The sequence below is a fragment of the Salmo salar genome, chromosome ssa09, assembly GCF_905237065.1.
Source record: "Salmo salar chromosome ssa09, Ssal_v3.1, whole genome shotgun sequence".
Lineage (NCBI taxonomy): Eukaryota > Metazoa > Chordata > Actinopteri > Salmoniformes > Salmonidae > Salmo > Salmo salar.
The window spans coordinates 19,425,683-19,496,931 of NC_059450.1; the positions used below are offsets into that span (position 1 = coordinate 19,425,683).

Sequence of the window (71,249 nt, forward strand, 5' to 3'; positions counted from 1 at the left end):
CAGAAGAAAGTTATTTGTTTCTGGCCATTTTGAGCCTGTAATCGAACCCACAAATGCTGATGCTCCAGATACTCAACTAGTCTAAATAAGGCCAGTTTTATTGCTTCTGTAATCAGCACAACAGTTTTCAGCTGTGCTAACATAATTGCAAATGGGTTTTCTAATGATCAATTAGCTAATCCAACTTTATCATTTTAAATGGCTAACACAACATGCCATTGGAACACAGGAGTGATGGCTGCTGATAAATGTAGATATTCCAAAAAAAATGTTTTAATCATCTGACGTTTCCAGCTACAATAGTCATTTACAACATTAACAATATCTACACTGTATTTCTGATCAATTTTATGTTATTTTAATAGACATTTTTCGTTGTTGCTTCTCTTTCAAAAACAAGGACATTTCTAAGTGACCTCAAACTTTTGAACGGTAGTGTGTACACACACACACACAGTACCAGTCAAAAGTTCGGACACACCTACTCATTCAAGGGATTTTCTATTTTTTTACTATTTTCCACATTGTAGAATAATTGTGAAGACATTAAAACTGAAATAACACATGGAATCATGTAGTCACCAAAAGAAAAAGTCAAAATATATTTGAGATTCTTCAAACTAGCCACCCTTTGCCTTGATGACAGCTTTGCACTCTTGATATTCTCTGCACCAACTTCACCTGGAATGCTTTTCCAACAGTCTTGAAGGAGTTCCCACATATGCTGAGCATTTCCTTCACTCTGCGGTCCAACTGATCCCAAACCATCTCAATTGGGTTGAGGCCAGGTCATCTCATGCAGCACTCCATCACTCTAAGCAAGGTTTTAAATGTTTTTGTCAAATATATTGGTTTAGGCTTCTTGCTGTCAATTTTCAGTCTACAAATTATTTGTAATTATGTTATGGCCCCCTGACCATCCTCAAGAAAAAAATAATCTGAATCTAGTTGATGATCCCTGGTTTAGAGGACTCTATGGATGAGGAATGCAATGGCCAGACCTCAGTCAGGGATTCATAAAACGACAGACAGAAAAATACTGAGCCAGGAAGGCTTGAACGGACAACCTGAAGCATTCACACTGTGGACAGTACCTGTTTCAACGTGTCAGTCACCATTTGCTCATAAACCTCAACATGAGGAAGTGAAGACTGCTCTGAAAACTCAATCACCTATTTGAGGTGCCTTTCTTCCAAAGGTTAGTTTCTTACAGCATAATGGTTTTTCCATACCATCGGAGTTCACATTCAACAGGAAAAATGGAAATTCGTAGCAGTCAGTCAAAAATCCCATAGATATCTCAGTAATAGAATATCCACAGTCCATAGCTATTCATAAAGTTCCTCAGCTACGGTTGGAGCTGCTTTGTTTTATGACTATTCTTTGTTCCCGCAGACTGCTGCAATCTCACAGAAGAGAACCACAAACTGAGAGAAAATTTAATGCCATTATTCATCATGTCACTTTAAAAATATGGAATTGGCAATTTATTTGGAAATATAGCAACACATTATCTGCAATCAAAAAAACATTCCTCTTCAGAATGTACATTAACCGTTACACATTAAGGCAGGTACAGTAAGACGATTAGAAACCATTTTTTTGCCTTCTAGTTGTAGGGAGGAGCACAAATTGCAGTGAGGTTCAGAGCTGATTGTAACTGGATCACAATTTAACACTAAAAGTTCACTTTTGCCTTGAGGTTCACAATCTCAAAAGGAAAGTCATCTTTCTACACAGATACTGTTTCTCTGTATAGAAAAGCGCCACAGGAAGCCTGTTGTGCTGGGAGCAGCTTGGAGCTTGACCTGAGCAGTAACATCTTTGGTTTCACAGAAGAATCTTGTAGTAATCGTCCTTGTAGCTGTACAAAACCACCACAGCAACCCTGCAAAGACAACACACTCATTAAGTCCCAATACCAAGGCCATTTCTCAATAACGCAATGTTTGTCCAAAACAACCGCAAGTGGCCATTAGCAGGCTATGCTGAAGTACACTGAGCATACAAACTATTATAAACACCTGCTCTTTCCATTACAGAATGACCAGGTGAAAGCTATGATCCCTTATTGATGATGTCACCTGTTAAATCCCCTTCAAATCAGTCTAGATGAAGGGGAGGTGACAGGTTAAAGAAGGATTTTTAAGCCTCGAGACATGGATTGTGTATGTGTACCATTCAGAAGGTGAATGGGCAAGACAAAAGATTTAAGTGACTTTGAACGGGGTATGGTAGTAGGTGCCAGGTGCACCGGTTTGTGTCAAGAACTGCAACACTGCTGGGTTTCAACAGTGTGTATCTAGAATGGTCCACCACCAAAAGGACATCCAGCCAACTTGACAACTGTGGGAAGTATTGTGTTCAACATCGGCCAGCATCTCTGTGGAACGCTTTTGACACCTTGTAGAGTCCTTGCCCCGACTAATTGATGCTGTTCTGAGGAAGGTGTTCTTAATGTTTTGTACTCTCTATGTATATGTTTCCATATGTAAAGGGAATGCATAACAACTGCTATGGACATCAACGGCAAACAACATAACCTATAACTGCTTTCTTGTGAAAGCCTACCCCACCAGGTAAAGTTGGTTTGATAAGTTTTAAGTGGCCGGTTCATTGTGGAAAAACAGCCAAATTGGACTATTCTTATTTCATTGTCACCATCATTATTGGCCCTTTCTTTTCATTCTTTCACAGGGTATTTCAGATGATCTGGCAGGCAGCGAGTTACGAGTCCGTTTTGAAGTAAATGAAAGAGTGGCTGTAGCTGCTGCTCAGTGACTGCGGGGCCGTATGGGCAGAGTAGTATATAGGCACAGTGCAGTCAGGCGACTGTTTACTACTGTGGCCTTTGGCCCACTTTCAGTGCCTTCAGAAAGTATTCCTACCCGTTGACTTATTCCACATTTTGTTGTGTTACAGCCTGAATTCAAAATTGATTACATTTTATTTTTTTCCCCCCTCACCCGTCTACACACAATACCCCACAATGACAAAGTGAAAACATGTTTTAGACATTTTTGCAAACACCCCTAAGTGAATACTTTGTAGAAGCACCGTTGGCAGCGATTACAGCTGTACGTCTTTCTAGGTAAGTCTCTAAGAACTTTCCCCACCTGGATTGTGCAACATTTTAATTATTGTTCTGCTGAAAGGTGAATTCATCTTCCACTGTCTGGTGGAAAGCAGACTGAACAAGGTTTTCCTCTAGGATTTATCTGTGCCAAACTCCATTCAATTTCTTTTTTTATCCTGAAAAACTGCTCAGTCCTTAACGATTACAAACATACCCATAACATGATGCAGCTGCCACTATGCTTGAAAATATGGGTTGTGGTACTCAGTAATGCGTTGTATTGGATTTGCACCAAACTTAACACTTTGTATTCAGGACAAAAAGTTAATTGCGGGGTACAGAGATGAGGTGGTCATTCAAAAATCATGTTAAACACTACTATTGCACACAGAGTGAGTCCATGGCAACTTAATGTGACTTGTTAAGCAAATTTGTACTCCTGAACTTATTTAGGACTGCTATAACAAAGGGGTTGAATACTTATTGGCCCAAGACATTTCAGCTTTAAATTTTTTATTATTTTGTAAAAATGTTGAAAAACATAAGTCCACTTTGACATTATGGGGTATTGTGTGTAGGCCAGTGACAAAACAAATCTAAATTGTATCCATTTTAAATTCAGGCTGTAACCAATAAAATGTGGAATAAGTCAAGGCGTGTGAATACTTTCTCAAGGCACTAAATCTGGCCCTCTCTGTCACCTAGTTCAAGCGAAAACAATCAAACACATAAAACCCACTGTGAATATCTCCATTGTTAGCAAATGACGGTAATTTATCAGTAAACACTTTTCCCTCATCGGTGAATGATGACACACAGGAGATTAAAACCAACTGCTCTGGATGGTTGGCGAAGAGCCCCGATAGAGCCAGAGAAATGGGCTCTTGCTTTCTGTGTTATCTCCATTCATAAAAGAGAACATCCATCAAATCCTACATAGGCTCCTTGTTCTGAGCATCCAAATAAAACTAGGCAGTGAAAACCAAAAATGGAGAGGGTTTAGCCCAGTCTTTGAGCAGGGCTATAGGTAGTGAGGCTGATATTAGCTCAGTCCCCTGTACAGACAGCCTGCAGTGGAGCTTTAACCGTGCCTGTGACCTGGCCTATGGCTCTGGGTGTCACTCACAATGGAGAAACTCAGACAGCAGTCAGACAAATCCTTACCCCAAATGGAAATCTGATCATCTGAGGAGTTGGTGTATTATAGACTGTAGTTATCTCTGACCTGATCATCTGAGGAGTTGGTGTATTATAGACTGTAGTTATCTCTGACCTGATCATCTGAGGAGTTGGTGTATTATAGACTGTAGTTATCTCTGACCTGATCATCTGAAGAGTTGGTGTATTATAGACTGTAGTTATCTCTGACCTGATCATCTGAGGAGTTGGTGTTTTATAGACTGTAGTTATCTCTGACCTGATCATCTGAGGAGTTGGTGTATTATAGACTGTAGTTATCTCTGACCTGCTCTGTTTGAAGAGTTGACTGACATCCACACACCTGGAGTGTGGGCTGGGGACCTGGAGTGTGGGCTGGGGACCTGGAGTGTGGGCTGGGGACCTGGAGTGTGGGCTGGGGACCTGGAGTGTGGGCTGGGGACCTGGAGTGTGGGCTGGGGACCTGGAGTGTGGGCTGGGGACCTGGAGTGTGGGCTGGGGACCTGGAGTGTGGGCTGGGGTTTTCTGGTCATAAAAGGAAGTCTGGTTTTTAAAGGGCCTTCAAAGCTCTCGACCGTTTTCCTCAGGTGTCATGATTTAAAAAAAATAAAAAAGGCCTGAGTCAGACCCTGGGAGCACACAGGGGCGAGGCCATGGGGTCTACTGCCCTGCTCTCACACTCTGGCTGGCCTGGGTTTGCCTGCCCTGGAACACACAGGGCCTGAAAAAAAAAAATGAAAAAACAGCTACACACCGTTTTAAGATTTTGAAGCAGTGGATCTCCTCACAGATGGACTTGAGGTAGCGCTGCTTGGGGAGACGTGACAGCAGACGTTTAACGCTGATGTTGAACTGCTCATCTCCATCAAACTGGAGAGAAGAGTGGCAGAAAGAGAGAGCGAAACCAGCAATCAGACATTCAACATAGCGGCTGCGATCAAACAAACAGGGGTGTTTATGTAGGTTGTAGTTACCGTGTCGGAGACTGTGTATACATTCACTCCCCCATCTGCAGTTAAATGGTGGGAAATATAAAAGATAGATCTGCGAGTCCCAGGCCCTCACTGCTCTGTGGGGTAATTAGTCCGTGTGATGCATGGTTTCCTGTGTGTCTGGGCACGCACAATGTGTATTGTAATTTGTTTTATACAGTGAAAGCGTTCTCTGACACTCACAAATCCACGTGTGATGTGAGAGGGGAACTGTATAGGACCGCCATTCATTTTGCGCGAGCATCTGCTTAGTTATGCAACACTGCTTGTGTTCAGAGCATGTTTCTTAACACCATACAATTGACAGGGGTTCCTGGTTTCGTTTGGCAGGCCCTGCGGTCAGGAGTTTGGATTGTTAGTTTACACCTTGTCCCAGCTGGTAACTCGTGGTGTTTGTGAGAGGGGGACAGGGCAGGTGACCTAAAGGGTCCTGGCAGGACTGCTGGCGGAGGACAGAGTGAAGGTGACAAGGAAGGAAACAGGACTTCCTCCCTCCTCTATCCTGCCAAGATATCCTTTATTGACTGTTTCAGATAGGTTATGATCAGCAGAACTGGGTACAGACCTCCAATGATAGGAAGTTGATGAGAGTTCCCTTCGGCAGGTCCACCTGGGACGGAACAACAGAGGGAGGTGCGTTAAGACTCCACAAAGACAATGGACGTTATCTCACCATGTACTCCCAGACCACACTGTACATAGCATGTTGTCTGTTTTCTAAGGAAGTAAATGTAACCACAGCCACAGTAACCAAATATAAACTATAAATATCAAGACACATTGCACAGTGGCAACAAAAACCAGAAGGTTCAGTTCCTTCAGCTAAAGGTGAAGTTAATTTGCACACTGTGCTGTATCAATTTAGTCTGTGAGCAGAACATTGCCTCATTATTCTTCATTCATGGTGCTCTCACCACCACTAAGGGCACTAGTGTAAAGGTCCCTCACAGGAAATAATAGAGCCATCAGCTCATGTTCCATCTATGCCTTTATATTTTGAGAAAATTGCATCTCTCTTTAGTTAGGGGTATTACCTATGACAGACAGGTAGGATTACTGATGACGTGACCTGGAAGCAGACTTCTAGCTCTGAGTAAATACATACCGGCATCAAGGCCATTATGTCTGTAATGTTTCAAATTCAATACCTCACGCTCCAGCATCTAGCCTCTAACTCTGATGGGAACCAGACACAAACATATGGAATGACAAATGTATTTGGAGTATGTCGTATCAGTAAATACTACGCTGTATAATTTACTCGGTGAATACCTCCTTTCAAATTTACTCCAAAACCACAAATAAGCTAAATATGGTAGCAATTTAGCTCCAAATGACTTGCCCTCTCCTTTTGTTTTCTGTTTATTGTTCTGCGGCAACTGGAATCACTTTGTAGCTATCTACCTCCAGGGGAACTCTAAATCCCACTGCATGCCGATGTTTGCTATTACAGCTATCAGCTAACTTCTGTCCTTGTTTCACTATTACACACATGGATTCAACAGATAAGATGTAAAGCGGGGGAAACAGCAAATGACTTAAAGCCAGAACTTCGATGTCATTGCTCTTGTTCTGTAAATTGCTAGCAAGATAATGCAATCTGGTTTGAATCTGAAGGGGGTGAAAAAAATTTAAAAGTCATTTTTCCAATACATACAATGAAACTGGGAAACAAAGGCCACTTCATCTTCACATGCAGTTGGGCTCCATGTGAGCCAATGCCGTTTAAAACTGGGCTGGTCGCGTGCGTAAAAGCCGTCGTGTTGTCTAACCTTGACGGATGCCACAGTGCTAAAGTGAGACAGAGCTGGGAACCACAGCCAGGGAGAGTTGTCTCGTAGTTGGCTGCGTGACTGGGCTGAGCTTAATCTGTTAAAAAGTCGACTTCGGGACAGGTATGAGTGACCGGCGTGATTGATTGACAGACCTTGGTCTCGTAGCGCCGTCTGGCGCTGGAGGACACCTTTTCTGGTGAGATAAGTAACACATTGATGTTACTGGAGGCGCTGCTCCCGTGCTGCTCTGACGATCCTGTCAAGTCACAGCGCGCACGCACACACACACACACACACACACACACACACACACACACTAATGAGACCATGGGAATATGCCTGAGCTGAGCTCCTATCTGACTTAGCTGTCAGCCTTCTCACACCATCACCCAGACACCAGTAGACTGAGAAGCCATAATTGTTACCCAGACTAATACGGCCGTTGCGCTGCATTAAGGTTCACATACACTGTGCGTGTGAGCTAGAGGTGGTGTGAAATGTAACACTGTCATTAAATCACCTTGCAGCTCACATATTCACCATCACCCTTTAATTATCCATTCAACACAGCTCTAACACCATGTAGGAGCTCATATGAAATCCAACCCAGAACCACGTCAATGGTAATGGAGGGTCATCCCTGGATACAGGGTGGAGAAGAAGGCTGTTCAACTGTACCTGAGGCATTGACGAGTGACCCCTTGGTGTTCTGAAGAGAGACAGTCTCAGAGGTTTCCCTGTTGGAGGAGAGACAAAACAGCTGTGTGAGTCTCTTTCCCCAACAACACTGAAAGTCTATTACAGAGTTTGTGCGTGGGTTAATAAACCGTGTTTTCACCGGATATTTCTCTCCTCAAAGAATTTGGTCCGACATTTCTGAACAATGTGATCCACAAGGTCAGACTCTGGAATCCTCTTCTCTGACTGCCTTTCCTTCTCAAAGGACTTGACCTGGGGACACACGGGGGACAGGGAGGGGAAAATCAGACCTGCTTCCAACACAAAACTTTCACTCTAAATTCTAATTTTTTATATCACACTAATGTATACATCAAACCATTTGGAATTCATATCATGACCATTTACATGCACTAAGCTCACAGCACAGGTGCAGTCCAATTATTGTACAAGTAGGAGAAGTAGCCAACAAAGGCAAATTACATTTCAGACTACGTAGTCAGATGCTGGCCAAGAGAATGTATCAAAGTGCTGCATTCCAGCCAGGACTTAGAATCCTATACAGTTACAGTAAAGAACAGTTACTATGTAAAGAGCTTTGAGCATCTGGAAAAGCGCTATGCAAATTCATTTTCATTATAATTACCTTGATGTAGTTCCCGTCCTTGTCTGAGACAAGGGCCATGCAGGTGATGCCAGCCTGTCTACAGTGCTCCAGCATAGTCTCCTGGGACTGAACACAACGACACAGTCAGACACCTTCGGGGAACAAGAAACACTAACACCAAAGCCATACTGAGAGTTAAGACCAACTTTTTGAAATTTGAATATTGTACTAATTGTAGAATTACAGTTACATAGCATTGTTTAAAAATTCCCTACGTAATGTTAAATGGGGAGCGTACATGGCAGCCATAGAACGTGTGGCTCAATTGGTAGTGAAAGCCCTTGCAATGTCAGGGTTGTGTGTTCGATTCCCACGGGGGACAAATGCGGGGGGAAAAAATACACAAAATGTATGCTCTCACTACTGTAAGTCACTCTGCTAAAATGTCAAATACATCATAATGCTCATTTGGGGTAAGGATTTGTCCTGTCTGTCTGAGTTTCTCCATTGTGAGTGACACCCAGAGCCCTGGGCCAGGTCACAGGCACGGTTAAAGCTCCACTGCAGGCTGTCTGTACAGGGGACTGAGCTAATATCAGCCTCACTACCTATAGCCCTGCTCAAAGACTGGGCTAAACCCTCTCCATTTTTGGTTTTCACTGCCTAGTTTTATTTGGACGCTCAGAACAAGGAGCCTATGTAGGATTTGATGGATGTTCTCTCTTTCATGAATGGAGATGACACAGAAGAAGGCAAGTCAGTTAAGAACAAATTCTTATTTACAATGAAGGCCTACCCCGGCCAAACCCTAACCCGAACGATGCTGAGCCAATTGTGCGCCGCCCTACAGGACTCCCAATCACGGCCGGTTGTGATACAGCCTGGAACCGAACCAGGGTCTGTAGTGATGCCTTTAGCACGGCGATGCAGTGCCTCAGACCGCTGCGCCACTCGATGATAAGCCCTCCCTCAGCCCCATGTTTCTCATGTACGATGACAGTGGGATTGTAGGAAAAGTAGTTTGATGTGATGTGTTTAGTAAAAGGTGGGCTGTCTATCTAAGAGTACGAGCTGGAAGCAGTCCTGGTGGTTTAGGGGTGTGCTAAAAGCTGGGTTCAGGCAGATTTCACTAGCTTTCCTATGGCTCATCAGCTCCTGTGAAAACAGAGAGCGTGTGCCGTACGTTTGGACAACAGGACTGGGATGTTATAATAAAAAGCAAAAAAACTCCCCTATTTCACACGTCAGAGCGGTTGCTGTGGCAAGGATAGGAGAGAGATAACATGGATGGCTGAGATACCACTGGGCCATGGCAGCGTACGGTCTGGATAATTAAATGTGTGCTGGCGGAATGCTTCACTTGTGCCTCAGATTCCTCCGGAGCGTTTTGCTTGGAATGGAGAGCTGCTCTGCCCAGTGCCCAAACCTGGGCCTGTCCAGGTAGTGTAGTCACCCGTGGCTGTGTGTGAGCAGCAGAGAGGATTTATCCTAATCAAATACAGCCAGACATGTTTCCTCCGGCAGGCAGAGCTGGGTCAGACCAGAACAGTAGACTACTGAGGAACAATCTCTGTGCTGTATATCACCTCTGCTCCGCTCTCCAGCAGTCTCGCTCCCCGACCAGCTTCCTCACAGCGGCTCTATCGCTGAGACAGACAGAGGGCCAACCAGCTTTCTACCATATGCCTCCCAGGTGAGCGCATGTGGAAAGGGTTGACCATATTTGTCTAGTAAAAGCTAGAAAGGCATTTATTTCACTGTACTTGCGCACGTGACAATAAAACTTGAAACTAGACCCAACAAAAATAAAGTGGAACCATCTCCAGACGATAAATTAGCACTTACTGGAGATTTGACCAGTAAAGCAGTGCATGTGAAAAGGGTTAACATTAGACCATGAGGAAGGCATCCTTTACAACTCTGATGTCTTGGACCGACATGCTGTCTCTCTCCAGCAGAGCAGTGTGAGCTCAGACAAAGCGAAGATTTGAATTGCTGTTGAGCAAGTTGTGATGTTGAGCAATCAGTGATGTTATAGAGTTGGCGATGGGACAACAAGAGAGCAAATGAAAAAGTAGAGAGGAAGGACACTAGAGGGTAAGAGGGAGTGAGAAAGGGCGAGCGTAAGAGGGCAGGGGGAGGAGAGCAGTCGGCTACACACACGGACACCTCCTGGCCTGAGATCAGGCCGTCACGTAAACATGAAGAACGTGAGAGGCATGGCCCAGCACAGTGACACGACACCAGTCACATTCACCAGGGTGATAACTACACAGCAACACTTCTCAGGTTAGAGTTGGTCAACAGACTTCACCTACAAACTGAAAATATATATATTTTTTAAAAGTATTTACAGTAACAGAGACGATGAAAGTCAGCCAAGGAAACTACTGGGCATCGTGTTTCTTAAACATGATACTCTTAACAGACTTATATGAAAGGAAACTCAAAATGGATCCCGTTTCCCTGCATGTTTACAGTTCCACATACGGTCAAGGTAAATAACTTCACAGGCAGTTTGGTCTGCCTGTCCATGTGGGGTAGAATAGAATGGAGGTGTCGCCCCCTGTTGGTTAGGTATTGTCACAGCAGAAGGTGCTACGGGCTGCACATCACTGACCTGTGACACGTCATAGACAATGTCAGCAGAAACTCCTGCTGTCCACAGCTTCTGGACCACGCTGATGGCTCGGCCCATGGAGGTGTGGCCAACTGGTACCACCAGCACGTCACATGAACTGATAGAGGGCTAGGAGACACAGAGAGTTAGGTTAAAACGTGCTCACACACACAGAGTTAGGTTAGGTTAAAACGTGCTCACACACACACACACACACACACACACAGAAAGAGTTAAGTTAAAACGTGCTCACACACATACACACACACACACACACACACACACACACACACACACACACACACACACACACACACACACACACACACACACACACACACACACACACACACACACAGAGAGTTAGGTTAAAACGTGCTCACACACAGAGAGTTAAGTTAAAACATGCTCACACACACACACACACACACACACACACACTCTGAGTTAATTACAGAGGTGGTAGACCCATCAACTGTCATTGTACAGTATAGAAAAATGGGAACCTTTCCCAAAACAGCTACATTTTAGAGACTGGATAATAACGGACATTAACTTTAATGGAGGCTCAAAATAATAAGCCATCATCAAATATGACCTTCTGTATCTGTGGGTTATTAACACTGATGAATCGTTAACAGTACTCACCGGCTCTTCCATGCTGGCCAGGGCAGCACAGACCTTGTCCAGAGCCAAACTGGCCCCTACTGCCGAAGGGACAGGAGCAGAGGACGCTGGGCCACGGAACTCAAGGATCTACAGGAAGAGAACCCTGATAAGGACTAAACCCTGATAGTTGAACACCTCCAAGGACCTGAGCAGGAGGGTGGTGAGATGGGGGCATTACCAGGTGGTCGTACCTCCCTCCTGCAGCCATGATGTCTGGCACGGTGCGTCTGTGCTTCTTGATGAAGGCCACAAACTGGAAGATGACCCCACAATGGTGTTGCACCTTATAAACCAGACCCAGATTTACCACCACCTACAAGACACACAAATATGAGAGAGAATCAATCTAGAAATCCACAGGAAAAACACGCGCAATGCCATTCTCTTTATACACCAGACTGAGTAAGAGTTAGGAAGTGGGAGATCTAGTAGTAGCCGTACCGGTAGCTTGACTCCCAGTCTCCTGAGCAGGCCAGTGAGTTCCTCCAGGTCTTTAACGCCCTGCTTTGCCAGCTGGGTGACTGCAGTCTTCTGTTTGGTCAGAGAGGTGATGAGGGGGACCAGGTCCCGCAGGACTCCTTTCTGCTCTATGTATTTATACAGAGTCTGCAACTGACAGGGAGAGACAGAAAACATCAGACACAGACAAAGAAAAGACATTCTGTGGTTGAGAGCAAGGCAATGTTCAAGAAAGGCGGACCCTGAGCAGAGAAAAGTGGAGACACTGATGAATTCACCAGAGACAACAGGAGGTATTTACACTGTTGTTGGACAGGGACAGGTTACAGAACTTGGCCTCCACCTCTCTCCTGGTCAGCTTTTCACTCTATGAACAGAGACAGGACACCATCATACCATTTTAGAGTTACAGTTGTAGAACAAAGATGTAACAGAAAACTTATATCACAATGTGCGCATGCATGGTGTGCGTTTAACTTGCACATGAGCGCCGTGTGCGTAGTACTAACCATGGCGTCACAGAGGATGCTGGATGCGTGGCTCAGTTTGTCCTCGGGGATGCCGCTGTGTAGCAGGACGGCCTTCAGCAGGCTGGTGTGGTTTAGGTAGATGTGGTAGTTCCTCTCCTAACACCACCCGACACAACATCCAACAACACAGCATTACACCACCCAGCAGCTTCTCTCCTGGTAGAGAGAGTGGGAGTTCCTCTCCTAACAGCATCATCAAAACACAATTACACCTGTGCACAATTACAGTCCAGCCTCATCCCTAAAGCAGTACTGTAGGACTGCTCAGTGAATAACAGTAACAGACTGGCTGCTGTCCTCTCATCCAGAGTGACATACATTCTTAAAAGCTTTTGCACACACAGAAAGGGGGGGGGTTATGCAGTAAGTGGTGCAATCAGGGAGAGAGGTAGACCCTTTCAGAGGGGTCCTGGAGGCATGCTGGTCCTTTAGCAGAGAATAGCAGGCCTGGGTTCGTGCTGGGTGACCTGGGCCTCCTGCACTGTCTAGAACCCAGGGAGTGAACAGGTCTGTGACCAGAGCTAGACAGAGACTGGACAGTAGTATCTGGGCCTGAGGTGAGACAGGGAGTGTACTGTAAAGGACAATATGGTCTGTGACTTTAGCTAGACTGACAGGGGTAGTAACATGGTAAGAGAAATTACTAGACGGAGTGGTAACAGTGTGGTACCTGCAGGACACTGAACTCCTGGATAATCTCTGCGATGGTGAAAATGGTCTCAGCGTCAGGCAGCAGGCTATTAGTGACGGGGACAATGACGTCAAAGGAACACTCCAGCAGCTCCCTGGGGTGGGCCCTGTCCAGCTTTCTGGGCCGGAACACACGCTCAATGCTCCACCTGCACACTCACACCATTACATTACAATGGACATAAACACACGCTTCATGCGGTACCTACACACACACACACACACCATTACAATGGACATAAACCCACACTCGATGCGGTACCTACACACACACACTACATTACAATGGACATAAACACACGCTTCATGCGGTACCCACACACACACACACACACACACCATTACATTACAATTGACATAAACACACACTCGATGCGGTACCTACACACACACACACACACACACACACACACACACACACACACACACACACACACACACACACACACACACACACACTACATTACAATGGACATAAACACACACTCGATGCGGTACCTACACACACACCATTACAATGGACATAAACACACGCTCGATGCGGTACCTACACACACACACACCATTACAATGGACATAAACACACGCTCGATGCGGTACCTACACACACACACACATTACAATTGACATAAACACACGCTCGATGCGGTACCCACACACACACACACACAACAATTACAATGGACATAAACACACGCTCGATGCGGTACCCACACACACACACACACACACACACACACACACACACCATTACAATTGACATAAACACACGCTCGATGCTCCACCTGCACACACACACACAGGATTACATTCAGAGGTTTATCAAAGACTGAACATGCATATGAAATGGATAGATTCAAGTATTCAGGGATTGACTGAGATTTACCTCTTGAAATGGGTAATATTACTTCTGGCCACAAATCTTGCGAAGGCAATCTGGAATGGAGACAAAAGAGAATAAGTAAACAGTGCATGCAAGACGACAATAAATCACTGTGGAAACACAGTTAGTCCCAGGGTTGTCCTGGCCCTAGTCCACTGAGTGCTGGGATCACTGAGGGCTAGTTAACGGAGCGTGTAGTACTTCCTGCTTCTCACCCGGAGGTCGTAGGGCAGGGTGACCAGCATGCCACTGTGGTCCATCAAGCAGGCTGGCTCACTGCCTTCATACAGCTTCCTGTTCCTGGGGAGGAGCAGGGGAGTCTGGAGACGCACAGCCCCTGGAAAGACAGCCACAGAGACACTACTGTAAATATATGATAACAAGTTCAGCATACACTGAACAAATTATAAACGCAAAATGCAACAATTTCAAAGATTTTACTGAGTTACAGTTTGTAAGGAAATCAGTCAGTTCAAATATATCCATTAAGCCCTAAGCTATGGATTTCACATGACTGGGAATACAGATATGCATCTGTTGGTCACAGATACTTTAAAAAAGGTAGGGCGTGGATCAGAAAACCAGTCAGTATCTGGTGTGACCACTATTTGCCTCATGCAGCATGACATCTCATTTGCACAGACTTGATCAGGCTGTTGATTGTGGTCTGTGGAATGTTGTCCCACTCTTCAATGGCTGTGTGAAGTTTCTGAATATTAGCGGGAACTGGAGCACGTTGTCGATCCAGAGCATCCCAAACATGCTCAATGGGTGACATGTCAGGTGAGTATGCAGGCCATGGAAGAACTAGGACATTTTCAGCTTCCAGGAATTGTGTAAAGATCCTTGCGACATGGGGCTGTGCATTATCATGCTGAAACATGAGGTGATGGCGGCGGATGAATGGTATGGCAATGGGCCTCAGGATCTCGTCACGACGTCACTGTGCATTCAAATTGCCTTTGATAAAATGCAATTGTGTTTGTTGCCTGTAGCTTATGCCTTCCCATAACATAACCCCACCGCCACCATGGGGCACTCTGTTCACAACACTGGAATCAGCAAACCTCTCGCCCACACAACGCCATTCATGCAGTCTGCCATCTGCAGTTGAAACTGGGATTCATCCGTGAAGGGCACACTTCTCCAGCGTAGCAGTGCCCATCGAAGGTGAGCATTTGCCCACTGAAGTCGGTTATGTATGTGTGGAAACTCCTTCAAGACTGTTGGAAAAGCATTCCAGGTGAAGTTGGTTGAGAGAATGCCAAGCGTGTGTAAAGCTATCATCAAGGCAAAGGGTGGCTACTTTGAAGAATCTCAAACATATTTTGATTTGTTTAACACTTTTTTGGTTAGTACATGATTCCATAAGTGTTATTTCATAGTTTTGATGTGTTCACTATTATTCTACAATGTAGAAAATAGTAAAAACAAAGAAAAACCCTTGAATGAGTAGGTGTTCTAAAACTTTTGACTGGTACTGTATGTGAACAGATGTTCAAGTCAAGGCCCCAGTGAGGTCTTCATAGCAGCAACTTTAAAGTGGAATGGGTCAAGTCATTTGCCCAAGAGAGTAAACGACTTCAGCTCTTAAAATAGGAGTCTGAATCTGGACTCACCATGTTTCTTGAAGATCCAGGTGATTGTTTCGTACACATACGGTTGCAATTTGGCACTGTTGAAATTAAAGTTGCCCTGCAGCAAAACAAAACGCAGTCTGTTAGGAATCAAAAGGCATCGATGAAAGCTCAAACAGTCCCGCCATTATATGAACCAGATGACAGGAGATCTGTATGATCACAGAAGCAGCATCATTACTGTGTCTACAGTGACACCTACAGGAGGAGATGGGTAGCTCTTCCTACTTTGGACTATTGGACCACTCTATACTGCGTTCAACAATTTCTTCAATACCTGTCTGTCACAAACAATGGTTTGAGATGCTATGACGTGGTAGAGAGGAGAGTGATGCCCAAGTGTTCATGTCTGATTGGCTTTGGGTTGCGTTTGTGTGGTAGTCGTGCTAGGCCAGGTTTGAGGGTCTGCTCCACTGCGTCAGTGGGTAGGCCTGGTACCTTGTGGAGGTTGATATCGTAGGTGTAGTCCATGACGGGGGAGGTGATCTGGGAGAACAGCTGGTTGACCATGGTGCGGTAGGCCTTGCCATTGACGTTAGCCATGGTGTGCTGCAGGACCTCGTGGAGCTCCGACTCCTCCATCTGGGGCGGGGGCAGCAGATCACTCTTCAGGAGCTCCTGGACCGTGGGACGCAGGGCCGGGTCATGGTTCAGCAGCCAGCCAATAACCTTCCTCTGAGATAAGACACAGGGCTAAGGATCAGTCTATCAAAGTCAAACTGCCTATACTGTGTAATGTCACTCAGTTTGGTTTCGTTAACAACTTCCCATTGCGGGACTATAAAGTGAACTACTACTTCTACATAGTTTCACACAACTTCAGGGAGCTAAGAGTATAACATGAATTGAATACGTCCTTCCTCACCTGCGTTCCACTCGTACACTCAGGGAAATCTTCAGGGAAGTTGATGTCCTCCTGCAGAGTGGAATGACAGAGTAATGGGACAGTGATGAACAAGTGAGACCCTTCCCGTGGCCCCCCCCCCCCCCACCCGTCTGTGTTCTCTGTGCTGGACAGACTGACCATGCGCAGCTGGCTCAGGACTGAGATTCGTTCAGAGCCGGTGGTCATGGGTCGGTAGGACATCTCAAACAGGATAATACCCAAGCTAAACAGATCCACTTTCTAAGGAGAAACACAGATCACGGGATGAGCCCTCTTCCCTTTACATCTGGTATATACAATCAACCCTGAATTATATATTTCCTAGTGAGGATACAGTAACACTGTTGGAAAACCTTGAACTACCTCTAAACAGATAGAGGACACTAGTCTATGCTCCACCCAGGAGTCAAGGCCCTTAAATCATTACAAGATATTATAATTCCTAGACTACTATTGAGATTACTTTTTTGGATGAATGATTGTACTGAGACAGTTTCTTTAAATTTTTATTTTATTCTTCTGAATTGATGTTGGTGTGTGTTCCATTCATATTTCTTGCCTGGTTGTAAGTGGCTTTGGTATTTCCTTGCACCTCTGGACTGACATATAGGGCAGTACCAACCATACCAGTCATATTCCCTGTTCAGAAATAAAATATATATAATCAATTTTGCAAATATATAGTCACAGACCCTGAGACACTTTAGAAGCCAGTTAGATAAGGATGGATTTACCTGTTGGGTCCGGTTTGAGAATCAGGAAAGAGCCACTCTCCTCAATATCCAGTATGCTTGCTGCGGCCTGTAGGGAAGAGATGATTTCTACAGTCAAAGTCAGTTCTTTGTTCATTCTTGAGTTATTTGGGAAACACAGAACAAGAAATACTCAAACTTTTTTTAAAGCGTCAACATTCCACTTCTGCCAGAAGATTCCGACCCTACAGTTTCGCTTGTTTACACTGAGCTGCACTGGGGTCGGAAACACCATCATGTTTAGATTAAGACTTGTGACTGATGACATGAAATTGCCTTGATTGTTGACCAATGACCAGTCATCAGCATTGGCGCAAAGGCAGGCTTGCATATCCAGAGATTATGGACCAGAAAGCACCTGCTTAAGTAGGCCTACATTATTTCATTGATCATTTCCTATTTCAGATAGGCCTAGTTTGGGTGGCTACTGGCTGGCTATATGTCTAACTGTATGTCTAGCTGTAACATTGCACTGCTTTCAATATTATGGGACGATAACATATTATGGCGAATTAATTATGGTATTTGTGAGGAAGAAAGGGGCTACCCAGTTCAGTTGGCAATGAGCATTGGAAATGACTCAACTACAAATACAGGCGAAAGACACAGTTTATTTCTGTATATTGCGTTTTGAAAATGCATCAGCGTTTATGGCTATAATGAGAAGTTACATTTGTGCAGCTGTTGTGCGTGCATGGTCGCGAACTTTGAAACAATGCTTTTTGGGGGTTGCGAGAGAAAAAAAGTTTGAGAACCACTGAGCTAGCAAACAGATTGCTGATTTGCTGTACAGCTATAGGATTGGGCGCAGTGTAATCATCAAATTGTAGGGAGAGAGGATTGCCATAAATATACAGCAAATTTTTTGGGGGGTTGATCAAAAATACTAACTGTTTACTTTACAAGCTCACCAGAAATGGAGCATCAAGCAACAATTACTAGCATAGGCCTTAGTGGTCTTCTGGTATGTCAAAATTGCTTGAAAATAATAATTGACTTATGAAGCTTGCCTTTGGAATTTGTTATTAACATTATTACATCATCTAAATGTGTTATAGACAAAATAATGAAAAGGGCTGTCTGGTAGCCTCAATAAATAGACAAAGATTTGTAATTGAACAAGTCATTGCATGTATAGATTGTTTTTTAGTTGACTTGAAAACAAACTTGACTACTCGACTTGACTTGCGCTTATAATGCACGACTTGAACAAAACTTGAGACTCGACCCGTTCTATTTGGGAATCGACTTGAGAACACGCCTTTAGAGACCTCAACATGAACTTCAAGGTATCAGTTATTGAATTTCCATCACCAGGAGACAGCGGAACCGAAGGACATTAAGGCATACCACATTAGCAGGATGGTCTGTGGCCAGGCCAAAGTCTCCAATTTTCACATGCTCCTGAGAGTCCAAGAAAATGTTGACGGGCTTGAGGTCTCGATGAATCATCCCCTGTTGGAAGGATGGAGGTGATCAATTAGTGCTAATTGGAACCATTGCTGAAAACATGTCACATGCATGCCATCATTGTTGTTCTAAGCCGTGCTTTGACAGCTTGGAAGGAAGGAACATGCATACCAAAACATTTGAGTGTGTGAGGAAAAAGAGAAGAGGATCCTTTAAAACAGCTTTGCATCAAACACATTTCAAAACACTATGAATAAATTCATAATTCCCATAAATACAATTTTGCAAAGGTGGAGAATGAGTCATCATTCATTCCTACAGGACAAATTATATCCCACTTCAATTTCCACTATGAACCTAGAAAACCCTTTGACATTGGGATCTGAAGAATTAGCAGATACTTGGAGTGGAACAGTAGAATCACAAGGAGTGACTGTCCTGGACTCCCTCCTTCCTAACCGAATGTGACAGGACAGTCCCACCTCTCTCCTCAAAGTCTCTGATCTTAAACGTTACATCTCTGTTCCACACCCTAAAGCAGACATTGAACCCTGCAGTACACTCTGAGGAGGACATTAATTAGGGGAGACGGAGGGTTCACAGACACACCTGTTGGTGGATGTAAGCCAGGCCATCCAGGATCTCCCTGAAGAACCTCCACAGGCGACTTTTGTCCTGATGGAGACCCTGGTCAATGGTGTCTCGTAAAGTGCTTTTTTCACAGTATTCCATCTGGAGGGAGGAGAGAACACAGGTTAGATATTAGACATGGAACAGTGTCCTCTAGTGGGGTATTAGTTGAGTGCTAGTGAACGGAGCTTTACCTGGATGTAAAGATAAAGAGAGTCTGTGCTCTTTATCGTGTCACCACCACCCATTCTATTGCTTGGCTCTTCCTGAGGGATGCCGGTTACATTGATTCAGTTGATGAAAATAACACACAACTTGGTGATAATATATGAGACTGAATTCAAGGTGCGCTTATGTCAACTTTTCAAGACTGGCTTTTTTTACACAAGTACACTCAGAGCTCCAAAATTGTATATCATGTAGTCAAGGGGAAACATGGGAAAGTTATGCTTCTTTGAAATCTGATTAACGTGTTCTCCTACTTGGGAGAAAAGTAGGAGAATAATGCCCTTGAACGATTTTCACGCTTTCTAGAGAGCTCTTCTTTGTTTACGGCCCTTTTAAGCATCGTTCACAACCTCGTATGCCTTAGCCCCACCCATTTCTTTAAGAATTCACATGTAAAAGCACAAGTCAGTATGGCATTGTCCTCCAGGAAGTAATATCTCTATTATCTCAGCCAATCACGGATCTTGCCTTTCTCCACACATACAGTGCTTTTTCTATGGCTAAACTAGGCTCATCATTTAAATGTTTCATTCATATTTACAGATCCCATACAAGTTTGCAATTAAGGAATATGAAAGTTCACATGTTCAAGAAGGTGTTTCTGCACAAAACATATATAAATAAATAATGGCCTTACTGTGAAGTAGGGAATGTAGTCAAATGCCTATGATTCTGAATCGGGTCACATAAACACTAACCTGGGATACGCTGCCATCTCCATTGTCAAAAACGATGTCACTCTCTGAGTCACTGTTTGATGGGCTAGACGCAAACAAACCAAAACAAATACTAAAAGTAATCATTTTAGTTCCATATATCAAGTTCACAGAGCATATACTACATGAAACGAACCTCCGAGATGCTACTATACCGTCAAGACTATTTTGTACTGCACACTCCAATAGTTCTAATGTTAGGAGAACTCACAGGAACGAGGCACAGAAAAACATCATCATCATCCTCCTCGTCGCTGGACTTGTGACCACTGCACTTGGCGCTAGAGGACCTCTCGATGGAGGTGCTCCACTCCACCGAGCTCGCCGTGGCAGGGAGTAGGGCATTACCCTCCACATTGTCAAGCATGCTGATTCTGAGCTCGTTGAGGCCCAGAGAAGGGGCTCGGACCTGAGGCGGCTTCTCCGCTGTGCTCCGGGTCTCGGAGCTGTCTGAGCTCAGTATCCCCATGGAGGGGGTCTCGTGCCTCTCGATCCAAGCGTTGTAGTAGCGGACGATGTTCTCATGGCTGAGGCGCGACAGCAGCGTCACCTCACCTTTGATCCTACGGAACTGCTTACTGGCCGGGTTCACCTGGATACGCTTCACAGCATAGTAACATCCATCCAGCTTGTTCTGGACCTACACATAACGAGAGGAGGGAAAGAGAGAAAGAGATGGGTCAGGAGACAAACATTATGTGAACAATAACCATGGACTTAATAAAAGGGAAAGGCTATGAATGCTACTGTCAGCTATGCTATATTAAAACACGGGTTGCCTTGATAACTGCACCAAAAGCTCCTTTCCCCAGCAGCTGTAACTCCTCAAACTCGTTGAAGTAGCGTGAGAACTGCCTCTGCAGCCCAGTGCTGAACGGCGCATTGAGGATGTGACTGTGAGGGATGACCGACGACGCAAAGTCATCACCAATGTCTGGGAGAGGACAGAATACAGCCGTTAGGATTCTACATAGTGATCAAGCCTCTTAAAAAAAGGCAACCATTTATTCACAACATTATAGTATTGGAGACTGAAAATATCTAGTGGCCCTGATCTGAACACAGTTGTCACCTTCTGGACTAGCGTCCTGGCACTGTGGAGGGGTCTTCGGAGGTGGAGGGTTGAGGAAGGGGTGGTCCAACAGCTGCTGGGTGTTCCAGCGGTCAGCATCATTCAGACACACACACCTACCACACAGAACAGAGAATGGTGCATTTAGCATGGAAACTTCCAAAAGAACAGAGCTGACATTCCTGGCGTGGCCCGTCAACATTTAATCCTCTGGTCCACATTGTGTTACTCTGCATCCACACAGCAGTACATTAAGACTGGCACCCAAATACAGAGGACGAGATCTGACAGTCAAGCCCTGATTAACACACAGTCCATGGTGGAATGCCAATACGTCAAAAAAGGTACAGGAAGGTTAAACACATCTAAATGAACATGTGTGTTCACTGTGTATAGTTTTCATCAACTGAATAGAAAAGCGGAGAAGTTTCCTAAACCATCTAGCTAACCATTCAAAAACCATGTGCTAATGAGTCAAAATCTGTAAAAAAAAAAACACATTTTCATTTAGAATTTAACCACAGGAAAAATGAACGTTTTAATTGCCACCATAAAAATGTGAGGTCCAGGCATGGTCCCCCACGGGGGACCAGTACGGAGAATTTTTTTTAATGAAATGTATGCATTCACTACTGTAAGTCGCTCTGGATAAGAGCGTCTGCTAAATGACTAAAATGTAAAAATGTAAATGTAATGGAAGTGGATGAGACTAGCTGTCTGGCCGACACCGAGACTAGCTGTCTGGCCAAACTGAATGGATGGTTCTTGTCAGGCAGGCATACCTGTTGAGGAAGTCCTGGAAGTCAGCGGGCAGGCTGGTGGGCACAGACACCGGGAACTCCCTGACCTCCTCGCCCTGGCTAAGTGCCAGCAGCATCAGCCCCAGGCTCCACACGTCCCCTTTCTTCCCAGCCTTGGTGGGCACCGTGTCCTCACAGAAGCGCACACAGGCCTCCTGAAAGATGTCCTCCTTGCAGAGGTCGCCCAGTCTCTTGGAGAGGCTGTAGTCTGTGAGACGCACGTTGCCCAGGTGGTCCAGCAGCACGCTGGAGGCGCCCAGCTGCTTGTGGACAACAGAGTTGGAGTGGAGGTAGTCGAGGGCAGCAAGGAGCTGGGTGGTGTGCAGGTGGAGGCGCTCCAGGGGGATGGCGGTCTGGCTGGACAGGCTCTGGCTCAGACTGCTGCTGACCCCCACATGCTCTACCAGCAGGTCCACCACCAGGCAGTCATCCCTCTCACTGGAGCTCAGAGCCTGGTAGTGCACCAGGTTCGGGTGTTTCAGCTTCAGTAGGGAGTTCAGCTCACTCTCCGCACCGTGGATCTATAAATAAATGGGCAGATGGTATTGCTTAGTGTGTAGGCCTCTGTTCCAATATCTTGACATCTATTAGTACTACATCTGATGGCAGGATCTAAGCTAGGAATTACTCACCTGCTTTTTACAATTGTCAATCTTCCCCTTTTCCTCACTGGTGAAGAACTTGCCAATCTTCTTGTTCCAGCGTAGGATCCACTCGTATACTACGGCAAACTCTCCGTTGGTTGCGTCGAAAGCATTATAAACATTACGGCCAAGCCTCTCACTTTCCCCTGCCAGAGACACAGACACAGCATATTGAGGCACACAACTCAACACTGACAGTACAGTAAACTACAACACAGAAACCATAATGAGATTTACAGGGAATTTTAAGCTCTTACCGAGGCACTTTCCTCTATGCACCATGAGATCCCCAAGGGTACTGTTGCTGAAGTAAAGCACTTCCTGTGAGCGTGGGCTATCCTCGCAGCATGTGTCTCGTCTGGTTACAACAAAAACAGCATGCAGTGTTAGCTAAGGGTAGTTCAGGCACAGAGCTAAATATTATTTACACGTGGCTGTTAATGCCTGTGGAGGGTGTTGGAGTTGGTCAGTCTCCGGGGATTGGTCCCTCTTCTGGGCTTAGTAAGCTCAGGTGGAGGCCCAGGGGAATAAGATGAGCTGCCCAATACAGAACTGTCTACGGCAGGCTGGTGCATACTCTCAAGGCGCTCCTGGGCAGTCACAAAGCCAAAATATGGTTTAATCAAAAGTTTATTTCAGGCTCTGTTTTGCATTTCAGGTTCTGTTTTGCATTCTTTTTTTTATTTATTATTGAAAGGTGCATTTCAGGTCTAATGGAACATGGTTTTAAATAATATATTCATTGATGATCATTAGCCTAAAAACATACATAGTTAATAATTCCAATCATTTTTCCAGAGGAGTAATAAGAATTGCTTATCTACTAAAACAGCACGAGTTTGCAAAATGTGCACATTTGAAGAATATGAAGGCACCTGTTTGGCAATGTATTTTTTCCTCTTCTCCTCTCTCCTTTGGATTTCAGCCAGGATCTCAAATTGCTTTAGACAAGAATGAGTTGAGAGGTACAGTGAGGAGGACAGTAAGTGTGTGTGTGCGTGCGAGTATGAGCATGCATCCTCACCATCTGCGGCGTTGGTCCAGTTTCTCCTGCTCCTCCAGGGCTAGCCTCTCCTGCTGTAGCCGCTGGTTCTTCAACATCTCCTCATGAAAGGAGCTGGACGGAGGCTTGTTGTGTTCACTCAGGAACACCTGGACATGGTCGGCCAGCTCATAGATCATCACCTGGGGGAAGAGAGGGGTGATGATGGGACAAAAAATATTTTCTGTCACATTGCAAAATGGCACAGGATTTCATGGGTCATCTACTCCTAACTACGAGTAGATATACTATTCAGATCTACATGTTTGGTTCAGAGTGGATTTGTCTGTAGGCATCCGTCTGTCTGCCTGTATATGTCTATCTCACCTCCCCACATCGCTCTGCAGCCAGTTTAGTGAGCTGGGTCTGGAGGCTCTGGAGGTTGTCATTGGAGAGACCTTTGGCATTCTTCAGCTCAAACTCTGGAGGTCTGTCGCCCAAGCAAACAACAAACGTGAATTATTGCTATGCATCTATAACATTTTGCTTAAAAAGGGATTGTCAGGGCCTTCCGGGTGGCACAGTGGTCTAAGGCCATTGTGCCACCAGAGATTCTGGGTTCGAGCCCAGGCTCTGCCGCAGCCGGCCACAACCAGGAGGCTCATGGGCGACAAACAATTGGCCTAGCGTCGTCCGGGTTAGGGAGGGTTTGGCCGGCAGGGATATCCTTGTCTCTTCACGCACTAGCGACTCCTGTGGCGGGCCAGGCACAGTGCATGCTGACCAGGTCGCCAGGTGTACGGTGTTTCCTCTGACACATTGGTGCGGCTGGCTTCCGGGTTGGATGTGCGTTGTGTCAAGAAGCAGTGCGGCTTGGTTGGGTTGTGTTTCGGAGGACGTATGGCTCTCGACCTTCGCCTCTGCCGAGTCCGTACGGGAGTTGCAGCGATGAGACAAGACAGTAACTACTACCAATTGGATACCATGAAATTGGGAGAAAAAGGGGGTAAAATAAAATAAAAAATTTAAAGGATTGTCAGGCGATGGTACCAAACCAAAAGAGACGTTGACTGTACATTTGTGCCTAGCTCTCCAGAACCCAAGGGGGCTTACAGCAGGTCCCCCTCTTGGGTTCGCACCTGAAGGTATGGACCTGGCTCCATGTCCCGACGCTCTGTTTTAACGTTTAGAAACATTGCTAATCTTCACTTGCAATATGTTTTTGGAAACCTTTGGAACTTATAATTTCTCACTTATAAAAAGGTTATTTCAATACAAAAGATACACTTATTGTACACAGTTTAGCAAAGTTGCATCCGGCTTTGTTTTCACACAGCCATGACACATCCTCCCACCTTGCGCTCGCATTTCCATTGGGTCATTCCATTTAACATTTCCGTCTGGATCGCGTTTTTCTAAATACAGTCGGGAGTAACTTTGCTAAACTGCGTACAGTAAGTTTATCTTCTGTATTTGAAAAACGCTCATATGAATGTTAAAAAGTTCCAAAGGTTTCCAAAACCATATCACGAGCAAAGCATATTTATGTTTAGACAGAGCATTTGGCCAGCGTTGGGCAGTATCAGAGGCTATTGTCAGGGCATTTACCTCAGGCGGCATACAGCTACAGTGCCTTCAGAGAGTACCCCTAGACTTATTCCACATGTTGTTGTGTTACAGCCTGAATTCAAAATTGATTAAATAGATTTTTTTTCTCTCACCCATCTACACACAATACCCTATAATGACAAAATGAAAACATGTTCTTAGAAATTTGGGCAAATTTATTTCAAATGAAATACAGAAATCTAATTTTCATAAGTATTCACACCCCTGAGTTAATACATGTTAGAATCACCTTTGGCAGCAATTACAGTTGTGAGTATTTTCAGGTAAGTCTAAGAGATTTGCACACCTGGATTGTACAATAGTTGATCATTATTCTTTTTCTTAAAAAAAACAAACATTTTTCAAGCTCTGTCAAGTTGGTTGTTGATCATGGCTAGACAGACATTTTCAAAGCTTGCCGTAGATTTTCAAGCCGATTTAAGTCAAAACTGTAACTACTCAAGAACATTCAATGTCGTCTTGGCAAGCAACTCCAGTGAATATTTGGCCTTGTGTTTTAGGTTATTGTCCTGCTGAAATATGAATTTGTGTCCCAGTGTCTGTTGGAAAGCAGACTCAACCAGGTTTTCCTGTGCTTAGCTCTATTCAGTTTATTTTTATCCCAAAAAAACTCCCTAGTCCTGGTCGATGACAAGCATACCCATAACATGATGCAGCCACCACCATGCTTGAAAATATAAAAAAATACTCAGTGATGTGTTGTGTTGGATTTGCCCTAAACATAATACTTTGTATTCAGGACATAAAGTTCACTTCTTTGCCACATTTTTTGAAGTTTTACTTTAGTGCCTTATTGCAAACAGGATGGATGTTTTGGAATATTTTCATTCTGTACAGGCTTCCTTCTTTTCACTCTGTCATTTAGTTAGTATTGTGGAGTAACTACAATGTTGTTGATACATCCTCAGTTCTCCTATCACAGCCATTAAACTCTATAACTGTTTCAAAGTCACCATTGGCCTTATGGTGAAATCCCTGAGCGATTTCCTTCATCTACGGCAACTGAGTTAGGAAGGACGCCTGTATCTTTGTAGTGACAGGGTGGATTAATACACCACCCAAAGAGTAATTAATAACTTCACCTTGCTCAAAGGGATACTCAAAGTCTGCTTATTTATTTTAATTTGTACCCATATAACAATAGGTGACCTTCTTTGCGAGGCATTGGGAAACCTCCCTGGTCTTTGTGGTTAAATCTGTGTTTGAAATTCACTGCTCCTCTGAGGGACCTTACGGATAATTTTATGTGTGGGGTACAGCGATGAGGTAGTCATTCAAAAGTCTTGTTAAACACTGTTATTGCACACAGTCTCAATGTAATCCATTTTAAATTCAGGCTGTAACAACAAAATGTGGAAAAAGTCATGGGGTGTGAATACTTTCTGAAGGCACTGTATGTGGAATCACCCAATGTAATGTAATTGGAGTCATGATAGGATAGGGGTCATACAGTCTTCCTAATGCCAGAGGTGTATACTCAACAATAGTATGCAACATTGTAAACATCTGAATCTAGGGAAAGGAATATTCCATGACATATCCATCCCATTGATGGATTGAGTAACGATACTCACACAGGGTAAGTAGGTGGGCATTGGACCTGCAGGTCCACTGTCACATAACTTTCCTTCCCATTGTTTAGTCCATTAGGTCGCAGGCACAGGTATACCTCTGGTGGTCTTTTGATCTTGATGAGGAGAAAACAGAGAGGATCATGGAAATCTAGCCACAAATAGACATGCATGGCGTTTGTGTAATTAGCACAACTTTGCTTCTGCAAGTCAGCAATCGTGATGGACATTCCCGAGTCTTATTGGTGAGTCGCCTCGTTTGGCTCTGTTCACGTTAGAGTGTTCACGTAAAAGAGCCGGCTCATTTGGCTCCAAAACGCTTAAAAATGCCTTACCAAATTGCAAATCTACAATGTATTGCGAAAAAGATAGTCTACCATTATGTCAGATCGTGAAATGCTCCTTCAACTATTGTTTTACCTGGACAAATTATTAGATTTCTTCTACTACGCCCTCCCCACTATTTATTGCTTCTTCAGTGAGGATTCACCTTCTTTCGACAATTATTTTGTCATTTATCTGCAGAAAAACGTTGTTTTGTGCTCAAAAAGCAGTAGTAACAGTATGCAAATCAGGGAGCCAAGTGAACGGCTCTTTTACCGATTCAACTTTTTGGGCAAAAAGTTGCTACTATCTATTCATAAATCAATTGTGTTGAAAGTAGGCCAACCTTCCATGGATGGTTATTACGCAGATCATTAAAATCTTCTCCAAAAATTGATGCAAGCGCTTCTAGTTCGTTTTCCTGTTGTACAGAATAGTCGTCGGCCCATGTAGAAGTCTGATGACAACTCATCCTAGCTGCGCTACATGCGCACTCATGTCTCGCGCACACACCCCTCTCTAAATATCGAGGCGATTTAAAAACAATGTAACACTCGTCTTTTGTTACTTCCAAACATTACATTATCAATATTGAATAAAGTTACGCGATTGACATTGTATCTGGTTCGAAAACGTTGAACTTCCAGCATTGACTGCACCACGTATTCACAACATTGTTGCAACACTTAGCCAGAGGCGTAAGAGGAAGCGACACATACCACTCACATTTTATTTGTATGGTTCTTATACTGTCAAGGAACTAAGCATTGGCGCCTATGAGAAGAGCCACCCCGTTAAAAAAAGACCGGAACTTAATGGTAGGCGGCCTTCTTCTTCGTCTTTGGTATTATGGCGCTCCACAAACAAATGTTATAGGTGCATGCCGCCACCTACTGTATTGGCTGTGTATCATTCTACTATTCTGTAGTATGAATTTTCCCTACCAGCTAACCCTACACCCATTTCAACCTCATCACCGATAAACGGCCTTCTTCTTCTTCAAGGGTTTTATTGGTGGACTACATACAAAAATATGTATTATCGCCACCTACTGTTTGGGGTAAAAACTAAGATACTTTAAAGAATAAAAAATTATATAATACACGAAACAAAAGTCAATGTACTCCTTCACTTAGTCAAATGTACTCAGATCTCTACACAGGCTCTGGGGCCTGAGAGGGGAAGCATCTTCAGACATTATTCAAGTTTCAAGTTTTAATATCACATGCACAAGTACAGTGAAATGCCTTGCTAACTCAAACCCAACAATGCAATAATTAATAACAAAATATTACTAGGAAAATAAGAATAGGAAATATGAAATACACAAAGTAAGTAAGTAAGTAAGCATACTATATACAGGAAATATTTTAAAAATCAGTTCCAATAACATATTTACATGTGCAGGGATACTGGAGTGATGGAGGTATCTTTGTATAGGGGTAAAGGGACCTAGGCAACAGGATATAAGATAAACAGACTAGCAGCGGCTTGCATGTGAGTGTGTGTGCGGGTGTGTAGAGTCAGTATAAATGTATGTGCATATTATGTGTGAATGAGCAGATGATGAAGTGAGTGTTTGTGTGTGTGTTGGAGTGACAGTGTTTGTGAGTGTATAGGGCCCTGTGAGTGTGCATAGAGACAGTGCAAATATTGAAATAAAAGGTAAATAGAGATACAAGGTAAACTCAGTCCGTGTAGCCATTTTGTTAGCTATTTATCAGTCGTATTGCTTGGGGATAGAAGCTGTTCAAGAGTCTGTTGGTGTCAGACTTGATGCACCGGTACCCCTTGCCGTGCGGCAGCAGAGAAAATAGTCTATGGCTTGGGTGGTTGGGGTCTTCTTTTCACATCGTCTGATATAGAGGTCCTGGATGGCAGGGAGCTCGGGGGCTGTCCGCACAACCCGCTGTAGCGCCATGCGATCGAGGGCCGTGCTATTGCCATACCAAGCAGTGATGCAGCCAGTCAATATGCTCTCAATGGTTCAGCTGTAGAACCTTTTCAGGATTTGAGGGCCCATGCCAAACTTTTTCAACCCCCTGAGAGAAGAGGCACTGTCACTCCTTCTTCACGACTGTGCGTGTGTGTTTGGACCATTTTAAGTCTTTAGTGATTTGGACACTGAGGAACTTGAAGCTGTCTAACTGCTCCAGTGCTGCCCCACGATCAGCTCCTTTGTTTTGTTGACATTGAGGGAGAGGTTGTTGCTCCAGCACCACACTGCCAGGTCACTGACCTCCTCCCTGTAGGCTGACTCATCATCGCTGGTAATCAGGCCTACCACCGTTCCCTGCAATGTTTCAGCTGGGAAATCCTGGAGATCCAAGAACATTTTAGCCACTTTCACAGTGATTTCCAGTTTCTTACATTTTTTGTTAGTTTATCCTGTGCAATTAATCCCCTGTGCAATAAAATCAACCTTCTTCACCATTAATATTTCAGGATCTCTCATCTGACTGACATCAACAGACTGTTGGGTATCATCCACTGCCAAAGCTTCATCATCTCTACTTGATGCTTCAACAATTTTCACTGCCTCTGCAAAGGAGATCTTCTCAACAGCCCTGATCCTTGCTACTTTGACCTCTTTCACCTTAACAGGGCACTCAGGGAACTGGAACGTGATTCCCATCATAATTGCAACAGCGTGCATCCTCAGACTCTTAAATGATATTCCGTTTGCAAACACTTGACACGTGGCCAAACTTTTTAGATTCATGGCATTGAAGTGGCTTTTGTACATAAGCTTGCACCACAAATCTCATATATCCCAGCTTTACATGGGTCGTGGAGAACTTCTTCATTAAACATCAATAATACAGAAAGGCCGGTGAGACATCTTCATTTATCCACCATCTTTGGCTGGAACATGGCATCACTTGCTATCACAGACGTATCATTACTTAACTGTTCCAAAAGACAACTGTAGATGGCAGTAATGTTCATCTAAAGAAAACAAGAGTGCAGAAAGATTCTTTGCAGGAAATAGAATGTATGCAATCCCATTCACTACAAACATATGTCCACCTGAAAGCTTTATTGTCTTAATTGCCCAGATTTGTTGTTTCATTATCAGGGACAATCATTCCTGGCTCAAATGCTAGAGGCATCAGTATAGACCCTGGTTCGATCCCTGGTTTGGCGCACAATTGGCCCAGCGTCATCTGGGTTAGGGGCGGGTTTGGCCGGGGTAGGCCATCATTGTAAATAAGAACGTGTTCTTAACTGACTTGCCTAGTTAAATAAAGGTTAAATAAAAAATGTAAAATACTGGATGATGGTGATGAGGAAGCAGAGTGGATAAGTAGGGAAAACAGACCAAGACTTTTACTACATGACAAATTAGGATAATAGTTCATAATAAAAAAACAAATATTCTGAATAAATTATTTTGGAATAGATATTCAATGGTATAGGCTATTGGTGTAAAAGGCTCTGGGTGTGATGAGAGAGTTCAAAGAGATGCCTGTGCTTAGAACAAGCTGTGTGACATTGAGTTGTGTGAGATTCTAAAAATGATCTCTCCAGTAACATCAGTGATCAATGCTGGTTTGGTCATTGGATGGCAAAAGAACATAATTGGACTGCAATGGAATCCTAACCCATAGCATCCAGCACCTATCTGTCTGTGGAGAAATAGTGACAAAGTAACACCTATAAATAGGCAGGCCCAACATCCAGTGGGACAGCCTAGAGGACAAAAATGCTCTCATATAATCCAGCCATGGATATAATCTAACTCCAAAGATAACCATCCGCCACAGTGTCCCCCTGTCTGACCCGCCTAAAGGCTGTTGAAGGGGGTGGGACGAATAAGGATCTCAGTTTGCTAACTCAACATGACGGGACCCCACTGGATTGACACCTGTTACACACCATGACCCTAAAAGGAGAGAGCTGAGCCAATCAGGGCTCAGCATAGCAGACGGAGGCCAGTCAGACAGCCAGCTCGGAGGAAGGACAGGACTGTCATTACCCTCAGCTGTTCACCATGTTTAGGGGCTCAGCCCACATACCAGCAGCAGCCTGGTCCACTGACATATACAGTGTTCTACTGACTGGTGGACTAAAGCCTGTCTCATTCATCTCCTTAAGAAGGCCCACATATCTGTTTTTGCCACCATGCAAACAAGGAAGGCCCTCATATTGCCATGGTATAAGTGTCTCATACCAGTCAGTGGATTTTATATCATGTGTCTCCTCCCTCAGACACCCACTGACTACTCCACCCACATCAAATGTGTGTCAATAAAAACGCTGTGACACATCTGCTCAATATTTTTAGAGATAATTGTATTAAGTTCAATTTCAGTAAATGTCAGAATTGCTTTTCAGTTTTCTCACAAACTCTGTCCTTAAAACAACAGCACCGTAAATCTACATTTACAATGACCAATGCAGCTTTTTGTGTGATCTCAAAAATAATGATTGATCAGAATTCTTTGAAAATTCTAATGTAATTTCAAAATGAACTGGCTATAATTGAACTATCTTTATCGTTGTGTAAAAAAGCTAACCTACAGTGTACAAAACATGAAGAAAACCTGACCAGGTGAATCCAGGTGAAAGCTGTGACACCTTAATGATGTCACTTCTTAAATCCACTTAAATCAGTGTAGATGAAGGGGAGGAGACAGGTTAAAGAAGGATTTTTAACCTTGAGACAATTGAGACATGGATTGTGTATTATTATTTGACCCTGCTGGTCATCTATGAACATTTGAACATCTTGGCCATGTGCTGTTATAATCTCCACCCGGCACAACCAGAAGAGGACTGGCCACCCCTCATAGCCTGGTTCCTCTCTAGGTTTCTTCCTAGTTTCTGGCCTTTCTAGGGAGTTTTTCCTAGCCACCGTGCTTCTACACCTGCATTGCTTGCTGTTTGGGGTTTTAGGCTGGGTTTCTGTGCAGCACTTTGTGACATTAGCTGATGTAAGAAGGGCTTTATAAATAAATTTGATTTGTATGTGTGCCATTCAGAGAATGAATGGGAAAGACAAAAGATTGCCTTTGAACGGGGTATGGTAGTAGGTGCCAGGCGCACCGGTTTGAGTGTGTCCAGAACTGCAACGCTGCTGGGTTTTTCACACTCAACAGTTTCCTGTGTGTATCAAGAATGGTCCACCACACAAAGGACATCCAGCCAACTTGACACAACTGTGGGAAGCATCGGAATCAACATGGGCCAGCATCCCTGTGGAACGCTTTCAACACCTTGTAGAGTCCATGCCCTGACGAACTGAGTCTGTTCTGAGGGCTAAAGGGGATGCAACTCAATATTAGGAAGGTGCTCCTAATGTTTTGTCCACTCAGTGTATATGAAGCATTTTAATGAAGAAGACAATTTAAACTGACCTAACAACATGGCCTGACATTAAGAATAACATTATAACACCCAGACATATTTTCTTTAGAACATTCCCTTTTTTCTAGAACAATCCCTTTTCACTTCTCTCATTTTATTTCTAAAGCAGATCAGTCTGGCATTGTTCAGGAAGAATCTCATCATTCTGAGGAGTCTCATCCCACCTGCTCACATACATTTACTTCTAATGTTGTTTTCTTTTTTCTAGCAGCTCTTATTTGGACTTATGTGAACTCCAGGCTCCGCCCCTGATCCCCAGACCCGCTCTTATTTAAGGGGTCCTCTCACTCTCGCCCTTTGTCCCAGTGGAAGCATCAGTCTTGCAATACAACTTGGTGAGTGCATATTACTTGCATATTATTACTACTTATTTCTATGGAAAACATCCGACTTTGTCAGGACTGGGAGTTCACTTTTTGGTTATTTGAGTACATCTTGACCTGGCACTGACCAGACAGAGCTGGTCTCTGACATTGGATGTAGTGTTTTACCAGGATGAATTCTTTGTAGCTTTATTGAGGGATGAACTAGAAGTACACTTTAAACTGAAGTCACTGCTTATTGGAATGAATTGATGGTATCGCTCCAAAATAATAAGCAACATTCAGCTATTCAGAGATTTGTGAATGATAGATTACTTATCATGAGCTGATTGTGAGGAGGGTGCAGGTAATTATTGTGTAATAACTTAGTAAACAGTTACCGGTACACTGATCAATGCTGGTTTGGTCAGGTACATCTAAAAGTGTCTAATAAAGGAAGCCATTATAGGGAGATGGGGTAAGGAACCATGCTGTAAACAGAGGTGTTACAATGTGCCGACAGCTGCTCTCTGGGTTGGCTCCAACTCTCCCATGCCTGAAATAGCTCCAGATAGGTGTCCATGGAGGTCAATGTGGCACAATGTGTAAGCTGTGTTTGTAGTAGCCAGGGTGTGGAGCTTAAAATAGATAGCTTGTCTTGCCTGCTGTTGCCAATGATATGGCCCTTTTTGGAGCTACCTCTATGGCCCTAAAATGTCCTAGGAACCATCATGACAGCTGAGATACAGTATTGGTAGGGGCACAACTTTCACTGGGGACGGGGGGGACATGCCCCCCCCCCCATTCTGAAATTGCATTTTTGCCCCCCCAGTTGTATCATTGGAATGTGATACAAAACAAACGCATCTCTGTGCTTTAGGACCATGCGGACGCCTCCGAACGGTCGGGTAGGCTGTTTGCAGTGTTCATCCGACTAAAAAGATTTATTATAATTATAATTATGTCCTCCCCACTTCAAAAACCAAAGTTGCGCCCATGAGTATCAGTAACTTCACAACAAGCTTGGATATATATATATTTTTTAAAGCATACATTGGTTAGGATTCTATAGATAGCTGCTATTTTAAATACAAGGAATTGATAACATTTTCAAAATACATTTTAGTCATTTATCAGACGTTCTTCTTCCAGAGCGACTTACAGGAGCAATTAGGGTTAAGTGCCTTGCTCAAGGGCAAATTTAAAGATTTTTCACCTAGTCGGCTCAGGGATTCGAACCAGCCCAATGCTTATAACCTCTACGCTACCTGCCACCAAAATAGTTATAAGACAAGTTGTAAAAATTGCACTGCAGTAGTAAAATAAATACAACTATATTAACCATTGTATGAAAGAGAGAGCAGTATATTATCTTCCAAAAGACACAAAAATGCAGGATATTGAAAAACCTGGATTTGCATGGAGACATTTTCCATGTCAGTACAGTAATAAATTGTCTGTGGTTGTGAACAAAAAACAATTAGGAAAGGCCTGCTTGAAATGCAATCAATGGTTTGGGAGGGGAGGGGGTTACAGCTGTTTCCACCACTCATTCTCAACCCTATATCTCTCTGTCACCCACAGACCATACCAGTAAAGCCTAACCATGTGTGACGACGACGAGACTACTGCCCTTGTGTGTGACAATGGCTCTGGCTTGGTCAAGGCTGGATTTGCCGGAGATGACGCTCCCCGTGCTGTCTTCCCTTCCATTGTGGGAAGGCCCCGCCACCAGGTATTGTACTTAGGAAAAACTACCACGACGTAACTGGGGCTGGTATAGATTGTGTCATTGTACAGACACAGATTTCTAGGGGAGGGGTGTCAAACTGTGTCAAAAAGAGTGCAGTATGTTGCTGTGCCATCTGTCATGTAGGCTCTGATGATTATAGTGTAATTCCTAAGCTCTCTTTCTCTTCTCCAGGGTGTGATGGTGGGTATGGGTCAGAAGGACAGCTACGTAGGTGATGAGGCTCAGAGCAAGAGGGGTATCCTGACTCTGAAGTACCCCATCGAGCATGGTATCATCACTAACTGGGACGATATGGAGAAGGTGGGTCCTAGATTACAACATCTTGCACTGACGTCAGAGTCTTGGTATTTATTTTGGCACAAGACTAGTATTAAATATATGCAGCATAACAATATAATAAACAGAGAACTTCAACTCTCTTATATTCTTGCAGATCTGGCACCACACCTTCTACAATGAGCTGCGTGTTGCCCCTGAGGAGCACCCCACTCTGTTGACAGAGGCTCCCCTGAACCCCAAGGCCAACCGAGAGAAGATGACCCAGGTACTTGTAACTCCTTTATTCCCCCAATTCAAATCCAGGTTATCTGTTAGAAGCAATGCTATGGTTAACCGTCAAGCAAACTTCAGAAATATCTCCCTTATTCTTGTGTTATAGATCATGTTTGAGACCTTCAACGTTCCCGCTATGTATGTGGCCATCCAGGCTGTCCTGTCCTTGTACGCCTCCGGTCGTACCACAGGTCAGTATTCCAGGACACTGCCTCTTTTATGTGCCAATATCAACCATGGGTAGTTGCTATATTACTGATACAATATGTAGTTTGCTGTCACACATTAGTGGTCAATATGACAACAGGAGACAACTCAAATCAAGTTGATGCACGTTACAATATGTTGAATAAGTGTGCTGTTTAGTTGTCAGAGACAGCTAGATGAATTGTGCCCTGGTTGTCGAGGACGTGTTAAACCCTGTTTAGAAGGGTATGTGGCACACCTACCATTGATGTCAGCGGCATTGTTAGTTTATGATGTGACAAATGCTTGGAATGATTCCCATATGACAGCCGGCCATTCCTCTGTCAGTCATGTCTGTCTGACTCACTAATGTGCCTTGTCTGCTCCCTATAGGCATTGTGCTGGACTCTGGTGATGGTGTGACCCACAACGTCCCCATCTATGAGGGTTATGCTCTTCCACATGCCATCATGCGTCTGGATCTGGCTGGTCGCGATCTGACTGACTACCTGATGAAGATCCTGACAGAGCGTGGCTACTCTTTCGTGACCACTGGTAAGGATGTGTAGGAGAGCTAACTGTCAACGTGGTTATGCCTCATTTTTTAGATTATTGTAATTTCTGTGTGATTACAGCAATCTCTTGCTGTGCAGTTGTGTGAAAGTTCTTCATCCCATCCTTGAAACTTGCCCCCCTTAGCTGAGCGTGAGATTGTGCGTGACATCAAGGAGAAGCTGTGCTATGTCGCCCTGGATTTCGAGAATGAGATGGCCACCGCTGCCTCCTCCTCCTCCCTGGAGAAGAGCTACGAGCTTCCCGACGGTCAGGTCATTACCATTGGTAATGAGCGTTTCCGTTGCCCAGAGACCCTCTTCCAGCCTTCCTTCATTGGTGAGGCATGCTTATGTATTATACGTTATGGTTGCATTACAAAATGCTATTACAACAACAAAATTGTGTGTTCTGTGTCAATTACTGGACGTCTGTAATATCTTCTATCAGGTATGGAGTCCGCTGGTATCCATGAGACCGCCTACAACAGCATCATGAAGTGTGACATTGACATTCGTAAGGACCTGTATGCCAACAATGTGCTGTCTGGTGGTACCACCATGTACCCTGGTATTGCTGACCGTATGCAGAAGGAGATCACAGCGCTGGCCCCCAGCACCATGAAGATCAAGGTGAGGGACAATCCTACCATATTAACCTTCTGGATGTCAACTATCAAGTTAATTGAAATGTTCAGGTATGCATATGCAGTGAGTCTATGTGAAACTAAGCAATTTTCTGTACTATGTTCATCTTCTAGATCATTGCTCCGCCTGAGCGTAAATACTCCGTCTGGATTGGTGGCTCCATCCTGGCTTCCCTATCCACCTTCCAGGCCATGTGGATCAGCAAGCAGGAGTACGATGAGGCAGGCCCCTCCATTGTTCACAGGAAGTGCTTCTAAACAGTCTACCCTCTTCACCCATACATTTGTAATGTGTCATTTACTGTATATACATGCTGTAATAAAATTAGATCCTTGTAACAATACATTTGTTTTGACTCTTTTCTGCATTGTAGGGTGGCAGGTAGCCTAGCGGGAGAGTGTTGGGCCAGTAATTGAAAGGTTGCTGGATCGAATCCCTGAGCCAACTAGGTGAAAAATCTGTCAATATTCCCTTGAGCAAGGCACTTAACCTTCATAAATTGATCAAGAGTATCTGCTAAATGACTAAAATGTAATTATGATAGAGGCCTATTAAGATGCCATATACCAACTTGTAGATCTATCTTTTATTCAAATGTAAAAGCACATAGAAGTATTTAATTTAAAACGTGAATATAACATTTTTACAGTATTGTTGGTATTCATATTTTACTTGCCATGAGATCATATTAGATATGTCCACATATTTCTGGCCCAGTTTCTAAACTTCACAGTAGCCTATCTTGAGTCTAGCAATCAAGCTGTTGCCAGTTTTTTTTTATTGCATAATTTGGACAATCTACATATTTAACAATTTAGGGATATTCAATGCACAGTCTGAGACTGGTACAGGTACAGTAGCTGCTCAACGGGCACTTATAAAGGCATCTGCATTTCCTTTGTGTGGGTCTTGATATTTGAACCCCTTCTAGCCAATCAGAGCGCAATATGTAGAAGCGCTGCCGTTTGAAAGATAAGAAAAAATATTTTAGGGAAGCGTAGTCTGCAAGCAATGTAGCTAGCTAGGGCAATTAAGATTAGATGAAAACAATAGAATAGTCATATCGTTTTCGACACATGTATTCAAGTAAATACTAGAATATAGATTTAGGCATACTGTACTATAAATTAGCTAGTACCGCTAGCTATGAGAATCGTTATTGAGCTAGCTAACTTTCTAACGTTAGCTACAGCCGGCTAGCTAACTGTTAACAGTAGCGAACGTGGGCTTGCGACACAATAATGATAGCGCCAAACAGGGTCGATTCTGCTGGGACTGGATAGTTGGCACAGCGGTTGTTTTTATTTGATGGTCGACCTTTTATTTGATGGTCGACCTAGCTAGTTGCACGTTGTGTCGAAGGATTTGGTTTGTCAAATTAACGTTAGATGGATTGTTGTGAATGAGAAGAAGCGCGTACGCAAAGAGTTGTTGCTGATTGAAAGGAAGTGCGGACGTGGGATAGTTAGCTAGCCACTTATCTAGCTGTTATGCTAACGTTAGAGAAGGATACGCATAGATGATCTGCTAGTTGGCAGCTGTGTTGAACATTTTAAGAAGGCACAGTGGAAGTTATTGTTAAAGTGAAAGATGAAGTTCATTGAAAGAAATGTGATGCGTCTGGCTGTTGTGCAACACCTTCGTGCTACTTATGGGATAAAGACGAAGAATTGGAACAAAAACAAATCTCACACCAACTGCAAGTTGACAGTTAGCCATTCGGTAAGTCTGTCTTGTTTAGTTTGCAAGCTAGATACACACTTGAAACGTGCACAATTTTAGACAGAAGTGTCAAACTTTGGTTGTAAAACTGCCTGAATTAGTCAGCTGGATAAGTTCCTCGTTTGTGAACCATCCTGCCTGACTAATTTGCATCATTCGGTGCACTTTCACCAAAGTAGCCGTCATGACTCACAGTTCCATTACATGACACAAGTCATTGTATGAAGGCGTCATCTGTAGTTAGTAGTTTTTTGCTACAATCCCCGACGCTCGGGTTGAACATTAACATGCTTCGCTTGCGGTACGGTTTTGGAAGAAAAATTACCTTTCATATCAGATATATATTGATAGACACCTTGTTAGTGTTCCCACACATCCATATATCCATGTTACATTGCAAGTTTATAGAAAACAAGATGCAACCACCTGTGTTAATGAGCTATCTGGCATCCCCTGAACATCTGTGTAAGCGTAACGTTACAGTAACTCGGGGAGTGAAACAGAAGTGTAGTTTTGTTGGAGGCACCCATAACTGTGTGTATCTGTTCAAAACTGCTACAGTACAGTAAGTGTATCTTTTTAATTTTAAAGATTATTCCAAGCTGATCAAAGATAACGGCCATATGTTTCGAAAGCCATGTTGCTAGTGATTTATTATTGACTCTAAAAGTTACAACACATCGTTCGGATTGTTGTTCATGTGAGGCAGTCGTGGGCGAGGCTAATGATGGCTGAGAACTGTAGGAAGAAGGCAGAATTCTGCCTAGAATTGTCAAGAGTTAACTTTCACCCAGACCCATTTGTTAAGCCTATCATTGTAATTCACTTTCATTGTTGGATTAATGTCAGTCTGTTTGCTAGCCCAAGATGTACTCTTACTGAGTGTAATGTTACCGTTACTCCGTATTAAGGTCCAAGGACCTGATGTTATGTTCAGAGGTAGACTGACTCTGGCAGCCAAATACTCAATCTAAACGTGAATTGAATAAATGTTGTATTCGGCGCACGTGACAAACTTAGATTGGATTTGATTCTCAGTGTGATAGTTTTCTAGAAACACAAAGCACTTTACTTTCATATCATGGCTGCGTGCGAACACCAACCTTATAAAGGTGTCTATCAATTTAACCTTTTGGAAAATTATTTCTCTCTGATATGAACGATAAGGTCCTTATGCTTCCAAAACCGTACCGCAAGCGATGCATCTGTATGTTCAACCCGAGCGTCAGGGATCTTTAAAAAAGGACCCCGTAAAGAATGTCTTTGTCCAATGACTCTTATGTGTAATGTAATGGAACTACATGTCGTGATCAATGGCTAGTCTCTCAGCCAGAACTGAGTTGGAGGTTCACTCCCCAACAAGTAATGGTGTTAAGGGGTTGACAAGCCATAGCTATCTAAGATGTATGTATTTAGCTAGCTAAGTGAATTGTTCCTTATCTTAAATGTGAGTCAAAAAAATGACAATAGAAGACACATTTGGGTCAGTCTGCCCTGTTATGACAAATTCCTAAAGAGGCATACATAATAGCAGACTGTTTTATTGAGCTTGGTGATGAGAGAGTAGCGCAAGGAATGCTTGCCTTTGGCAGGTAGACTAATTTGATTTAAGGCAATTGGTTTTGTCCATTTAACTCATACATTCTTTCAAATGTACTGGCAGGAAATCTATTAAATAAATGGCACAGGGCTGTAGTAGGCTATAGGCTGTTGTTTTTCAAAAGCACATTTAAGCACTTGTTTTCTAGTCTCTCCCTCTAAAATACTTAAGAGAACTGTTTGGCACTTGGCAGGCACAACATACAGCTAGCCTGTATTTGATCAGGTGATGAGTTATAAACTACCGCCTTGGGCAATGGAATGCGTAACCGTTCTAAACCAGTTGTCATTGCCTTCTGCAGAGTAAGGACGATTCACATGTAAAGACTTGAGTTCCCTTTCTCAGACATTTCTGTGGTTTGATTGATGGGGTACCAAATTGAAGTTTATTAGTGAGTTAGGCCTATATAGGAGGATTAAACCAGTGGAAGTAATGACGTCTCTTTTTCCAGGTGAAAGTATTTGGTGTACCGCTGGAGAGCCTTCCGCAGTACAATGTGGAGAATGGCAGTGTACCATGGTAAGATAAACACCTGTCTTAGCTAGAACTTCTACTTCTTTTTAACTTCTACTTCTTTTTAACTCAATATTTTGTTGTCCTCTATTTGTGTGTATTAGTCCAATTATTTGTCCTTTTCAAGGTCTGTTTCTCCCATCCCCTTGCTTTCCCAGCTTTCTCATGGATGCGTGCACAAGTCTGCTGGAGCATGTGGATACAGAGGGTTTGTTCAGAAAGTCTGGTTCCATTGTCCGCCTGAAAGCACTCAGGGTGAGTGATGGCTGGAGGTTGACCCTGCTGCAGTTGACCTTGATATGAATAGTGAGGCCCTGGCTGCTAGGATAGTTAAACACAGGGCATCATTGTTTGTTTTTGTCTGGGTAGGCGAAGTTGGATAAGGGTGAGGAGTGCCTGTCCACTGCCCTGCCGTGTGATGTTGCTGGCCTGGTTAAGCAGTTCTTCAGGGAGCTACCAGATCCTGTTCTGCCCACAGAACTGCATGATGCCTTCCTCAAGGCCCAGCAGCTGCCCACAGAGGAGGAGAGGACCTCTGCCACCCTGCTGCTGTCCTGTGTACTGCCTGACAGAAACATGAGCATCCTACATTACTTCTTCACCTTCCTCCACAAAGTCTCTCAGAGGTACAATTTCACAAGTTTGTCTCGTAATTAAATAATATATCTGGACCATTTTGGACTTGGGCAATCATTCTTTCCCACCCTGGTTTTGCTTTGTCTCAGAAGTGGTGTGAATAAGATGGACAGCAGTAACCTGTCTGTGATCCTGGCTCCCAACCTCCTGCACGCTGGAGACGGGGCAGACAAGATGAACGCCAGCACAGAGAAACGCCTCAAGCAACAGGCAGCCGTGGTCCACTGCCTTATAGAACGCGCTCTGGATTTTGGTAACAGTTCAAGCTTTGTTATTGTAGTATCATTAATCAACTGGGGATTAAATGTGATAGTTAAAAGTAAATGTCTATAGCTCACAGTTTCTAAATGTGTCTCTGTGGTAGGTGTGGTACCTCAGTTCATCATGGAGAAGATTCCAGCCCTGCTGGGCTGCGAGGCTGTTCTCTCCCCTACTCTAGATGGATTAGAGGAGTTAGACACAAACTCTGGGACCAAGAGGAGACACAGGCGCAGTTTAGGAGGTCAGATACACTGGAAAAACTGGGCACGACATTACCTGATGTAGAATACATTTATTCTGTGTAGCATTTGGTCATTGAAATTATCCAGTGCTGTAGGCTTATCGCTTTCTCAGTAAAGCTCTATTGAATTTCAAAATCTGGAATGTTTTGTCTCGCATTTCAGATATGGTCAATGGAGCTCGGAATAAGTTAAAAACAAATAGAACACCCACAAATACTCCCCAGTCAGACGGATATGGTAGGTATTTATTCAGGTTAGGTCACGCCTCCTGCCGTCAAATGAGAGCATACCCCCGTAGCTCTAACACATTCATCTCATCCGGTTTACAACAAGGAATCAGCTGCTTGACTTTCACAGAAATGAAGAAACTCTTAATTTCAATTTGATCGCAGGTTGTTTTCATTTGCTCATATGTAGTGAATGAGTAGCAACGCTGTCTTGTTAGCATTTGTTCCCTATTATTACGTTAAATGATTTGATGCTTGCCCAAATTGTCTTGCCTACTCTTTGCCTGTGTGCTTGTCCATTGGCTTTAATATTCTCCATCAATGCAAATCCAGAATCCTCGCAAATGATTTCAGTTGACTCTGTTCTGAATAATTTTCATTGGGAAAGTTGGGGAACATAAACCTAAATTCACTCATGATTTTTCCCAGTTTTTTCTTCAACTCCCGTGATAATTACTCCCAACTCCAAGAGAAAACTTCCTTTGGAATCTGGTCAAAGTTATGGCTCCAGCAAGAAACGGAGATCCATCAAAAAGAACCTTGTTTTAGAGTTACTACCTAATGCTCTGTTTGGTGGAAGCTCTACTCCTGTACCAGGTAACACGGCCCTATATAATCAAAATGGGTGACGTAAAAAAATAAGAAGACTAAAAAGAGGGTGTGCTGAGTGTTCCCCTTCGTTCCTGTTGTTCAGGATACATGGACCCCGGTGCTTCAGAATCCCTGAACTCCTCCCAGAATGCATTGTCCTCAATTGGGAGGTCCAGCAGGCAGTGTGCCAGCTCTGCAAGGAGAAAGAGCAAACGACTGAGTCACCGGCATGTTGTCAACAGGTACATGCATGCATGTGGTTTATCAAAGGCTATTTCCCAATCTTATGTGGTAATGACAATGCATCTTGTTCCTGTATTCAAGTTGATAACAATCTGAAACGCACTAACCTTCTTGAATATTTGTATGTATAATATGTCTAACTTGACAATGGTTGAAACGGTATGCTCACATGTTCTTGTCTGTTTTTCAGAGTGGAGTCAGGGAAAGCTGGTTGCTTCTCTCCCAAGGTCACCAAGAAAGAAAACGTTTGTAAGTCCCTGCGCCTGCGCTTCAGCCTGGGCAAGAGCAGCAGAGACCCTGTAAGTTCAGATACCCATGTATGACCTCACACTGATTATCTGGTCCTCAAATTGGAGGGAAAGACTGCTCTCAATCCCAACCTTGATGACCCCCTATTGACCTTAACTGTACTAATCAAATATAAATAATGAACCGTTATGCATTAGGGTGCAATTGTAAGGTACAATTTAGCACGGAAGCACTTATCTAATATTTTTAGGTTGTATTTTTAGCTTTAATCTTTGGATTAACTACTTACATTTTGTCTGGCGATTTATGGCAGTTTTAGCGTATTCATGTTTACTTTCAATAATGCATGATGGGTTAATAAATTGAACGGAGCCCATTTTAAGAGATTATTATGAATTGTTCCTATAAGTCAAACATTTTTGTTTTCATGACGGGAATACCGTTATTTCTGCATGACTGTTCTGTAACATTTGATGGAATGTTTATACTGATTAACTAGTGAACCAAGATGTTCATACTCTCAATTCTAGGATATTAAATATTATTTTAGATTTGTGAAATCTTAACATTAAGACTTTTAAAACATTTAATATATTAACCAAATATTATATTTACATAAACGGAACTGTAACCTGGTTTAGGTACTACAGTAATTTTATAGTGCGTCATAATGATGTATATTTGCAATTTAATAAAACATTGACCAAAAAATTTCTTCAGAGTAACTTTTTACCATATTCCAAAGACCCTTAAATACCAATCCTTCAGTCATACATCTAAACAACGTTCTAGTGCACGGCTACATCTAGATTCTTCCATCCCAACAATGTCATTTCTCATTCCATGCTGGCGATTCAGAAAGAGGGTTCAGAGTCCATTGGTTGGCGACTTGCCACTCAAGAGAGCACCACCAGTTTTCGTTTCACCAAAGATGCCGAATTTAGCCCGACTGTATTGCAAAACAAGAGCTCGTCGAATGGTGAGTCCATATTTTAAAAACGAACATCATTCAAAATGTACTTTCATAATTAATGTGCTAAGAGTTAAAGTAATGCATGAACTGGATCAGTGTTTGTGTTATATGTTGTCCCTTGAGGGAAGCACTGTCTGCTACTGCCCACTGTACTCCACAGGCTCCAAGTTCTACAGTAAGTCAGAGGACAACCTGCTGACCCCCCAGTGTGACGACGGCAGTGCCCTCCGGACGTCCTGGAGCGGGGAGACCGCTGACGAGGGTCTTGTCTTGGGCGGGGGCTCCTTCACCGACACACCCATGAACATGTGCCTGAACAACAACTACTACTCTGAGCCTGCCATCGTGGTGGCCAAGCCCCCCATGGTGGCCAGCTTCCCCAAGAAGCTGTGCTGTGGCTCCAGCGCTGAGAGCCTGGAGAGTGAGGGCTCGTTCAGCCAGTCCCAGACCGGGCCCACCTTACTCAAGCTCAAAAGAGCCTTCACTGAGTCAGGCAGTGACCTGCAGGCAGTCCCGAGAGGCCACAGTGCCCCCTCAGGAGAGGATAAGGCATCACAGCCTGAGAACACTGAAACAGATTCAACTCCTTCTCAATCTTCAACACTCAAAGGTGCATCACCAAACAAAGAGAGTTCTAGCATGCCAACACCTCACAGGTGTCTGGCTGATGACCAGAACATCACATTTGGTCAGATCAAGTTTGTTCCTCTGTCTCTCTTGTCTATAGACAGCACCCTGTTTGAAGTGGGAGGGTGTGGCAGTCTGTCAGAGAAGGCCTGTGACCGGTCGCTTTGTGCTGGTGACAGCGGTGACAGATCTGTGGAGGAAGAGGCAGAGACTGTGGCTGACCAGGTGAACTGCAGTAGGCTGATCGATGCCCTGGACATCCAGAGCCCTGCTCACTTCACACGCAGTATGGCCGCTGGGGTCCAGACCACTCCATACAGAGCCTCAGGGCTGGAGTACTTTCAGGAGCTCAACACCCCTCTACCCCCCATGGGTACAGTATCTGTAATGGTAGATGATAATGTGGCTGTGGCATCCCCAGAGCCCAGTACCCATCCCCAGAGGCAGGAGCATCAGCAGGTGGAGCAGCCCTCCCCAAGCACCCTGGAGACCTGCAGGGTAAGGGTGGCAGACCACATCCAGCGCTTCAACAAGCTTGTCCTGTATTCACCTAAATCACAGGCCAAAGCAGTCAGATCCCCTCTCAAGTTCCAGCGTACCCCCGTGCGCCAGTCTGTCCGCAGGATCAACTCTCTGCTGGTGGACAGGAGGCCTGCGGTGGTTGGGAACACCTCCAGCCGAGCCCAGGACACCCCCACCCCTGTGGGAAAGGCTGTCAGCCTGGAGAGTGGCCTGTCTGCTGGGGCTCAGCTCCAGCCTTACCAGTGCCAGGCAGACAACCAGAGAGGCCTCACAAATGACAAGGGCCGCTCCACAAAAACCCGCCCTCCTCCGGTCCCACCCAAGAAGACAGCCAGCATCATCCGCAAGCCCAGGAATTGCGCTCTAGGCGACGTGACCAACAAGTTACAACCTAAGGCCAAAGGTGACACACCCATTAAGAACAGCCCAGGAGGTGAAGGTCAGAAGTCTGTGGTGCAGCAGGTGGCTGAGAAGGATGTGTGTTGCTACAGAGGCTCCCCCAGGAACCCCCTCAACGATTGCAGACTGCTGTCAGCCACCAAGCCCATAGACCTCTAGTCTGGGTGAACTGCTCCCTTTACTATGCAGGTCTCCCTATCTGGACATAGACAGTCACTGTATGACTCCAAAACATTCCCCTCTATGTTTTCAGGGTTTAATTTATTTTAATTTCTAGATGCTGTTCTCCATGAGCTGTGTTTGCGGTGACTGATCTGATGTATGGCACCTTTTTTTGCTCTATTGTTGGTAAAAGTGGAGTTTTGCAAATGCATATCAGTGTAATGAATTGAGTTTGTTTTGTAGTCTGTTCGACTAGTGTGAAAGCCAAATGTTCAAAGGTTGGGTGTATGGCTGGAAGTTTCTAGATTTTATATTTGCTTTTACATATCTTTTCATTGAGTTCGTCATTTGGTAAAGGTCTACATAGCAAACTATTTCCCCTAAAAAAAAATAAAAAAATAAAACATTTAATGTATTTTCTTTAAAAATATATATATTTTGCATTGGATTAAACCATATGAACCGATCAAGGCACCTTTTGGGCAGATATATTGATAAAACCTTTCAAGCGGTATTGATTCAATTCACCTCTGCAGTTACAGTCCTAGTATTTCCAATCTCTTCAGAAGTAGGGCATTACCATGTGAATTTTTGTTAAATAGAATAATAAGTCAACATTCAGAACACTTATTTTTAGTTTGGAATAATTCATAATACTGTGTGCATTTGTCTGCACAAATGCTGCAATAGGACATTTTATTATAATTTAGGGAAACAACACCTTGACATCACTACTGGTCCTTACAGCTTCGTTCCACAAGGGGGTGTACTATAGTCACTTGTTTGGGCAGCTGCAATGTAGCATGGGTACTGTATGTAATTTGTCACTACTCAGTGGCAAAACTTGACTATAGGACCTAGGACTTCAGACTGACAAAAAATCTTCCCATTTACGTTGTATCAAATCAAGAAAATAGCATCGCTTAATACGCCCGACATATCTTCTGTAGTCCGACTGGCATTGACACGTGTGACACACAGCATAAAATAATGCGACCAGAAAAACCAAGAAAACTGTTTACACAACCTGTGGTAGCCTAACACCACTATCACACCATCACCAATAGCGACAACAACAGTGTCACATCAAAGATGACAGGCTCGTGGTGCTGAAAAGACATCGACCTTAATACCTGTGCACATGGCGCTGAAGGAGAGACCGTTTTGGTCAAACACATAGACACGGCTGGTATGGTGACTGCAGTCACACACAGCATCAAATAATGTTAAAGAATATGCAGCCCATTTACTCCCCATGAAATCATAACCATACAATTGCATTGCAAATATATTTCTGTAACGTTCTTCCCACTAACCGGTGATCTAAAGTTTAAATGCAACAATGTTTTACGATCATTATTTTCAGAGAGATTGCTAACAGCAAGTGAGCTGCAACAACAAAAAATTGCCACTCACCAGGGGATGGTTTGTAAACTAAGTTTGAAAGTTTATCTTGAAATTAGCAACATCCACTTTGAAGTTGATAATAGCCACTGCAGCTGCTATTGCCGTTGTCACACTACTACAACACAAGCTAGCTAACACTGATCACATTTACATGCACACCAATATCCCATTATTATTCAGGATACTTAAGTATTTTGTTATTGAGTAGATGCATATAAACACCATACATATCGTGTTTACAATAACCGGAAAAGGCTTGTATCCAGGTTATGAGAAACCCAGATAAGATGCCTGGGATATGCTGATCTTAAAAGGGATTACATTTTACATTTTAGTCATTTAGCAGACGCTCTTATCCAGAGCGACTTACAGTAGTGAATGCATACATTTCATAAATGTTTTTCTCCGTACTGGAGACTGCCACGTAAACATCTTTTACTGTTTACTGTTTTTGTTTGCACAGGCTCAGTTTCGCATATCGTGGGTGTTGTGTGATGTTTTCATCTGATGTTCAAACAATCACTTCAAAAAGTAGGCTTACCTGTGCATTTCGATCCACTGTAATTCCTTAATTTATTTTGCAGATACTCTGTACTGGACTGTATAGCCTACTGGCTACTTTCACCCCTAGTTTAGACAAGTTTCTGCTTATAATTTCTGACATTTGGTAGGCCATATTATAATTTGACATTTGGGAGGCCATTTGTTTATCAGCTATAGTTGGATACATGTAGCTTCTCTTCTGTCATAACTTGTTGCCCCAGAAGACTAAATAAAGTAGTGCTCACCAGAATGTCTTACATTGGTAGAATGAATGCATTAGTAATCCATACTTAACAAAAATATAAATGCAACAGTTTCAACGATTTTACTGAGTTACAGTTCATAAATCCATTAGGCACTAATCTATGAATTTCACATGACTGGTCAGGGCCACAGCCATGGATGGGCCTGGCAGGGCATAGGCCTACCCACTTGAGAGCCAGGTCCAGCCAATCAGAGTGAGTCAGTGTCCATATTTTTGTTACTATTCCATTTAACCCAAATTAACTTAAATTAGCAATATTCTGTTTATTCGTGGTTACAGGGATACTTGTGAGCAGGATATCAAAGCTGCATGTAAACAGCTTATTCCAAATAAGACCTGTAAAGCCAATTCATGCATGATCCGAAAATGGGGTCGGTGGCTCCATGTGGAATGTGTGATGCAATTGCGGAGGCCTGCAGAGGCCAAATTGAATTCCGTACCGCATTGCGGGCGTGCCTCCCAAATTTTGTAACAATGCAGAGTGGTATATATATATATATATAACCATATATATATAAGTACCTCATAAAGCTCTGCATTTACATGATTGGTTGATGATAGGTGGGGGCAGGATGTCTTGTATAAACTTACTTCCTTCACAACAGCTCTGTGCTGCTCCGCGAAGCACAATAAGTATTAATTCCCTGTCTTCTGCAGAGGCCGTATCACCATAAATGCTGCACGGCCAATGCAGAAGTTGGATTGGCCATGCAGTGCCTTTAAGTGGGATATGAGCTACTATGCAGAATACTGTGCGCATGTAAACTTGGTCACTGTCACACTACTACAACACAAGCTAGCTAATATTACTAGCGTTAGATTGGGAAAACAGCTTGAGCCACTAATTTTTTTATTGCGCTCTCAGTAGTGACGTCTCAGCCTTCACTTTTTTTTAATTAAATGGTCCCGACTCCCGCCCATTGCAAGTCAAAATGTAATTGCTTCATTCCACTGTCACTCCAGAATTCTGCTCTAATACAGTTGAATGGCAGAGGCACAGATGGAACAATGAGACAGAAATTTCACCGGATGTATAAATGTGAATCATCCGGTTGGCGTTTCCACTCTACTAAATATGGTGGTGAGAGGAAGCCCAGTGGCTGGCAGCGGGGGAAGATGGAATTTGGGTGATATTCTGCTAATCAATGAACCATTTGATCTCAATACAGTTCTGTTTTCAAAACTAAAATTTGTTGTTTTCAAAACGAACAGAGTGGACAAAGTTTTGTGGACTTTACCCTTTGCTAAAGTTAAATAAAATTGTGGTTAGTCTGTGGTCCATCTTGGGTTAGTATATAAAAATAAAAAAATTGTCAGAGGCCTTCTGTCCAGCTTCTGAAGGCCTAGCCAATAGCTGGCTGAGTTAGCTAGATTTTTCTACCTAGAGACCACGAAAGGAAATCCTGATTGGATATTTTTTCCTCTTCAGTATTAACCTTCTTTCCAACACAAACGGAAATCAGAAGATCATTAGTTTTATAGAAAATTAAGAAATTAAAACAAAATTTAATGTAGTAAAAAAAAAAAACATAATTTTTCAAAAAGAAATCCCTTCCGGTTCCCCACTGGGACTATTCCAGCAGATGGTGCCATGTCTTTTCATTTTGACAATGTCCATGCCGTAGGCTGACCCTACTCTCACCTACAAGACAAAGAGAGGATCATTAAGGCATATCACTAGCTTGATCCATAGGAGTGTTGCATTGAATAACCGAATGCTATCAACACATCACTAATTCCTCTCAGTTTAATCTAAAATTAGTGTGTCTGATAATCTCAGGCAAATGTGCACACCTTTAGCACTGGTATAATGGAGTTTACAGATGAGATCAAACTATAGTTGTTATGAAGGTGCTTCGATGTAAAACAGTATAGTCTGAGGGGATATGTGGATAGGGTTTGAGCACTGAACAATGGTCATAATCTGGAATAGGCTATAGAAAACATATTCCTCTGTGGTGCATATGATGTCCCTAACAACTCAGTGCACACACCAGCCATGTGGATGGAGTATGGATGTTATCTGTAGGGCCAGTTGTTTTAGTTTTTTAGTTTACTGGTATTTCCAGAAAAACCCACTAGGTGTGCTGCATGTAGAAAAACCTAGGAAATGTTCTTTAATTGACACATGTCTCCAATCAATCAACGTCTGGTCGTGCGTAAGTGTTTGGTAGGGGGATTGCCTAAACCAGGGAAGGCGTAGCTCTACGAATCTTAATTGCACAAAGACTGTTATTTGGCAGGGAATACTATTTGTATATCAGTGATTCTACACCTCACTTTGCTCATTGATCCTCTCCAACGGACTCGGACGTTGTAGCTAAAAATGGAGTGTAAAAAGCAGTTTAAGGGGGAGTCATTGAAACCAACCATGGGGGAGGGGGGTAGCCTGACCGGGACACGAACCCTGGTCCAGCGACTGTCAAGCCAACACCTTAACTAGGGTAACGGTTAAGGTGTTGGCTTGACAGGTTCGGACCTCTTGGCGTAACGGTTAAGGTGTTGGCTTGACAGTCGCATTTGTGTGTGGATAATTTTTTTTAACGGGTTTTATAGTAAATAGCAATTTTTTTAATTGTAAAAATGTATTCACGTTTAATGTGCCATGAACACAACCAGTCATGATGTTTTCATCTGATTGTCAAACAAAGCACTTCAGAAAATAGGTTACCTTCGCACGTTCTTCCACAATTATTCCAGCATCGAACAGGGCACTCGCCAACTTTCCTTCAATTCGCAAGTGGCTGAAACTACAGTATCTCACCGGAAAAAGCATCCATACTCTTTTTGCCCAAACAGTGTCAGATACCTGGGCTACACACAGATAACAATGGCAGTATTATCAGCATCACCTGTCTTTTTACTAAAGAAATGCATATTTTATCCCCCTAGAGCCCTCAAACTCAACTCTAGACCTTGAAGCCAATTCCACTTATTTGTTCATTATTTCCACTAATCAGAGACTGATTTAGACCTGGGGCATAAGGTGGGTGCAATTAATTATTAGGTAGAACAGAAAACCAGCAGGCTCTGGACCTCGTAGGGTAAGAGTTGAATACCAGTGCCCATAGCCACAGGAAATAGTTTGAGGGTGTGGGGGGGCTGAGAATTACCCGCTCTACAGACGGCTATATCGGTCTGCTAATACAGGACTATTAAAGGCCCAGTGCACTACTTTTGGGAGAGAGATTTTATTTTTTATGATTCTTTTTCAGGGGGGACTGCAGCACCCCTACTTCCCGTGGCGATGCCCCTGCCCTAGACTCTAAGGGCTGGGTTTCTACTAAGGTAGTCTCATCGAGAACCAGACTTTCCTAATACGGTAAGCCTGGGGAAGTTCATGGCAGAAAAAATGAGAAATAGTGGTGGAGACCCGGTGTAAATCAGTGACGCCTCGCTACACTTGAAACCAATCAAATGCCTTGCTTGGGCGGAGCTCCAATAGTGCTCACTAGATTAGTGTTGTAGGTGCTACAGTAGATTAGTGTTTTAGGTGCTACAGTAGATTAGTGTTTTAGGTGCTACAGTAGATTAGTGTTGTAGGTGCTACAGTAGATTGGTGTTGTAGGTGCTACAGTAGATTAGTGTTGTAGGTGCTACAGTAGATTGGTGTTGTAGGTGCTACAGTAGATTAGTGTTGTAGGTGCTACAGTAGATTAGTGTTGTAGGTGCTACAGTAGATTAGTGTTGTAGGTGCTACAGTAGATTAGTGTTGTAGGTGCTACAGTAGATTAGTGTTGTAGGTGCTACAGGAGATTAGTGTTGTAGGTGCTACAGTAGATTAGTGTTGTAGGTGCTACAGTAGATTAGTGTTGTAGGTGCTACAGTAGATTGGTGTTGTAGGTGCTACAGGAGATGGTTGTAGGTGCTACAGTAGATTAGTGTTGTAGGTGCTACAGTAGATTAGTGTTGTAGTCTGTAACCATATTTCCATCCACAGTTTTTATGCAAGTAAAAAATATCGTATAAAAAAAAAAACAGGACGTTTCAGTGTAATTTTCTAAATGACAACAGATAATTTGTTTGTTCGACATAGTCGATCATTTTTGTGTCTGTAAAATGTATTATGTGGGAAATGGTGGTGGAAACGCCTCTATGCACAAATATTGATATAATAACCATCATATAGTTCTCCTACTATGACTCAGGAAACCATGTAGTTTATTAGGCTACAGATTAAATAAATTATGAACTTCACAGGGTGGTGAAAGTGCACCGTGATGAGCTTGATGCTGCTTTCAAATAAATATCGAGGGTCTTAGTCAAGCATCGATCACGTCACCAGAATATCGTTTGACAAATATAAATATTCTTGCTCTTATCCATGTAGACTAGCCAACCCGCACAGCCTACCCGCACTGTATCTGCAAGAAGTTGGCTAGAGCCCAGGTGCCCAGACCAGAGTACAGACATTTGCTATACAAAACTATCGGTAGAGTTGAAAATGCAATGGAAACACATTGAATTTTAGATTTTGTTTCGGTACATGAAAACTTAAGCAAAAAAAGTACATTTTGTGTGCACTGTCATCACGCACTGATTTTTTTCCGCAACGCGTCCATTTGGTGGAAACATTGGTATTCCAGAATATTTGCATGAAAATCTGTCGCCAATTGGATGAAAATCGAGCTAGTGTTGAGGAAGGTTGGGAAGTTGCCGATTTTAAAACCCCGTCAAAATATGTTGATGTATGTCGATTTTGTGTATAAAATACAATTAAGTTTTTCCTCCAGGTTTTCGTCCATTTTCTGCAATGTTGCAAACTAGCATATGGAATAACTCTGCAAAATGTGTCTTTCCCGGTCGGAAAACAGTGACGAACATAACACGTTCCACCAACGAGCATGTTGGGGGAGGTTTCTAGAAATGTAACATCCAATCAGAATCTTGCTGCTGGAAGTCAGTGGACCATTCAAACCATTTGTTTTTGGAGGTATGACTACTACTAAACTAACATATGGAATTGTTTTAAGATGGTCATATCAAGGAGAATTTAGCTATTTGATTTTGAATTTTAGGACCCCTGTAGGTAAAAAAAAAAGAAATACAGTGCATTCGTAAAGTATTCAGACCCCTTGACTTTTTCTACATTACAGCCTTATTCTAAAATAGATTAAATATGTTTTTTCTCTCATCAATCTACCCCCAAAGTTTTTTTTTATGTTGCAAATATATAATAAAATGTCAAATTTACATAAGTATTCAGACCCTTTACTCAGTACTTTGTTGAACCACCTTTCGCAGTGATTACAGCCTCAAGTCTTCTTGGGTATGACACTACAACCTTGACACACCTGGATTTGGGGAGTTTCTCCCATTCTTCTCTGCAGATCCTCTCAAGCTCTGTCAGGTTGGATGGGGAGCGTCGCTGTCCTGTTGGAAGGTGAACCTTTGCCTCGGTCTGAGGTCCTGAGTGCTCTAGAGCAGGTTTTCATCAAGGATCTCTCTGTACTTTGCTCTGTTCATCTTCGCCTCGATCCTGACTAGCCTTCCAGTCCCTGCCGCTGAAAAATATCCCCAAAGCATGATGCTACCACCACCATGCTTCACCGTAGGGATGATGCCATGTTTCCTCCAGACGTGATGCTTAGCATTCAGGCCAAAGAGTTCAATCTTGGTTTCATCAGACCAGAGAATATTGTTTCTCTTGGTGTGAGAGTACTTTAGGTGCCTTTTGGCAAACTCCAAGCGGGCAGTCATGTGACTTACTGAGGAGTGGCTTCCGTCTACCATAAAGGCTTGATTGGTGGAGTGCTGCAGCGATGGTTGTCCTTCTGGAAGGTTCTCCCATCTCCATAGAGGAACTCTGGAGCTCTGTCAGAGTGACCATCGGGTTCTTGGACACCTCCCTGACCAAGGCCCTTCTCCCCCGATTGCTCAGTTTGGCCTGGCGGCCAGCTCTAAGAAGAGTCTTGGTGGTTCCAAACTTCATCCATTTAAGAATGATGGAGGCCACTGTGTTCTTGGGGACCTTCACACACTGTCTCAGAACTCTATGGACAATTCCTTCGACCTCAGGGTTTGGTTTTTGCTCTGACATGCACTGTCAACTGTGGGAACTTAAATAGACAGGTGTGTGCCTTTCCAAATCATATCCAATCAATTTAATTTACCACAGGTGGACTCCAATCAAGTTGCAGAAACATCTCAAGGATGATCAATGGAAACAGGATGCACCTGAGCTCAATTTCGAGTTTCGACGGTTTTTGAGAAGATCGATCTTCGAGATGTCTCCTGGTCTGACAAGCACAGCTGTAGCTCTGCCACCTTCCACAGATGCAGTGGATTGAGATGCAGCCCATGCAAAAAAAAACAGTTTTTTTTAAATGTATTTATTATACTTCGAGCTGAGAAATAATTGTAATAATTTTTGTTTAACATTTTTTTCATGCCCAGCTCATGAGGCCCCTTGATGATGTGAGGCCTGAGGCAATTGCCTCTGCCTGATGGTAAGTCCAACAGTGTGTGCAGATACTGTGTGAGAGTGAAGTCTTGCATCTTGCACATCTCAATGGGTGTGTTCCAGCGGTAAGCCTAACGAAGCCGACTAGACGAAAGTCGGTAGAGGTGCATCTGCAACAGCCGAAAGTTGCACACTGTAGTGGATTTCCAACAGCAAGGCTCAGATCCACATGGCAGTATCAACATATCTGCTATTGTTTATAAAAGTTTTTCTGTATAAATGTCGAAATAAACTTCTATACCCCCATATCACACACTCACTGAAAACATAATGTGTGGTCCATGGTGGAAATAGTACTCAATTGTCATACTTGTGTAAAAGTAAAGATACCTTAATCAAAAAGGACTCAAGCAAAAGTCACCAAGTGAAATACTAATTAATTAAATGTCTGAAAGTATCTGTTTTTAAATGTACTTATGTACAGTGGTGGAAAAAGTACTCAATCATCATACTTGAGTAAAAGTAAATGCTATACATCAAATTTCTTATATTAAGTAAATCAGATGACACCATTTTTTTATCAAATCAAATCAAATGTATTTATATAGCCCTTCTTACATCGGCTGATATCACAAAGTGCTGTACAGAAACCCAGCCTAAAACCCCAAACAGCAAGCAATGCAGGTGTAGAAGCACAGTGGCTAGGAAAAACTCTTTATACATATATATGGACAGACGGGGCATACTCCAACACTCAGACATAATTTACAAAGCAGTTTTTGTGATTAGTGAGTCTGCCAGATCAGGGGCAGTAGGGATGACTTTATATTGATAAGTGCTTGAATTGGACCATATTGCTGTCCTGCCTGAGTATTTGAAATGTAAGGTGTACTTTCTGGTGTCAGGGAAAATGTATGGGAGTAAAAGTACACATTTTCTTTAGGAATGTTGTGGAGTAACAGTTGTCAAAAATATACCCAAATGATTGGTTGACATATAGTGCCTCCCACAATGAAGGTGATGGCTGCATGGTGCAGTTGGTGAGAAGCAACTGCAGCGAGTTTAAGGCAACTTCATCACATGATTTTTGTAAAGTTCATGCAGTCCAAATGTAGTCACAAGTCGGACAATTCTTATACCCATAATGCAGAACACTTTGACAAAAGTGATATGTGATCCACTCCAGCTCGACTAATCCAAGAGGATCAAAACTGTAATGTATCATGGGTAAATTGTGACTGACTGACTGATCTACAAATAATAATGCACTCTTAGAAAAAAAGGTTCTGGATAGAAACAAAAAGAGTTATATTGCTTGCTTCATATATGGCACCCTGAAAGGTTCTATATAGAACCCTTTTGTATGGTTCTTTGATCAGAAACCCAGGGGTTATCCTTCACTGAACCAAAATTGGTTCCAAGTTGGGTTATATATGGAATCATTTTCGGTTCTATATAGAACCTTTTAGGGGTGCCATACATGAAGCAAGCATATAACCCTTTTAGGGTCTATGCAGAACCTTTATTTATAGGAGTGTGAGTAGTTTATGATGCAAAGTTCTTTGTAGATCAGTCAGTCTGCAGTGGCCTGCACAGTCGGATGCAATGTGGAACACGCCCAGTGTCTTTTCGCAGAGTCTTAAATTTCCCCTAATTTCACCTTTTTTTTATTTATTTTTACTTCGGAGAGGATCAACGAGCAAAGTGAGGTGAGAATCACTGATCTACAAATAATATTCCCTGCCAAATAACAGTCTTTGTGCAATTTAGATTCGTAGAGCTACTTAGCCTCCTCTGAGTAATTAGGCGACCCCCCACCAAACGCTCACGCACAACCAGAGACTGATTGATTGGAGGCAACTTGTAATTTAAAGAACATTTTCTAGGATTTTCTACCTGCAGCAAACCTAGTGGAGAATGCTGGAAGTACTGGTCAAATATATTAACCCACCAAAACAACTGGCCCTAGTTATCCTCTTAAACATAGAGGTTTGTAGACTGTCGTGTTTTATTTGAGACATTGAAGTAATATAAGCCTAATGTAGGCTATCCAATTATTTATGTATAATAAGATTAGCTGTAGGCTATCAAGCCACGATGGAGTGTTCAATCTGTTCAAATAATAATTGCACACAATGCATCCCGACGAGGTCTGTAAACTAATTGAATTGATTCAGCAATAGGAATAATATCCCATTGCTGGCACCTCAATTAATCCCCTTCATATCACACTCATCGCACTCCTGTGCACAACCGTAGACGCGTTCTGCATGTATTTTGATTTGAAAACCCGTTATATTATGGCTTTGCATTGTGTTGCTGCGAGGATAGGCCGCCAACCATGTGTTGCGCAGATGGGGAGTAGCCCAGTAAGCCTACAAATAATGCAGGACTCTGACTAGCAACAGCGTGGAGAGACTCAGGATGTACTGTTATAACTGCAAACATGGCCAGGTCACCTAATCCACATTTTTCAGAACTCAACATAGCCTATGCAGACGGTCAGTCGGCTGAGGATATGAAAGGCTACCTCAGGAAAAACACCTGACTACCGAATATGAGGAAGCCTAAGTAGGCATAGCCTACGGTGTAGAATACTGTGACTGGTTTATCCGATAGAAAAACGAATTTGTTTTATGTTTTGTATTTGAAGATATATAGCAGGTCATGAGTTTATTTGCCAAGGTGAAATAACATAGGCTTATAGTTCGTTCGTTGTCCTAAACAAAACATGTAGGCTAATTTATATGCTAGGCCTTTGAGCGGCTTGTGTTTTAATTTCTAAATAACAAAAGTGTTTTTGGCTGTTACCCTAAATATATTCTCAAACGTCATGCTAATTTCTCAACATTTCTTCCCGGCACAAATGTGTCCATAACAGTTTCCAACCAATTACGCACTAACTAAGAACTCTTTATTTTATTTTTTTATTAGAAAATTGGACCACTTTATTTTCTGTTAAACATAAGTCTAATTTAAATAAATCGATATTAGCCTACTCAATTTGGCGCGACAGGTGATATAAAGACTTGGTCCAGAACATATTTTCTCTTAATTTAATATGGCTTATTCGTTTCCCAATCGTAAATATTAGTAGGACTAATTTCTAACAATTTCTTTCTTTGGTGAAGTAATGCATCCAAGTAAAAAACTACTTTTTTAAAATGTTGTTATTCTCCAAATCGAAAACAGCTCACTAAAATTGTAATTTCAGAATAAATAACACAATCAATAACATAGCCTATAATAATACCTAGGCATAAGGGAAATTCTGAATAATTCAATAAATAAATGCATTCTATTGAAAACGTAATCAAAATACAATTATGCCCTACGTTTTGTGGAACTATGCCTATGATATTAAACGTAATCATTTGATTAAATCTACCATTTACATTTGTAGGCAACGTCACACAAATAGCCTATATTGCCATTATAAATTGTCATTATAAATTGAACCAATAAATGGTAACTTGTAATTCCGTTCGGCCATATGCATTGTTATTTGTGGTAACATTTTCTTATACAGTCCTTATACTTGGCACTGTTTCACTTGGCATTCACAAAAGTAATTATCCGGGACCATTATGTAAAGATCATTAGCATGCAATTTATATCATGTAAAAAGCAGACTGTAAAATAAACCATTACTGGCCCCTCGCCCCTCTCTGTTAAACTAGCCTATAGACAATTAGAGATAAAACAGTTAACATGCAGTTGAAGCAAATAGGCTATACCTGCTTTAAATTTATGACATGCATAGCATTCCCAAATATGTGCCCAGTATAGCACTGAAGTCTGCATGGTTTCCATGAAATTCGTGCCAAAATTCTCCTACTCCCCCTCCCCCATGGTATTCTTAAAGTGGGTTCGAGGAAGTGTTGAGGGGGGCGGATAGTTTTGATTTTCCTTGCATCGTGCTTAGCCAATAATGTGGAAGGATCTGTTGTGCACATCTCAGCTGACAGACATTTAAAAAGGAGACAGTCAGGCGCTGCTGCAATTTGTATTAAAACCTCAGCCTCTTTCTATGGAATCCTTAGCGACTCCAGACTACCATCAGCGCAAGCCCCCTCTGCAGTACTACAGACTCCAACATTAGTTGCCTCTTGCCTCGGGACACTTCATAAAGAACACCCACCACAGATCATTTCATTTGCAGTTACTTTGAGCTTTTGACAGGTTAGTGAAGTTTAACGCTTAACATCTGAGAAAGTACGTGCGTAAAACTTGGGCATGTTATCGAATTAGATTCCTTATCATCATATAGCAGGGGGTCTTTATGCGCAAACTCTGCTTGTATGTATACCTATTCTGTAGTTAGACTACATGTCCCAATGATTATTGTAGCCTATTGTAAATATACATGTGAAATGTAATGATTATTCTCATGCGTAAAGGTTATTGTTTTTCTGTATTCTGTTTTACACAATGGCTTGCGCCCATTAACTTCGCCACCGCAATATCCATGAAATATTCATTTGCATTCTGATATATCTACGTTCTGATTTGACTACTGAATTAGGTCATGTGGACTATATTGTCAATATAAAACACGATACAAAATCAATAGGCAATGTTTAATGTTTCTATTCCTTTTAAATCGTAAATTACGTAATTTCAACAACAGCGTTGAAATGTTAGGCTATGGATAATCTCTCGTGTATAGATATCTAACCAGCTGACCAAATTACCCGAGATTTTAGTAACCTAGATTAGGCTATGGATGATAATTCAACCTTCACTTATCTTTCCCCTCAAGGATGGCCAGATCGGCGTTTATCCTCTGTCGCATGGTTTTCATCCTGGGGCTGCTCTCATATACAGTGGCTTCCAAAAGGAACAGGGGCTCCCAAGGCGCCATCCCTCATCCTGACAAAAACAACCCAAACGAATCGGAGCAGCAACCACAGGCACCGCAGGCGGGCTCTGGTTCCCGACGGCGGGAAAAGAGTTCTGCTGCACCGGCTGAGGAGGTGCTGGAGTCCAGCCAAGAAGCGTTGCATGTCACTGAGCGCCGCTATCTGAAACGCGACTGGTGCAAGACCCAGCCACTCAAACAGACCATCCACGAGGAGGGCTGCATCAGCCGCACTATCATTAACAGGTTCTGCTATGGACAGTGTAATTCTTTTTACATCCCCAGACATGTCCGTAGGGAAGAGGGAGCCTTCCAGTCTTGCTCGTTCTGCAAGCCGAAACGATTTACTACCATGACTTTCACTTTGAATTGTCCGGACCAGCAGCCGTCCACCAAGAAGAAGCGCATCCAGCGCGTAAAGCAGTGCCGCTGCATCTCCATAGACTTGGACTAGCCCTGTGATTGACTGGGATGCGGCCAATTAGTCTCCTCATCAAACAATTATTGGATTGTTCACATGAAGGATAATCACCGTATGTCTGGGAGCATTTTTCCCTATTCCAAATATGAGAAAATGTTCAATCTGCAAGGAACGTAAGATCAGACAGACATGTGCAGCATGTTATAGGTTTCTGTAGATATACTTGAGCATATTCTTTTGTAAACAAGGACTGCTGTACCATGTCATTTTGTGCGCATAATTGCCTATTAATCAAATTGCAATAGCAGCCTGTGGCAAGCAACGTTGCATGGTATAATGACATGGAATGAACACCACAAACTGCTGATTGACTTGTAAACAAGCGCACTGCTTTTCCAACCTCCTCAAATAGGACTGCGGAACCTTTTCACACAATGTTTTTATACTATTTTGGACAGAGACAGCAATAGGCTATCAGAACCAATTTCAATGGGGGGAAATAGGACAGACAATGCGTTTATATAATTAATGGTTGACGAATAGATAGTTTCCACTATGTGGAATTTGAAAAAAAAAGGACCGAATATTTAATGTGGTAAGAATGTTCCACTGATTTATTTGACTCCAGTGTTCAGTGTTATAGTGGAGAATGGAGAGCTTTTGTAAAGTAGGCTAGGACTAATATGTTCGATGCTAAAAATCTAAACAAACAAAATATCTGTATTAGTTGGACATGGAAAGTCAAATGTTCGATGTAGGCCTACATACTTGTTTATAATGCGATAGATGGAAGCTTTTCTTTTAGTTGTAAAATGTTATTCATACACGAATTGTATATGCAACCAGTTTGATCATTCTATCAGAGCAACTGATCCACAAAATAAACAGATATTGACATTGATGCAGTGGTCACTGAACCGGTTTGCTTTTTGCTTACATTGTTCATGTCTGAACATTTCTGCGTCAGGGTGCACGGCTGACAACACCGATGTGAAATGGATCGTTAATTAACCCACACCCAAACTGCAAAGAGTCCGATTTCATGCAGAGCATTTTATGTATCAGGTTAACCCTAAACACCAAATAAAAACATATTCTCTAGTGATGGGTTATTTTCTTCTTGCTTGGAGCCAACCTCTTGCTGGGACTTTTATAAGTTCCTTAGACCCTTGGATATACTTCGTCGTAAAACGAAGATCATTTATGAGAAAAGACCACAAGAAACGCGATTGCATGTTAGACTCAACAACTTTTTCAATAACCCCTTCAAACGATGTTATCGAAGTTTGCAATAGGATCTCCCCTGGCTCCCAAATCTGTCAAAGGCCCATGTTTTTGTGGGGACAATCTGATGCTAAACAGGGCTAACGCATTTGTAAAACCATTGCTCCCATACGGTTTCTTGTTCAGACGGTGCAGGCCTACATGGCTCTCTAAAAATAGATACATCAACCAATCAATAGCCTTCTTTAAAAATTGAACACCGATCAGAGTTTTCTTTATCAATTATTTATTGTCGAGTTGTTTAAGCCTCTTATGCATTTGGGACTTCAGAGTTGTTTTGTCAGTTGCGTCGCTCTGCTTCGATTTACCCTTGCCAGGTCTTCATTGTACCGAATGTAGTGATGACATAATCAAGTTTGCGCCTCCATTGGCACATGTAGCCAAGTGTAATAGGCTACAAGTCATGTATAGAGAAGTTGCGTGTTTCCATCCATTTCTATCGATTTAACTTAGGTGTACTTTTCATTATTATCGTGCTTTCTGACATTTTCAAATTATTAATTTAGAATGAAAATGTGCATTGTGAGATATATAGGTGCAAATGAATGAATCATTGCGCACAAATCAATGAAACAATTAGGCTATGGTCATTTTCACCTTTATTTGGCTACTGCATCATTACTGAGCCTGAATGTTATTAGGGAGTGCTGAAAGTAGAGAAACAGCAGACAAGGAGGGTTAAACATCCGTTTCCATGCGAGCCAGGCTTCCTCATCCGTAGACTCCAGTTAAGACTTTTGTGACTGAATTGTTTGCAATCTATTACTTTGACCTCGCGCAAATTCATTTTTAACGATAAAACACATAAAACACGTGGGCACATAGAGTAGGCCTCTCACGATATTAATCAACATATACATGTTATACATATAGGCCTTTATCAAAATAAAAATAAATGCCTAATTTGGTTCTGAAGAACTTTTAAGTAAACATAAAATGCAATTTTAAGATTATGAAATGTCTTCATACAAAAAATAATGGCACATTCAATGATTATGAAACAAAGGTGCTATTTTGACACTAAATAGGTTCTGGCATGGTTAAAGTATAGGCCTACACATGGCTTGATATGAGTAATTGTTTCTATTTTTAAACAAAGTAAACATTGTCTTCATTTAAATGAAAGAAAAGGCAATATATATATATATATATATATATATATATATAGACAAATTATACTCTCCATAGCAGTTCAGGTAGGGTATGAAACAAGACCATTTGTGGTAAATGATGAGACTCCATATATACAGTACCTTCAGAAAGTATTCAGACCCCTTGACTTTTTCCACATTTTGTTAGTTACAGCCTTACTCTAAAATAGATTAAAACTTCAGCAATCTACACACAATGCCCCATAATGACATCACAATACCCCATAATGAGAAAGTGAAAACAGGTATTTCAACATTTTTAGTGTGAAGACCCTTTGCTATGAGACTCAAAATTGAACTCAGGTGCATCCTGTTTCCATTGATCATCCTTGAGCTGTTTATACAACTTGATTGGAGTCCACCTGTGGTAAATTCAATTGACTGGACATGATTTGGAAAGGCACACACCTGTCTATATATGGTCCCACAGTTGGCAGTGCATGTCAAAGCAAAAACCAAGCCAATGGAAGAAGTTTGGAACCACCAAGACTCTTGCTAGAGCTGGCCGCCCGGCCATACTGAGCCATCGGGGAGAAGAGCCTTGTTCAGGGAGGTGACCAAGAACACGATGGTCACTCTGACAGAGCTCTGGAGTTCCTCTGTGGAGATGGGAGAACCTTCAAGAAAAACAACCATCTCTCCAGCACTCCACCAATCAGGCCTTTATGGTAGAGTGGCCAGACGGAAGCCACTCCTCAGTAAAAGGCACATGACAGCCCGCTTGGAGATGGCCAAAAGGCACCTAAAGACTCTCAGACCATGAGAAACAAGATTATCTGGCCTGATGAAACCAAGATTTATCTCTTTGGCCTGAATGCCAAGCGTCACGTCTGGAGGAAACCTGGCACCACCCCTACTGTGAAGCATGGTAGTGGCAGCAGCATGCTGTGGGGGTGTTTTTCAACGGCAGGGACTGGGAGACTAGTCAGGATCGAGGCAAAGATGAACAGAGCAAAGTACAGAGAAATCCTTGATGAAAACCTGCTCCAGAGCGCTCCTCATCCAACCTGGTGCTCCCCATCCAACCTGACAGAGCTTGAGAGGATCTGCAGAGAAGAATGGGAGAAACAACCCCAAATACAGGTGTGCCAAGCTTGTACCGTCAGACCCAAGAAGACTTGAGGCTGTAATTGCTGCCAAAGGTGCTTCAACAAAGTACTGAGTAAAGGGTCTGAATACTTATGTAAATGTGATTTTCAGTTTTTAGTTTTTTAATAAATTGGCAAAAATGTCTAAAGAACTGTTTTTGCTTTGTCATTATGGGGTACTGTGTGTAGATTGATGAAGATTATTTTTTAAAATCAATTTTAGAATAAGGCTGTAACTTTGAAAAAGTCAAGGGGTCTGAATACTTTCCGAAGGCACTGTAGGTCACATCCATATGAAACGAAACACTTCTTTCACCTGACTACTGAGCCATTCATGCATCCTCCTCAAGCTAAGGCAGGAATCCAAATAATATACAAAAATACAACCTCAAAGATAAAATAATTAATGTTTTGGCATACATTTTTCATTTTAATATATAAATAAAGGTTAAACCCCTGTCTATAGTTTGCCAAGACAAAGTTGAAATCTTCCAGAGTTCAAAGACATTTTTTGTTGTTAAATAAATATACTATAGTTCTCTCCAAAAAATAAATGGATGATGCAATTTATCACGTGTTAATTCACAAATGTTATCATAGCATGGAAACCATAGAATTGCATAGGAGTTCAAATTGAGGTGCTAGAAAGTTCAGTACATTTGATTAAGTACCATTCTGACAATAACAGAAGGATGTAGCTACTAAATACAGCTGATGCAAGCAGGAAAGTGCATAGAATTGTGACATACATATGTCATAAACAAAATTCATTGGGAAAAACTAACTATTCTATCATATACACTTAAAAAATGTGTCAGGGCAGCCACAATCAGATGACCTGTTGCTTTCCTCAGCATGGCGTATAGCAGGGTTCATCTCAGAGCGTGACGTCTGACTCAGGGATTGAGAGCAAGGTGTTGCTGCATTCTCTGGCTATCACCCAGGAGGGGTCAGTCTGGTACAGTGAGAAAGTCAACATTGGTACGACATCCTGTTTCTACCTTTTGACCAGGACCCACATCGCTATGAATTCAACAGGACTCTCAGTCCAATAAAGACTACCGATTCTCTTCATAATACAACATCGGGTCCAACGTTTCTGTCCCTGCTCATCTGCAAACAAACACCAATTGAAATACATTTACAAGACACACTTCAAACATGGATGGGCCACAGCAGATGAAAAGCTATTCTTTACATTAAAGTATTGTATTCTGCTTTCATATTCTAAATCATTGTTAGAATAACAACTCCTGAATGTCTTACGTAATCGTAATAATTTCACTGAGTGAAGATCGCCATATTTGTTAACATAGCTCGGCAACAATGAGGCCTCGTCTGTAGTTGTTGCATAACCTGGCTACAATACATAGGACTATATGTCCTCACGATGTGTGATGCTGTCCTGAAACCCAGAGTGAGGAATGTATGTAGGTCCTCAGCTCCAGCAGGCCTAGGAAGCCTAGAGGTCAGGGGTCATCACTGTAGATATGTCAGCTGGAGTGCTCATTGTCCTGAACCCCAGCATGCCTCAGAGCAGGCTCTACAGGCTGGCCATTCAAAGGTCACACCAGTCTGGATAAATGAGGTTGTGATGAGTCTCATCATGTCAGCGGTTTAGTCAGCCATGGACCCTCTGTGTAGACTTAGCAGCCTGCATATCTGCTACAGGGTGGCATTCAGTTTCCTCTTTCCCATGGTGTACATGTTGGTCTGGATGGTGGTCCTAGGGATACACAGTATTAGAAGCCCACAAAAGGTGCCTCTCATCTGGGGAAGAGGCTGAGTTGGAAGAGAGTAGTGGATATGGTCCAGTCAGTAAGGACGGTAGAATGGGCCATGGTAGAGAGGTCCACAGTGTGGGGGCACGGAGGGCTATATGAGGTATGATGTTGGGTAAGAGGCAGGTGGTGAAGGGAAGAAGTGATCATCTCCTCTCCCCACTTCCTCTCTCTCCACTCTGTTCTTCATTGATCATCCTCTTCAGCTGGAAGACACGCTGGCTTCTTTCTGACGCAGTCTCTCTTTCTGTTGACAGAGGTCAAAAAAGGGAGAGCTGAACTTTATAGCATTGTGTTATATGATATGATCCACCACGATTGACTGCGTCCGTAGCCAAGGTAATAGCAACAACGTTATCCATCAAAATATTTGAGGGTGGTTGAAGGAAGTCCAGTTCTTACCAGACTGTTGGCATTGATCTTCTTGGTTTCCACCCTCTTCTCAGCTGTGATCTTTTTGATGTTCTCCTGTGCTTCCTTCAGCCTGGAAGAAAGGAAACATCAACCTCGATCATATCAGGAAAATGTCTATCTATACAGGATAAAATAACCTTTGCTGGTAGTACATACAATGAGTGTACAAAACACTAGGAACACCTGCTCTTTCCATGACATAGACTGACCAGGTGAATCAAGGTGAAAGCTATGATCCCTTATTGATGTCACCTGTTCAATCCACTTCAATCAGTGTAGATGAAGGGGAGGAGACAGGTTAAAGAAGGATTTTCAAGCCTTGAGACAATTGAGACATGTTTTGTGTATGTGTGTCATTCAGAGGGTGAATGGGTAAGACAAAAGATTTAAGTACCTTTGAACGGGGGTATGCTAGTAGGTGCCAGGTGCACCAGTTTGAGTGTGTCAAGACCTGGAACACTGCTGGGTTTTTCACACTCAACAGTTTCCTGAGTGTATCAAGAATGGTCCACCACCCAAAGGACATCCAGCCAATGGCAGGCCAGTGGTTGAAAATGTGTTATTGATGAAAGACGACAAAGAAGGCTGACACGAATTGTGCAGAGCAACAGACGTGTTACAGTTAGTCAACTGACAGTCTAGTTCAACATTCGTGCCCAAAGACCCATAAAATAATGCACAACTCGTCATACCTTGACACGAATTGGGTATGGCAGACGACAACCTTACAGAGTTCCACAAGAAACTGGGGTTGCAGTGGGCTAAGGAACAAAAAAACTCTGGACACTGGAGAATGTGAAAAACATTGCCTGGTGTGATGAACCCTGGTTCCTGCTGTTTCACGCTGATGGGAGGACTAGGGTACGGAGAAGACCCTATGAGTACATGTATCCATCTTGCCGCGTGTCAACATTGCAGGCTGGCGGTGTGATGGTGTGGGGTGTGTTTTCATGAAGCACATTGGGCCCCTTGATAAAAGTAAAGCAATGTTTGAATGTCACAGGATATCTGAATATCATTGCCAATCAGGTGCATCCCTTCATGGCAGCAGTGTATCCATCTGCAAATATATTTTTTTCAGCAGGATAATGCCCCATACTACAAGGCTAGGAGTGTCAAGGAATGGTTCCATGAACATGACAGTGACTTCAGCTTACTGCAGTGGCCTGCCCAGACACCAGATCTCAATCCAATTGAGTATCTGTGGGATGAGATGGAACAAGTTATTTGGAGTAGAGATGTCACGCATGCTCCTGCTCCCCTTCCCTGGTGCTCGATGGCGCCAGGCTCCCCAGAATTACGCTCTCCTGCCACCATCATTACGCACACCTGCCTTCCCCCTGTCACAATCATCAGTGATTATTGGACTCACCTGGACTCAATCACCTCTGTCATTACCTTCCCTATATCTGTCTGGTCCCCCGCTCTGTTCCCTGCTTCTGCATTAATTGTCGTTTGTTGTTGTTTACCCGTGTGCTGACGCTGTTCCTGTTTTGTTCCCTGTCTGTTCTTGAATAAATGTTGACTCCCGTACCTGCTTCTCATCTCCAGCGTCGGTCATTAGAAGAGATCCACTACCAGCCAACTTGACACAATTGTGAGAAGCATTGGAGTCAACATAGGGCAGCATCCCTGTGAAACGCTTTAGAAACAATGTAGAGTCCATGCCCAGACTAATTGATGGGGTGCAACACAATATTAGGAAGGTGTTCCTAATGTTTTGTACACTCAGGGTATACCATAACAGCTCCCTCGTATTTGTACATTGTGTCACATATCTGGCAATGTGGCACAACACTACCATGTCTAAGACAGAAAACCTCTTGATGTCTGTTGACACACGAGTCAGTTTGCTAACAGCGGCCTTAGTCCATTCAGAAGTTGTTTGTACCGTAACAGCAACATGTACACACCACAGTATGTATCCCCCTGTGCACTACTGTATGTGGCACAGAGAGTCCTCATCCTCCCTCACAGCCCCACTCTGTTCTGTTAACCCTCTCTGGAGTTAGCAGGTAGTGAAACCCACCGGTTAAAGCAGGGAGAATGACAGTGGGTCGATGAGATAATGAGCTAGTCTTAAAAACACTTGGGTTTTATGGGTGTGCGAACAGTATTTAAAATAAAGTTAATTGTACATAAGCACAATCAGCTGTGGGTAATACGGGGCATGATTGCCTAGTAAACAATTAAGAGAGAGCACATGGATCCATGGAATGGCTGGGAGAGCATTAACTCCATAACTCACCAGTTCAAAGATAGCTAGCCGGGCTTTTCTGTATGTGTGGTGCGTATGGCGCAAACACACACAACAACAAACAAATCAAATGTTATTTGTCACATCCCGAATACAACGGGTGTAGACGTTACCGTGAAATTCTTGCTTACGAGCCCTTCCAAACGAGTAAGAAAATATAGAAAAATAAATGAACAAGAGTAACACAAGCTAAATCAAATACCCAACAATTAAGCTATATACAGGAAGTACCAGTACCAGATCAGTGTGCAGGGGTACGAGGTATTTGAGGTAGATACAGTTACTTTGGAAAGAATTCACACCCCTTGACTTTTTTAACATTTTTCTCTGTTACAAAGTGTGATTAAAATGGGTTTAACTGTCATTTTTGGTCAACGATCTACACAGAATACTCCAATGTCAAAGTAATAATAAAAATTTTAAAAAACACGAATACAGTGCATTCGGAAAGTATCCAGACCCTTTCCACATTTGTTACGTAACAGCCTTATTCTAAAGTTGATAAAATGTATTTTTTACGGCCCTTCCAAGTGGCGCAGCGGTCTAAGGCTCTGCATCGCAGTGTTGCGGCGTCACTACTGTGTCACAACCGGCAGTGACCTGGAGTCCCATAGGGCATCGCACAATTGGCCCAGCGTCGTCTGGGTTAGGGGAGGGTTTGGCGGGGGGGAGGGGCTTAACTTGGCTCATCGTGCTCTAGCGATTCTGGGCGCCTGCAGGCTTACTTCGTTCGTCAGTCGAACAGTGTTTCCTCCGACAAATTGGTGCAGGTGGCTTCCGGGTTAAGCGAGTGGGTGCTAAGAAGCACGACTTGGCAGGTCATGTTTCGGAGAACGCATGACTCGACCTTCGCCTCTCCCGAGCCCTTTGGGGAGTTACAGCGATGAGACAAGATCGTAATCACGAAATTGGGGAGAAAAAAGGGCGTAAAAATTACAAGAAATTTTAAAATGTCCTCATCAATCTACACACAATACCCCATAATAACAAAGTGAAAACAGGTTTTTAGATTCTTCTTCTTCTTTTTTTAAATTAGATTTTTTAACAATTTATTAAAAATAAAAACAGAACCTTTGCTATCCTTTTTCCATTGATCATCCTTGATGTTTCTACAACTTGATTGGGGGTCCACCTGTTGGATTGACTGGACATGATTTGGAAAGACACACACCTGTCTATATAAGGTCCCACAGTTGACAGTGCATGTCAGAGCAAAAATCAATTAATGAGGTTGAAGGAATTGTCTGTAGAGCTCCGAGACAGGATTGTGTCGAGCCACAGATCTGGGGAAGGGTAGCAAAACATTTCTGCAGTATTGAAGGTCCTCAAGAACACAGTAGCCGCCATCATTCTTAAATGGAAGAAGTTTGGAACGACCAAGACTCTTCCTAGAGCTAGTGACTAGAGGTGACCAAGAACCCTATGATCAATCTGACAGAGCTCCAGAGTTCCTCTGTGGAGATGGGAAAACCTTCCTGAAAGACAACCATCTCTGCAGCACTCCACCAATTAGGCCTTTATGGTAGAGTGGCAAGACGGAAGCCACTCAGTAAAACGCTGAGGCTCGACCCAGTGACGCCCCGACTCCTCCTCTGGACATCGAGGGAGGTCTGGCATACTCGGTCCGTGAAGTCCTGGATTCGAGGCGTTGGGTGGGGTGTCCAGTACCTCATCGACTGGGAGGGGTACGGCCCAGAGGAGCGGTGCTGGGTTCCTGCGGTGGACATCCTGGACACTTCCCTGACCAGGGATTTTCACCCGCACCGCGTCCCTGTGGTCGTCCCCGAGGCCGGTGTCGTCCCGAGTCGGGGGGGTACTGACACGGATCCCCCTAGTACTGCTGCTCATTCCATATTCCATTCACCAGCTCCTGAGGTCTACGTCACCGGCCTTCTAGGCATCACTAAACTGGATACATTACCACAAACCCCAGACTGTCTTGTCTCATTATGCACACCTGGTTCCCATTCCCCAGGATTATTATGTGTACATACAGTTGAAGTCGGAAGTTTACATACCCCTTAGACAAATACATTTAAACTCTGTTTTTCACAATTCTTGACATTTAATCTTAGTAGAAATTCCCTGTCTTAGGTCAGTTAGGATCACCACTTTATTTTAGGAATGTGAAATGTCAGAATAATAGAGAGAGAATGATAATAATAGAATAATAGAGAGAATGATTTATTTCAGCTTTTATTTCTTTCATCACATTCCCAGTGGGTCAGAAGTTTACATACACTCAATTAGTATTCAGGGAGCATTGCCTTTAAATTGTTTAACATGGGTCAAACGTTTTGGGTAGCGTTCCACAAGCTTCCCACAATAAGTTGGGTGAATTTTGGCCCATTCCTCCTGACAGAGCTGGTGTAACAGTCAGGTTTGTATGCCTCCTTGCTCACACACGCTTTTTCAGTTCTGCCCACAAATTACCTATTGGATTGAGGTCAGGACGTTGTGATGGCCACTCCAATACCATTTAAGGGTATTAAGCCATTTTGCCACAACTTTAGAAGTATGCTCGGGGTCATTGTCCATTTGGAAGACCCATTTGCGACCAAGCTTTAACTTCCTGACTGATGTCTTGAGATGTTGCTTCAATATATCCACATCATTTTCCTCCCTCATGATGCCATCTATTTTGTGAAGTGCACCAGTCCCTCCTGCAGCAAAGCACCCCCACGACATGATGCTGCCACCCCGTTCTTCACGGTTGGGATGGTGTTCTTCGGCTTGCAAGCCTCCCCCTTTTTCCTCCAAACATAACGATGGTCATTATGGCCAAACAGTTCTATTTTTGTTTCATCAGACCAGAGGACACTTCTCCAAAAAGTATGATCTTTGTCCCCATGTGCAGTTGCAAACCGTAGTCTGGCTTTTTTATGGCGGTTTTGGAGCAGTGGCTTCTTCCTTGCTGAGCGGCCATTCAGGTTATGTCGATATAGGACTTGTTTTACTGTGGATATAGATACTTTTGTACCTGTTTCCTACAGCATCTTCACAAGGTAATTTGTTGTTGTTCTGGGATTGATTTGCACTTTTCGCACCAAAGTACTTTCATCTCTAGGAGACAGAACGCGTCTCCTTCCTGAGCGGTATGACGGCTGCGTGGTCACATGGTGTTTATACTTGCATACTATTGTTTGTACAGATAAACATGGTACCTTCAGGCATTTGGAAATTGCTCCCAAGGATGAACCAGACTTGTGGAGGTCTACAATTCTTTTCTGAGGTCGTGGCTGATTTCTTTTGATTTTCCCATGATGTCAAGAAAAGAGGCACTGAGTTTGAAGGTAGGCCTTAAAATACATCCACAAGTACACCTCCAATTGAGTCAAATTATGTAAAATAGCCTATCAGAAGCTTCTAAAGCTATGACTTCATTTTCTGGAATTGTCTAAGTTGTTTAAAGGCACAGTCAACTTAATGTATGTAAACCTCTGACCCACTGGAATTGTGATACAGTAAATTATAAGTGAAATAATCTTTCTGTAAACAATTGTTGGAAAAATGACTTGTGTCATGCACAAAGTAGATGTCCTAACCGACTTGCCAAAACTATAGTTTCTTAACAAGAAATTTGTGGAGTAGTTGAAAAACGAGTTTTAATGACTCCAACCAAAGTGT

The 71,249-nt window shown here is 43.0% G+C and overlaps 5 protein-coding genes across 10 annotated transcripts in view; 3 read left to right on the forward strand and 2 right to left on the reverse strand.

The window, feature by feature from the left end:
• Positions 1-1,433: 1,433 nt before the first annotated feature.
• Positions 1,434-28,138, reverse strand: LOC106610842 (eIF-2-alpha kinase GCN2-like). Its single transcript, XM_045723460.1, is given in 38 exon segments — positions 1,434-1,888; positions 4,989-5,104; positions 5,792-5,836; positions 7,154-7,257; positions 7,680-7,738; positions 7,840-7,952; positions 8,326-8,412; positions 10,907-11,035; positions 11,555-11,662; positions 11,754-11,888; positions 12,017-12,187; positions 12,336-12,401; positions 12,544-12,660; positions 13,235-13,403; positions 14,141-14,190; positions 14,353-14,474; positions 15,757-15,832; positions 16,213-16,449; positions 16,640-16,690; positions 16,799-16,900; positions 17,220-17,299; positions 17,395-17,461; positions 18,763-18,867; positions 19,432-19,554; positions 19,647-19,718; positions 20,379-20,442; positions 20,608-20,628; positions 20,630-21,036; positions 21,176-21,330; positions 21,469-21,584; positions 22,251-22,789; positions 22,901-23,058; positions 23,170-23,270; positions 23,788-23,853; positions 23,937-24,097; positions 24,282-24,384; positions 27,098-27,210; positions 27,765-28,138. Coding segments are annotated over 38 exon segments (4,692 nt in total). The 5' UTR covers positions 27,891-28,138; the 3' UTR covers positions 1,434-1,830.
• Positions 28,139-32,996: 4,858 nt separating this feature from the next.
• Positions 32,997-37,123, forward strand: LOC106610845 (actin, alpha cardiac muscle). The gene is made up of 9 exons (XM_014210475.1): positions 32,997-33,123; positions 34,675-34,825; positions 35,015-35,143; positions 35,277-35,387; positions 35,502-35,586; positions 35,975-36,136; positions 36,281-36,472; positions 36,584-36,765; positions 36,894-37,123. Exons 2-9 carry the CDS (start codon positions 34,697-34,699, stop codon positions 37,035-37,037), a joined length of 1,134 nt encoding a protein of 377 aa, XP_014065950.1. The 5' UTR covers positions 32,997-33,123; positions 34,675-34,696; the 3' UTR covers positions 37,038-37,123.
• Positions 37,124-37,733: 610 nt separating this feature from the next.
• Positions 37,734-46,155, forward strand: LOC106610844 (rho GTPase-activating protein 11A). 4 transcript variants are annotated; one of them, XM_014210473.2, is made up of 12 exons: positions 37,734-38,502; positions 40,554-40,621; positions 40,774-40,870; positions 40,985-41,241; positions 41,344-41,504; positions 41,616-41,753; positions 41,917-41,991; positions 42,411-42,578; positions 42,676-42,814; positions 43,006-43,114; positions 43,923-44,043; positions 44,198-46,155. In XM_014210473.2, the coding sequence occupies exons 1-12, from the start codon at positions 38,371-38,373 to the stop codon at positions 45,742-45,744; spliced, it is 3,012 nt and encodes a 1,003-aa protein (XP_014065948.1). In that variant the 5' UTR covers positions 37,734-38,370; the 3' UTR covers positions 45,745-46,155. The 4 variants fall into 4 exon arrangements, with proteins under 4 accessions (XP_014065948.1, XP_045579417.1, XP_014065949.1 ...); XM_014210472.2 differs by having other exon boundaries at positions 37,735-38,502; positions 41,341-41,504; XM_045723461.1 differs by lacking the exon at positions 42,411-42,578 and having other exon boundaries at positions 41,341-41,504.
• Positions 46,156-58,301: 12,146 nt separating this feature from the next.
• LOC106610841 (gremlin-1-like) lies at positions 58,302-60,748 on the forward strand. Its single transcript, XM_014210462.2, has 2 exons — positions 58,302-58,547; positions 59,128-60,748. The coding sequence occupies exon 2, from the start codon at positions 59,129-59,131 to the stop codon at positions 59,678-59,680; it is 552 nt and encodes a 183-aa protein (XP_014065937.1). The 5' UTR covers positions 58,302-58,547; position 59,128; the 3' UTR covers positions 59,681-60,748.
• A 2,825-nt stretch (positions 60,749-63,573) lies between these two features.
• LOC106610840 (formin) overlaps positions 63,574-71,249 on the reverse strand; it is a 104,516-nt gene continuing 96,840 nt past the window's right edge. For all 3 annotated transcript variants that reach the window (XM_014210460.2, XM_014210459.2, XM_014210458.2), the window contains 2 exons: positions 65,354-65,435; positions 63,574-65,198 (listed from right to left, as the gene is read on the reverse strand). In XM_014210460.2, the coding sequence (XP_014065935.2) occupies positions 65,154-65,198; positions 65,354-65,435 (127 nt within the window). In that variant the 3' untranslated portion in view covers positions 63,574-65,153. The remainder of the gene's footprint in view (positions 65,199-65,353; positions 65,436-71,249) is intronic.

Bases quoted from the DNA above. Each gene is read 5' to 3' on its own strand.
- LOC106610845 (XM_014210475.1), top strand. From the start codon at position 34,697: ATGTGTGACGACGACGAGACTACTGCCCTTGTGTGTGACAATGGCTCT. The intron at 35,587-35,974 runs GTCAGTATTCCA...TGCTCCCTATAG, and splicing joins CGCCTCCGGTCGTACCACAG to GCATTGTGCTGGACTCTGGT. The intron at 36,473-36,583 runs GTGAGGCATGCT...ATCTTCTATCAG, and splicing joins CTTCCAGCCTTCCTTCATTG to GTATGGAGTCCGCTGGTATC.
- LOC106610844 (XM_014210472.2), top strand. From the start codon at position 38,371: ATGAAGTTCATTGAAAGAAATGTGATGCGTCTGGCTGTTGTGCAACAC. The intron at 38,503-40,553 runs GTAAGTCTGTCT...CTCTTTTTCCAG, and splicing joins AGTTGACAGTTAGCCATTCG to GTGAAAGTATTTGGTGTACC. The intron at 41,754-41,916 runs GTCAGATACACT...CTCGCATTTCAG, and splicing joins ACACAGGCGCAGTTTAGGAG to ATATGGTCAATGGAGCTCGG.
- LOC106610841 (XM_014210462.2), top strand. From the start codon at position 59,129: ATGGCCAGATCGGCGTTTATCCTCTGTCGCATGGTTTTCATCCTGGGG.